Genomic DNA, 72,089 nt, shown 5'->3' on the forward strand with positions numbered 1-72,089 from the left:
ACAGATGAGTCGTTCCAGTCACGCAAATCAACGATGTCACCGCAATCCCAGGAAAGATGGTCACACTTTCAGCATCCCAGGCGGTCAGCTATCAGCAAACCAAACGCCGGGTCACGGCACCATTTTGTAGTGGATTTTCTTCTGCGTTGTGTATTTTTAGAATGAAAGAGACTTCACACCATGATGCAGTTGTCAAATGGTTTACTTGTGGCTTCTCAGGATCTCTCATCTGCATTACACATAACAGACATCATCAGGCAGTAACAGGATTACGTCTGTTCTAGAAGTGCCTCTCATCGCATTGAAATCCCGCGAAAGAGAGCAAAACATTAAAACATAAAATAATCAACCACATACAATTGTAATATGAGGAAGAAAATCTAAGAACAGGAACCAACACTGAAATGATCCATTTACATACCTGCATTACACATAACAGACATCATCAGGCAGTAACAGGATTACGTCTGTTCTAGAAGTGCCTGTCAATCATTACAGATACATTTATATACGTATAAATCTCTCGGATCATTACAGTAATGAGTGTATAAATTTAAGTGTGCATCATGTAATAAATTTCAGCAGCCTACTACACGTGTAATGGCGGCCATTACGTGAATTCACTTTACATTAAACATCCTTTTTCAATATTCAAACTTGGATTAACAATGTCTAAAAAAAATTTACTAAAGATCACTTTGTGTAGAAAACCCAAAACTAGTAAGTAATTAAATGATTTTGAACACTTTTTTTGAGGAGCCGATAAAACATACCTCTCATCGCATTGAAATCCCGCGAAAGAGAGCGTACACCGGAAGTTACGTCAGCTCCACCCTCATGTTTACACATAACAACTTGAACAATTCTTAATAACCATTCTTTTTAAGGGTTAATGTTTTCAAAAAGAAAAAGAGGAAACAAAACCAATAAATAAATAAAAATTATATTTGTAGAAAAAGAAATAAAAAAAATAACATTTTGCTTGTGGTCACATGACCATTCATCACTAGGCAATTGCTTCTGAAAAGAATTTTAAAATAAAAGCCTTGTTTTTAGCGCAAATAATTAATAATAATTTAAATAATCTAGTGTAACAACATTACACTCGCCACATATACCCATAACTCTCTGCCCTCCGCTGCCACGGGTCTATCAGCTTTTCAGGCTGCCTATGGCTATCAACCACCATTGTTCTCTACTCAGGAGTTAGAAGCCTCGGTTCCTTCGGCCTTGGCCCTCATGAGACGCTGTCGTTGAATCTGGAGGAGAGCTCGCCTCGCCTTGCTGAAAACTTCCCAGAGCTACGCTCACTATGCCAACCGCAGACGCCGCCCCGCTTCTCCTTACCGTGTCGGACAACGGGTGTGGCTTTCCACCAAAGACCTCTCTTTGAAGCTGGCATGTAGGAAGCTTGTTCCCCGTTTCGTTGACCTGTTCCTCAAATCTAAGGTGATAAACCTGGTTGCGGTCCGGCTCAAGCTCCGCAGGGTGTTGCGCATCCACCCCAATTTTCACGTTTCCAGGCTGAAACCTGTCCAGGCCTGTGCGCTGGTTCCCTCCACCAGACCTTCTCCTACCGCCCGGGTCATTGATGGGGGTCCTGCTTTTACTGTCCGTTGGCTCCTGCACTCTAGATGCCAGCGACTCTGTGTGCTACTAATGTTTTTTTTTTCTATTCTCAAGGTTAACACTTCTATATATGGTTATATGGTTGCAGTTAACTTCCTGCAAATTGTCAGGCTGTGATTATATAGGACTGAAGCTTTCTCTCGCCGTGGAATTCGACAGCAAGCTATAAAACACTGTGCGTATGTGATAAACATAAAGAATGTTGTTATTTCTGTCAGCTGACATTTCACACAAAACCAGAACTCATCATTTAATAGGCTAGATTTATTTTTTATTTAATTACAACTACAATTCTTGATCACTATGAATGATTTTTTTTTAACATATTGTATTTGGTATCAGAATGAGTTAAAGGAGGATCAGATAAAATCCCAGCAGAGGATCCAGGAGAAGCAGAAGAAGGAGCAGGAGCTTAAACAGATATTATTAAGGTGAGGAGGAAACTGGGAGATTCACATAAACACACACATTATAGGGGCGGTTTCCCAGACATGGATTAAATATAGTCAGAACTAGCCTAATTCTTCTTAAATTAATTCAGAATTAAAAAAAGGCTTTTGGAGACACTACTTAAGTTGAGATTAATTAGTTGTAGACTAGAGAGTCACAGACTAAGCTAAATTAGGACTAACAGGCTACTCTTTGTGAAGCCTGATTATATTAATGACTAGCGCATAGTGATTACCTGAGGACACTTCAAAAACCAGGGATGGAATCTTAAAACACATTAGCGTTGTGTGGAACTGGAGTAAATCATCCAACCAAACAATGGACAAAGGTAAAAGGAAACGTTCAAAAAATTTCAGTGAATTTGAAAAACATTTGTTGAAGCAAATTGTGTCAAACCACCCAATTATTGAGAAGAAACAGCATGATTCATCAACAGATGGCAAGAAAAAGAATGCCTGGAGTAAAATTTGCACTGAATTTAACTCAAATGAAAAAGTAAGCCAAAGGACAGTCCAGCAACTTCAGGTAAGGTTTTAAGAGGTTTATTAGGTTTTCCCACTTTTACAAATCAGTCCTTAAAGTTTGTTTTGTGTTAACATATCTGTAATTCAGATATTAAAAAAAAACGCATAATAATTACTAACGTAATTTCTAAATTGTCATCTTTCCAAGATCCTCTGGAAAAACATAAAAATTTAATTAAAGAAGACAAATGCTGCTGCTCGTAGGGAGAATTTCAAGACTGGTGGTGGACCCCCTGAAAGACCAGAGACAGATGACATGGGAGACTTGTTGAGTGCCCTCATTGATAGCCAGCAACCCCTGGAAGGTATCCCAGATGATGACCATATGGACAGTTCAGATGGGGCACCTGTCCAATCTTCATTTGGTAGGCAACGTGCCATCCTCAGACTTCAGTGAATATGTAATGCTGTCCATCACCTCTGATATCCCCAAAACAAAAATAAGCAAAGAACTCAACTCAAGTATTGTTCTCTGATGCATCATCAATACAATGTTTTTCAGATGACCACGTAAGCTTGGAGGGCCCGAGAGAGGGTACATGTCAGCCCAATACATCTGAGGCAGCCAGGAGGGAAGATGGTGTCGCTAATCTGGGCCGAAGGACCAAGAGACAGACCATACATGAGAAACTGGCCATGGACTATCATGAGCACAAATTAAAGTATTTAAAAGAAGAACATGAAATAAAGATGAAAATCCTTCATACTGAGTTGGCTTTGAAGGAGGAGGAGAGAAACATGAAGCAGCAACAAATGCTGTCAAGTTCTGGGTTCTGAAATTTCGTTTGTTTAAATAAAAATAATCTTGAAACCAATACAGGGCAATTGTTGTCATAATTCATTGTCTTTGTGAAAAATGATGCAAAGCAAAAACATCTCTGCAGGCTAGTCCATATCTGTCTTTGTTGGCTTCAACAATGGGAATATCTAGGTCACTGTCATCTTCCATTTCAGGATCTGGCCAGCCATGTTGTTTAATGTAATTGTGAAGTACTGCTGCAGCAATTATCACAATACAGCATCTTCTTGGTTCAAAGCGCAGTGTGCGTCTGAGACACTGGAAACGACTCTTCCACACACCAAACATGCGCTCCACTATACCTCTAGTGCGGATGTGTGCTTGGTTGTACCTCTGTTGCTCTGGTGTGACTGCATGAAGATAGGGGGTGAACAAGAAGTTGTTCTGTGCATACCCACTGTCACCAAGTATGATTCCACTATGTTGTCCTCCTTCCAAATGAGCATACAAAGAGGAGTTTTGGAAAATCCTTGAATCATGAGTTGCACCTTTCCAGCGTGCAACAATGTTGGAGAACTGCATAGTTGGAGTGCACACACCTTGCACATTTATTGAGAACCAGTTTTTACGATTCCTGTACTCTTCAGCATCTGGTGTAGAGGGACACTTTATGGGAATATGACACCCATCAATGCATCCAATGACTCCAGGGAAATTGCCATATTCATAGAACTGCACCTTGTAGATGGCTTGGGCATCAGGGAACTTAATGTAGTCATCTTTTAGTTTGCATATAGCATTGCGGACTTTGTGGACTATTTTGCACACTGTTGGTTCACTCACGCCACACAAATCTCCTGTTTCACGATGGAATGTTCCACATGCCAAAAACCTCAAGGTAATCAGAATTTATAAGGAAGGAGGGATAGGCCTTCCCCTTAAAGAGTGAGATGAAAGCCTTGGTTCAAGCAAAATAATTATGTCAGCTACATTTTGTTTGTACATACGAAAACTAAACGAAAGTTACGAAAGTTAATTTCATCAAACTCATTCAGTGGGTTGCTCCTGTCTATAATTGCCCGAAGATCTGGTCTTGGTGGTACCCTTTCATCATCATTAAAATAGTCCAAGTAATCCATTTTCTTCGTTTGCTGATGTCAACCTGGAGGCCAAAATCAGTTAATCTGAATTTAAACCTGCCTCTGGCCAGGTTTAAATTATGCCATCACTTAAACCTAGACTACCTCTGATCGTCCTTTAGGAAATCTGACTTTATAGTTTAAGACTAAGGAAAGTCTGAGACTATTTTAAACCATGTCTGAGAAATGCTTTTTCAGTTAATCCAGTTTAAATGTGCATTTAATTCTAAGATTAGTGTTAATCAATGTCCGGGAAACCGCCCCATAGAGTCTTTAATAGAAAGAGTTGATCTCTAAATGGAAGTGTGTGTGTGTGTGTCTGTGTTGTTTTCTAACAGATAGGTTCACAGGCAGCAATAGATGACAGTGTGCGGATCTTTACTGACCTGGGGCCTGTTTCAGAAAGGAGGTTAAGTGAAAACTCGGAGGATTTTAACACTGAAATGAGGGAAACTGGCTTTTCTGTTTCAGAAAGGGAGGTAAGTTAAACCCGAGAAAGCAGCTTAAGTCAAGCCCGTTTCTGAAAGAGAGCTAACTTATACTCAGAGTCAGTTACCATAGTAACTTTCTCTGTGAACCTAACCTGGTCGGGAGCAAGTTTTCTTCGGTAAACCCAGAGTTTCTTTCGGTCTCCTCCCCTTTTTAAAGAGAAAACCAAATTGAAACAAAATATAAGTCACTCTGGGTAAGGGGGTCTACTAAATGCCGTAAATGTAAAATGAATGAAATGGTGTGTCCTTTTATGAACGATCCAGTTGATTAAAAGTCTGTATTAATTCTTTTGAGCCCAGAGTGGATTTTTGTCACATCCCTATGAATTTTTATTTGAGCGCTAACCCGTTTTTCTTTACAGTCAATAAGATCCATAATCTCAATCAATCCTTACATCAGCCATCGTGGCTGTGCTCTTACATCCGAGCAGATGCTTTGCGTTGCCTTACGTTTCTTTGCGAATTGTAGTTTTGTGTATAACATCGGGGATGCAGAACATATGAGTAAGGCTACTGTTTGCAGAGCGGCCAGGAAAGTGTGCCTCGCTCTTAAGCGCTTTCTGACAATTTTTGAGTTGTTTCCTGATAAAATAAAATACTGTTCTTCCGTTTCACATCTGATATTATAACAGTTGGGAATTTTCTCTAAAATAGTTCTTAATTCTTAACTACAAATTACATCTTCAACAAGTCTAATTAGATTAATGTAATAATTACTATCTCTAGAAAGTATTGGTCTACTTACTAATTTGGTCTAATTACTTATTAATTACTTTCTAAATCCCAAATCAACCTCAACCACTTGAACAATAAGAAGAGACAAGAAACAGCACTTTTAATGCTTTCACATAAACAATATACAACTGCATGAATTATCCTTGAATTGACCAAAGTGTGTAACTAGAGGGAGAAGTTTACATTAAAAATATACCTTTTTTATAAATTATATATATTTGTTTTTTTTTTTGTTTTTTTATTTAAATACACCTTTTAAAATTTGATTTTAAATACGTGTTCATATTCTCCATATGCTTGCATAAGCACTTCCAGTTCTGCTGGTGAGAAATATGCAGACTTTTTTTTTGTCTGACGCTGTTGCCATGGTGACTCGTTATATCTGCGCTCCATTGATAATGGCTTTTTTTAGTTGTGGTGCATGCGCTTAACTCAGAGTCAGTCAATTTAGAGTTGATAAAACTAACTCTTTTCAGCTGTTCTGTAACCGAAATCTTTGTTTAATCTAAGTTTAAACTCAGAGTTGGTTGAACCTCCTTTCTGAAACAGGCCCCTGATCAGCTCCATGAAGAGAAAATGCTCTGAGGTGACGGAGCTGGATCTAATCTGAAAAAACGAGTCGAACAAATCTGTGAGGAGGAATTCAACAAAATCAGACCACAAGGTGAACAAACAAACATTGTTTTTGTATCACAGTAAAAATAGCCATAAAATTCATTGAACTGAAATAAGAAGTATGTTTTGGAAGAAATCGCAGTTGTTGCCTAATTAATAGTTTAGATGGGATGGTGAAGTTGTTGTGTCTTAAATAAAAATGAGGAAGCAAATTTTTGACATTCACACTTTAAACTTTTTCTGTCTCCATTTTGTCTCTGTGTCTCCAAAGCTGCAGCAGTTAAGATGATTTTACCTTCAGATCCAAAGAGCAGAGAAGATTTTCTGCAGTGTAGATTTAACACACACGCACATGCAAACGCACATATACACGCACACACAAACAAACACACACACAGTGTTAAAATGTTTGTATTGTTGATCTAAATCTGATCCATGTTTATAAAGCAGTGTTGTCAATTAGACTTGTTTTTCCTTGTATTTCCTTGTATTTCCCACTCAACCATGGGTGTTTGAATCTTTTCCATAAGAAAAGTTATGTAAGTTTTCTAGGGATGAGCGAGTACAGCATTATCTGTATCTGTATCTGTATCTGTTAACCATATGAATTATCCGTATCTGTACTCGGAGTGGGTGGGGCCTAACCCGGAAGTGGGCGGGGCTTGTACTGGTAATTATTAATTTTTAATATTTGTAACACTAGCTTACTACCTTTATGTTTTTATGAAATACAGCAAAAACGTGTCAGACACTCAGTGTCTGGTTACTGGTTAGAGACAGCTGAAGGTTTAAAAAAGAAAAAAAATCTCCGACAGGCAGAGACGCAATGCGAGTCGCATTCTACCAAGCAAGCACCACGTCTGAACGAACCCACGTTTACCAGAACTCTACTGGTTAGTAAGTACGTATTATTAACGTTACAACCCGAAGTAAAAAGCTGAAGAAACCCTAAACGTTAACGGAAAAGACCCGCGAACCCGAGTGACTGAGGGAGAGACAGAGAGCTGTTCTGTGTGTGACTGTGAGTGAGCAGAGCGAGACACAGCAACACAATACATCTGTATGTGTGTAGGGGAGGGGCGCTGTGACTAGCCTATCACAGAGTGTGCCATCTCTGTAATCATTATGGACAATAGCCCTATTCGCCCGGGATTAGTTTTACGTGGGGACGTGGAGTAATGCAATTTTACCTCAGGACGTCTGTAATATTAATTGGTCAATTCGCACGGGAAAAGACATCTCAGTAAAACTAGCAGAAGTGGGAGGGGTAACTCGCTTTACGCACCACAGTAACCTCCTTGTCGTCATGTGCGTATGACGTTGCTTCCTGTTATCACGTGCGCAAACAGACAACATGGCGCCTCCATGCTTGCAAAACGCGCCAAAAACTACTTTTAAACAGGAAATGACGGAATTTTACCGTACATATTTACAGCGGGTCTATTCGGATGGGATTAGTATTACCTGAGGTAATTTCCGGACCTTTTTACAGAAGGTAAAAGTCGCCATAATCTTTACTGACATTGTCCGTAATGATTACCGAGATGGCACATTCGGACGGGACTACAATCACAGAGAAGCTCTGGTAATAATTACTTTACCCCTATGTCCCCACGTAAAACTAATCCCATCCAAATAGGGCTTTAGACTATATAGTCTTATTTGTAAGTGTGAGCTTGTGAAATGGACATTGTAAGTGTTCTTGAATGAGTGATGCTTAAAATGTAAATGACAGATGAAAATGAGAGTATTGCTTAAAGAAATACATACATAGTGTGTCAGACTACAGGTCTTCGCAGACCCGCTGTCAGGCGTAACTGGGTTTCCAAAAAAAATAACTAAAAGAAAACTGATGGCAGTACTCGGAAAGATGTAAAAGTGTAAAAGTGCTGTTTATTTTACAGTGCCCAAGAGGTGAATACCGACCAAACACTATGTACAAAAGTAACCAAGGAAACAACTGAAAAACCAAAAGAAAAGAAAATATAAATATATTTATTATATAAAGTCCACTACTTTCAGACAAAAGAAATTGCTCACGGCACCACACTTGCACGCTCGCTAGCCAGGTAAACTGACCCAGATCTTTCTCTGGGGCGCCTTCTTATAGGCCAAGCCCCGCCCCTTTTAAGACCATCATTAACACAGGAGGTAAATAAACAGGTAAGTATGTACATTTACACAACACAACACAATTCACTCTCACTCACTCATCTTCTACCGCTTATTCGAACTACCTCGGGTCACGGGGAGCCTGAGCCTATCTCAGGCGTCATCGGGCATCAAGGCAGGATACACCCTGGACGGAGTGCCAACCCATCGCAGGGCACACACACACACTCTCATTCACTCACGCAATCACACACTACGGACAATTTTCCAGAGATGCCAATCAACCTACCATGCATGTCTTTGGACCGGGGGAGGAAACCGGAGTACCCGGAGGAAACCCCCGAGGCACGGGGAGAACATGCAAACCACTAAGCCACCGTGCCCCACACAACACAATTATATATATAAACATATATCAACGAAATATTTCTAGAAACCAAAAGGTTATCAAAATAACAAACACAAAAGATAAACAAAAATGATAAACACAGAACAATAATAACAAATTCAATTTTTCCCCTGTATCAGACAGTATAATGGACAAGCCAGCTTCTGGCTGCTCCATGCCGACACGCCCACTCACAGCGCACCCGGCGCTATTTATCCAGGCCGCTGGTGGCGCTCGGGTTCTACCGGCCGATGATGGAGAAGCAACGCGGAAGACCGGCAACACAGACACTGACAAACGCTCACAACAGGTAAGAATAGACACAACAACAGGACAAAACATCAAACGAAACACAACGCTAATGTGTGTGTGTTCTGCACGGACCAACGGGCATAGGGACAGGTCACTCTGTCACATATATGATAGTGATATGACTATGATAGTGGTATGGAAATGAATGTTGCTATAAGCTTGGGGGAATTAATTGTAGTGATTCATGGGTAACTTATGTGGTTAGATTTTTATTTAGAAACAAGATTTCCTAAACTCCCTACAGAGTAATAGATTCCTTGAAACGCAATACTCCAATACAACACACGAGGGCACGCCGTGTGTTGCGCGCGATTTTAAACCTTTGAACCAGATCAACGAACGAAGCAGGCACGTGGGTGTGTGTCAAACAAAGCTTTAGATGTCATTGGTCACGTGATTTTGCCAGAACGAATCACGCTTTGATACAAAGCTTCAATGAAAATCGATTAATTTTTTTGACACATGCCTCGGAGCTTTGGTGTCACTGGTAACATCACTATTGTATTGATTTCTTTGTTGTATTGTTTGTAGTGATCAGAAAACCATCTTTACCATCCTGTGTATCCTAAGAATTCCGCTTATCTTGTGAAACTGTCAGGCCCGGACTTTGGCCATGTGATTTTTGTTGACGTTCTGTTTTCACGTGTCTGCCCCGCCCTTGTCTCTTCCTCCTCACCTCTGCACACCTGTCCCTCATGTGTCTGATTATTATTAGTATTTAGTCAAGCCGCATTGCCTTGTGCAGCGCGGAATCCTTTGTTTTGTCTGTTGTCTTGTCTAGTTGGTGTCCTAGTTTGTGTCGTGTTTTTTTTAAATTCGTTAAGCTACAGTATCCTGCATTTGGGTCCATTTTTATCCCCGTTTCCGTGACAGAAACCTGTGTACTGTGCATCCAGCTTTATTGTCAACAAGAATAAATGAGAGCAAAGGGATTAATTTGTTCTGTGTTTTAACAAGACAATCCACCAAGTTCTACATGTCCACTGAACCTTGGATACTTCTAAGCCTAGAATCTAAGGTCTGTTATCTAACATATGGTTTGTGCTGAATTATGGATCAAGCAGCATTAGGAGGATAGAAACAGACAGGTGTCTAACACACACTTATTATAAATCCTGTGATTAACATCTAACATGTGGACATTTTATTACTGTAGATTTCTGAGTGGTGACACGGAGTGAGACACAACGGCGATACTCTGATCATCCAGAGAGATTTGACTTCTTTGCTCAGGTGTTGTGTAAGGAGAGTGTGTGTGGACGCTGTTACTGGGAGGTGGAGTGGAGCGGTGATGTTGTGTCCATATCAGTCTCATATAAAGAGAAAGGACGGGGTATTGAGTGTGTGTTTGGGCACAACAGTCAGTCCTGGTGTCTGGAGTTTTATTTTTCCTCTACAACACAACAACATTAAGACTGAGCTCCCAGGTCCATCATCCTCCAGAATAGGTGTGTATGTGGATCACAGTGCAGGAACTCTGTCCTTCTACAGCGTCTCTGACACCATTAGGCTCCTCCACAGAGTCCACACCACATTCACTCAGCCTCTATACGCTGGAGTCTGTATGTGTTATAACTCATCTGTGAGGTTTTGTGATCCAAAATAAATTGTTAGTAAAAGTTGTCAGTAAAATTCTATGTTGTATGTATTGTCTTCCTTCTCACAGCTGTATGTTTAGATGGAAGTGAATGGTGTGCAGCTCGTGTAAGTGGTGCACAAGGAGGATGAGCACACGGCAGCTAGAAGAATCTTAACTAAAGTGATCAATGATGAGATAAAGGAAAGTTTGAAAGTGCAAAAATGTTGAGAGACAGGAAAGTGTTATTATTGCTCACAGATAATTAGGCAACAGAAAAAGGCACTTGGACTGAAGATGTTACCGGGGAAAAAAGAAAGATGTAGAAGTTTAATACAGATAAATGTGAGGCAATAAAGAAAAATATTGGAGGGAATTCTGTGACAGAATTGGTGAAGATATTAAAATTAATGAGTTATGTAGGATGATGAGCAGGAATGCCAGAAATTGATATGTTTATACATAAGGAGTCAATCAAGATGGAAAACAACCTGCCACTAAAAATAATCACTATACAGTATTTAAGTCAAACATACAGCAACATAACTCAGATATTCACAGATAGATCAGATCAGACATTCACAGATAGATCAGATCAGACAGGTAGAACAGCTTCAGCAGAATATCCATCAGGACAAATTTCATATAGAAATATGAAAAAGAGCAACAGACCATATAAATGTGTCCACAAGAGAACTGCAATACAGTATCTCTAGATTTACACTGTGCAGAGGAAAAGCAGCCTGAACCATGTGTAATATGTACAGATTCACAATCAGCTCTTTAAAGCTTAGCTAGTGGAGCATCTTCAACCAGGCAAGATATTCTAAACAACATATTACAGAAACTATACAGCATAAAGTACTTAGGGGTAAAGATTCGTTTTTGTGGGTTCCAACTCACGTCAGAGTAAAAGGGAATGAGGAAGATGATAAAACATGCTAATGAGTCATTAAAGTATCCAGAGGTAAAGATCTGTTATGTTTCAGCAGATATGTTTCTTGCACCTTTGGAAAATCTCTCTCTCTCTCTCTCTCTCTCTCTCTCTCTCTCTTTTCTCTCTCTCTCACTCACACAAACACAGAGAGAGAGAGAGAGAGAGAGAGAGAGAGAGAGAGAGAGAGGAAGTGAGAGAGAGACTTCTTTTGACTTTTTACAATACTTTATTTGCACAAGTCACATAAAAATCAAAATGACTCAATAAATAAGTAAATAAATATATAAACATATTTCAATTAATCAAGGTAGAGATAACAGTAGTACTTATTTTAGCTCTGGTGCAAAGATGAGTTCCTCTTTAGTTACAGAGAACAGAGCATTGTTTCAACACCACAATTGATTTAAACGTGCAAATCATTCATGCTTTAAAAAAATAAAATAAAATCAATCGGGACTCTTGATTTAATAAGTCTGGAGAAAATACTTTTAGTGTCACAGTCAGTGCTCTGTGCTATCTTGTTTTTTGGCTCAGGTATATTGCCATTTTCACATGACCAAATATAAAATTGATCAGCTGGCACCTGAATCTGTTTCTCCTGACATATAAAACCAAGAATAAAACATTGAAAAGTAAAATCAACCTTTTCAGTTTGACCTTAAAATGCTTCGTAAAAAATACTGTAACCTGGAGCAGTAAATAAAAGCATGAAAAAGAGTTTCTCTTTGTGAACAGAATGGACAATCATTTGCAACTTCAGGGATTAAAATGGAACTAAAAGCCACTTCCACCTGCTCAGTCTGCCCTTCACATGCTCTACAGTGCCACCACAGTTTTTATTTAAAAACTCATCATTCCCCAGGTAGACACCCAAGTACTTAAAACCACCTATTTTTCACAATAAAAATCCAGGAAATGTACAGTAGGTTACTCACCTCCCCACTTCCCAACTAAAATGGCTTCACATTTTGCCCAGTTGACCTTGGCAGAAGATAAAAGCTTAAAATTATTTTAAATATCAGTTAAAACATTCACATCTTTCTGTGAAGCAATCATAACTACCAGGTAATCCGCATACGCTGAAAGACATAGTGAAGCATTGCTGTGTGGAATATTAAAACCAGAAATATTAGATCTTGGTCTATTTAAAAGAGGTTCAATTGCTATGTGAATACAGCATACTTGACAGAGAACAGCCTTGTCGTATACCTCTGTACATTTTAAAAGGGGCACATAAACCACCGTTAACCTTCAGTACACTCTCAATTTTACTGTACAACACTTAGATCATGGCTCTAAAACCTGGGTTGTACCTGGAGGTTTCCAGCACCTTCCACAAGTATTTATGTTCAACCCGGTCAAATGCCTTTTCCTGATCTAGAAAAATCAGACCAGTCTTTAAGCCCAATACATTTACATTTACAGCATTTGGCAGATGCCCTTATCCAGAGCGACATACATAAGTGCTCTAGTAAATCTCTAGCATTGAATACATTAATGCTGGCTCACTAAGTTACATACTTAAGATACCATGAGTTTAAAACATTTGTTCAAAGTTACTGTACAATGAAAAAGTGTCAAAGGTGTTTTTTTTTTTTGTTTTTAAATGCAAAAGATAAGGAAAGAAGTGCTAGTGAAGTGTTTCCTGAATAAGTAGGTCTTCAACCGCCACTTGAAAATAGCCAGTGACTCAGCTGTCCAGACCTCTAGGGGAAGTTCATTCCACCACCTTGGTGCCAGTACAGAGAAGAGTCTTGTAGTATACTTGTAGTAACCAGTCGAGCTGTGCTGGTAGATCGGAGGGTGCGGGGTGCAGTGCGAGGAGTGCTTTTGAGGTAAGAGGGAGCTGGTCCATTTTTGGCTTTGTAGGCCAGCATCGGTGTTTTGAATCTGATGCATGCAGCTACCGGAAGCCAGTGGAGGGATCGCAGCAGCAGGGTGGTATGCGAGAACTTTGGCAGGTTGAAAACAAGCCGGGCAGCTGCATTTTGGATCATTTGCAGAGGACGGATTGCGTTCATAGGTAGACCTGCCATCAGTGCGTTGCAGTAATCCAGTCTAGAAATGACAAGAGACTGAACAAGTACCTGAGCAGCCTGTGTGGACAGAAATGGCCGAATCCTTCTAATGTTGTAGAGAGGAAACCGACATGAGCGAGTCACATTAGCAACATGAGAGGAAAAGGTTGATTGTCCATGGTTACCCCAAGGTTGCGAGCTGTGGCTGAAGGGTAGATCAGATCGTTGTGCAAGGATATAGCAAGATCATGACCTGGGTATGAATCACCTGGGATGAACAACAGTTCAGTTTTGCTAGGATTGAGCTTTAACTGATGAGCAGTCATCCATGATGAAATTTCTGCCAGACATGCTGAGATCCAGTCAGAAGCTGTGACATCTGAGGGTGGGAAAGAGAAGATAAGTTGTGTATCATCAGCATAGCAGTGGTAAGGGAACCCACGTGCGGAAATAACTTCCCCAAGAGAGTGAGTATACAGGGAGAAAAGAACCCTGTGGGACGCCAGGGGAGAGTCTGCGTGGAGCAGATGTCACTCCCTTCCATGTTACCTGATATGAGCGTCCTTCCAGGTAGGAAGCAAGCCATTCCCAAGCTGATCCGCAAATCCCAAGACTCCTGAGGGTGGATAAGAGAGTCTCGTGGTTGACCGTATCAAATGCTGCTGAAAGGTCAAGGAGGATAAGGACGGATGACAGTTTGGCTGATCTAGCAGCATGTAGTTTCTCAGAGACATCCAAAAGGGCTGTCTCTGTGGAATGAGCTGCTTTAAAGCCAGACTGGTTGGGGTCTTGGAGGTTGTTCTGTGAGAGATAGACAGACAGTTGATTATAGACAATGCGCTCAAGAATTTTTGAAAGAAATGAGAGAAGTGATAAGGGTCTGTAGTTACTGTAGTTTCCATCCAGCTATTGTTCGCCAGCTCACCTTTTAATGCTTACAACAACGTTCTCTGGGAACTATTTTATGACCCTCCTGGGAGCGCGCTCTTAGTGATAAGGACGGTGGCCGAGAAGTGCAAAACTCATTAACAAATCCAAAACAAATGAACAAATTCGAAAACACAACGACAAGTCAGACAACCCGGAAGAGGTTGGTATAATTTGTAAATGGAAACTTACCGATCATTGGACAAGACACCTGTCACTCAAGGAATACATGAAGTTCAACAGTCTGCCGCAGGGAAAAGTTGGATTACTGTGGATTAATTTCGTTATTTTCTTATATCTAAACTGAGAACTTTACACAGATTCCATACCTGTATATCTTGAGTGACAGGTGTCTTGTCCAATGATCGGCAAGTTTCCATTCAAAAACGATACCTACCGTTTCCGGGTTGTCTGACTTGTCGTTGTGTTTTCGGATTTGTTCATTTGTTTTTGGATTTATTAATTTGTTTTCAGATTTGTCAATTTGTTTTCGGATTTGTTAATTTGTTTTCGAATTTGTTAATTTGTTTTCAAATTTGTCAATTTGTTTTCGGATTTGTTAATTTGTTTTTGGATTTGTAAATTTGTTTTCGGATTTGTTAATGTGTTTTCGGATTTGTTAATGTGTTTTCGGATTTGTCAATTTTTTTTGCACTTCTCGGCCACCGTAGATAAGGAAAATATCATAAAAATGTAAAAAGAAAAACATTCCCGGAATGTTCCGAGATCCAGTCTTTGTGCGGTTTCATGAAAAAGAGAAATGAAAAGTCAGAATGTGGTGAGAATTTCAGCATGACTCTATCCTTCTGCACCATTTTACTCTCTTTCTCTCTCATGGATCATCTGTTACCTGCTTATCCCTCTACATTTACCTCATCCATCCATCTATTCATCCATCCATCCTTCCGTCCATCGATCTTTCATTACCTTCTCATCCTTCCACAGATTACCTGCTTATTCATCCATTTCTACCTCATTCATACATGGATCCATCCGTCCGTCCATCCATCCATCCATCCATCCATCCATCCATTCATCCCTCCCTCCATTATCTGGTAACCCTCTGCAGATAGGCTATTGAAAGGAACGTGTAAGTGTGATCATATTTCTCCTGCACTAACTTCTCTTCATTGGCTACCAGTGCATTTAGGATTGATTTTAAGCTTTCAGTGTTTGTTTATAAATCCTTGAACAGTCTTTCTGTCCTAAGCCTTAAACTTATCTTTCTGACCTTATTAAACCATACGTTCCATCAAGGTCACTTAGGTCTATGGATAACTTACTCTCGGTTGTCCTTGGAACAAGGATGAAGCATAAGGGTTGATGGAGCATTTGAAGTTACTTCTCCTAGGCTCTGGAATTCATTGCCATTATCAGTGAGGTCGCCCCAACGCTCTTATTAAATCTAGGCTTGTCATTAAACTCAGTTTAGAAGTGAATGTGTTGCCTTTGTTCTTTCAATTTTTCTAGGTCTGGATGTTCAGCATTTTGGGTTTTTCCCCATTTCTTTGTCCTAGACATAAATAATCTTATTACTCAAGCTTATTACTTAATCTTATTACTCAAATTACTCTGTCTACTTCTGGTTACAGATCTTAAAATAAAAGTCACGGTTACTCTGGAATTTTTAAATATGAAAGCTACTGAGTAAAGGGTCTGAAAATTATACCTTTAATGTCAGCGATAATTTACCTTATTTAAATACACAAACCTTTTATTTAGGACATTTTAATTAATCTGTCATTTAAAATCACAGAGAAATTCTCTCTCCTGTTGTGTAACTTCACATTCTCTTTAAAGTCTGAGCTCCTTTTCTCTGTAAAGCCACACCTCATTTCAGAGAAAACAAAACTTATAGATCTCTCTCTCTCTCTCTCTCTCTCTCTCTCTCTCTCTCTCAGTGTGAGTGCAGGAAAATGGCAGAGGCCAGCATTTCAGTAGATCATTTTTCTGTGCATCACTTCAGATGTCCAGTGTGTCTGGATCTCCTGAATGATCCAGTGACTATTCCCTGTGGTCACAGTTTCTGTAAGGTGTGTATTAATACTCACTGGGATCAGGAGGATGTGAGGGGGTGTCTACAGCTGTCCTCAGTGTAGAGAGACTTTCACTCCAAGGCCTGTTCTATGCAGAAACAACATGCTAACTGAAGTGGTGGAGAAAGTGAAGAAGACTGAACTCCAAGCTGCTTCTCCTGCTCACTGTTACGCTGGACCTGGAGATGTGGAGTGTGATTTCTGCACCGGGAGAAAACACAAAGCCTTCAAGTCCTGTCTGGTTTGTTTGGCCTCCTATTGTGAAGATCACCTTAAACCTCACTATCAGTCTCCTGCCTTTAAGAAGCACAAGTTAGTTGAAGCCTGTGCAGAGCTCCAAGAGAAGATCTGCTCTGAACATGACAAACTGATGGAGATCTACTGTCGTACTGACCAAAGCTTCATCTGTTACTTGTGTCTGATGGAAGAACACAAAGGTCATGATACAGTTTCAGCTAAAACAGAAAGAACTAAAAAACAGGTGAGAACTGGATATTAATATTCTTTTTTAAGTCAATTTCTACAAATTATATTTCTAATCTAATTTCTATTGAGGTGATCTGATTGGTTATATGACTATCATTCAGTGTAAGGTGGATTTTTATTAAAAGTCAAAGTGTGTTTTGTAAAGACGTGTGAAACAGCTCAGACCAGTTAGTGTACTTTAAACAGCCAACGGCAAAACAATGATGATGATGATGAAGATAATTTACACGGTCATGTGCCACTTTATTCTGATTTCAAAGTCTATTTTGTTTTACTTCTAAAAGTGTTGAAGCTTCTTTAAGAGACATTTATATTTACTTTTATATTTATATATGCGCACACACTACAAATTCAAATTCTAATTTTAATTCAGTTTATTTGTATCGCGCTTTTAACAATTCCCATTGTCTCAAAGCAACTTTACAGAAGTATAGAAATTTAAATTTTTTGAGGGTGATGAGTGTAATTGTAGTTTCTTATTTAATTACAACTAAAATTCTTTGTATTTTGGTTTTATTTCCATTAACAACATATTTATTGTAACATATTGGTCTCAGAATGAGTTAAAGGAGGATCAGATGAAATCCCAGCAGAGGATCCAGGAGAAGCAGAAGAAGGTGCAGGAGCTGAAACAGACTGTGGACATTATTAAGGTGAGGAGAAAACTGGGAGATTCACATAAACACACATTATAGAGTCACTGTGAGATAAAGAGTTGATCTTCAAATGGATCTCTGTGTGTGTGTGTGTGTGTGTGTGTGTGTGTGTGTTTGCATGTGTGTGTCCTTACAGAGTCGTTCACAGGCAGCAGTAGATGACAGTGAGAGGATCTTTACTGAGATGATCAGCTCCATGGAGAAAAAACGCTCTGAGGTGACGGAGCTGATCAGAGCTCAGGAGAAAGCTGAAGTGAGTCGAGCTGAACGACTCCTGAATCAACTGGAGCAGGAGATTGCTGATCTTAAGAGGAGAGTCACTGAGCTGGAGCAGCTTTCACACACACACAATGACATCCACTTCCTCCAGGTAACACTCACTGTCTGATCTACAGAGGGCGCTGTTCCTCACAAAGTTTCCTCCTAAAAGCTCATTACAGCAACAAGAAATGTTCCTGTCTGAGATCACAAGTGTGTCTTTGTTCTGATTCAGTCTGAGATTCATTCGTTCCTCTCGTCCACTTTTCTCCTTCTCTATGATGTGTTTCCTCTCTGTAGAGTTTCCCGTCTCTCTGTGTTCCTCCTGTATGTGACGACTCACTCAGTTTCACTGTCAATCAACATCTCTCATTTGATGGAACGAGGAAATCTCTCTCAGATCTGAAAAAACGAGTTGAGCAAATCTGTAAGGAGGAATTCAACAAAATACAACCACAAGGTGAACAAACAAACATTGTTTCTGTATCACAGTAAAATGAGCCATACAATTCATCTAACAGAAAACTACAGGAAATCACACAGTATTCGCATCAGTCTTGTAAATGACATTAAGATAAATTTAGAAGACAAACAAAGTACAAATCTTACATTTTTGGAGAAAATCGTAGCTGATAAATAGAAGGGGGGGGGGGGGGGCATAGAAGCCTTTATTATTGCCACATATACATTACAGCACAGTGGAATTCATTTCTTCACATACCCTGACTGAGGAGGTTAGGGTCAGAGTGCAGGGGCAGCTATGATACAGCGCCCCTGGAGCAGGGAGGGTTGAGGGCCTTGCTCAAGGGCCCAGCAGTTACAGCTTGGCTGTGCTGGGCCTTGAACCCCGATCCTCTGATCAACAACCCAGTGCCTTAACCAGTTGAGCCACCACTGCCCCATAATAAATTAAGATGGTGACATTGTTGACGTCTGAAATAAAAGTGAGGAAGCAAAATTTTCACATTCACACTTTACATCATTTTTCTGTCTCCATTTTGTCTCTGTGTCTCCAAAGCTGCAGCAGTTCAGATGATTTTATCTTCAGATCCAAAGAGCAGAAAAGATTTTCTGCAGTGTAGGTTTAACACACACACACACACAGACACACACAGAGACACACACAGACATACACACACACACACACAGACATACACAAACACAAAAACACACACACACACAATGTTAAAATATCTGTATTGTTGATTTAAATCTGATCCATGTTTATAGAGCTGCATTAGGAGGATAGAAACACAGACAGGTGTCTCACACACACTTATTATAAATCCTGTGATTAACATCTAACATGTGGACATTTTATTACTGTAGATTTCTGTTATCTGACTCTGGATCCAAACACAGCACATCATCAACTCATTGTGTCTGAGAAGAACAGAGTGGTGACACGGAGTGAGACACAACAGCAATACTCTGATCATCCAGAGAGATTTGACTCCTGGATTCAGGTCTTGTGTAAGGAGAGTGTGTGTGGACGCTGTTACTGGGAGGTGGAGTGGAGCAGAAATGTGTTCATATCAGTGACATATAAAGAGATCAGCAGGAAAGGAGGAGTTAATGAGTGTTGGTTTGGATACAACAGTCAGTCCTGGAGTCTGCAGTGTTCTTCTTCCTCTGTCTCTTTCTATCACAACAACATTAAGACTGAGCTCCGAGGTCCATCATCCTCCAGAATAGGAGTGTATGTGGATCACAGTGCAGGAACTCTGTCCTTCTACAGCATCTCTGACACCATGAGGCTCCTCCACAGAGTCCACACCACATTCACTCAGCCTCTACACCCTGGATTCTGTATGTATTATAACTCATCTGTGAGGTTTTGTGATCCAAAATAAAATGTTAGTAAAAGTGTTTATAAAAACTATAAGTGAGGTGTGAGATTTAATTTGTCCCTGAGCTACACTGGACATTTTGTGTGCAGAAACTGGAACAGTAATGAATGCAGAATGTAGAAACAGACTATTTAACTGTATGCACTATTAGGATGGGTTTATTATAGTTGATATAAAAATGTTCAATGTCTCCTCAGAAATAATAAACTTTACTCAAACTGCTCTGTCTTTCTGTGCTGCTTGCTGGTGGAAACACAACCTACTGTGTGTAAAAGACCTTTATTATCTTATATCTTTAACAGTTTTCTGCTTAACAGTCCACTTAACATACAGTGCACTCTGGAATTATTCACACTCCTTCCTCAATCCTTTATAATATGGTGACAGACTTCAGAAGTGGAAGAATAAACTGTTAATAAACTGTATTTTCGCTCAGTTCAGTCTTCTGTGCAGTCGCAGTACAGAGCAGGAGTCATGTGACTTTGTTCGAGTGACGCGAGCGCGCGCTCCTGTGAGAGAAAAACACCATGAAACAATGATATTTTCCATATTGTGAACTTATTTTATTTGCATTTAAATTTCAGTTCAGCCTTGATGCCCGATGACGCCTGAGATAGGCACAGGCTCCCCGTGACCCGAGGTAGTTCGGATAAGCGGTAGAAGATGAATGAATGAATTTCAGTTCATGTTCTAATGCAGTTTCAAAATACAACATTCCTTTGGGACACTTTTCATGAACTGACCCACATGACAAACTAATTGAATAGCCCTGACTTAGAGATTTCGCTGAGGTAAATAGTGTTGGTGTGTCGTTTGGGAATGAATCGATTCTTTGAATCCGTTTATCAAATCGGCTCTTGAAAGTTTTGGAACCTTTGGAGTCGTTTAGGTGCTTAAACAGGGGATTTTTTTGTGGGCTGTGATTTAAAAAAAAGGTATAACATCGTAATATGTTATGAAGGCTTCCGGAAAAAATATTGTAGTACAAGCAGCAATGTGTCGATTCTTTGATTCGGCTCAAAACATCTCTTGAACGTCTGGAACCAAATCACAAAACTGAAGAGTCGATTTTGTGATTGAACAGGAAAGATCTTTTTTTAAACGATCTTAAATTGTTTTCTTTCTTTCTTTTTTTTTTTTTTTTGCAAAGATTTTAATTGCAAACAAACATAAGTCAAATAACAATACAGAATCCCATTTTGGTTTTACATGAAAAAGGAGTAAAGTAAAAGAAATATAACAATAACAATAATTTAAAAAAGTAGGAAACAAAAGAAAAGCGGTAATACCTTTTATCGTATATTTAATTTTCTCAAGCTTAAAAAAAAAAACGCTGTATCCTTTAGCCATTGTGAGTGGGATGGTGGAACAGAAGATTTCCACTGAAGAAGAAGGCGACGTCTGGCTAACAATGATTTTTCTTTCTTTTTTCCTTTTCTCCTGAAAAAACTCAATACTTTTTTTATTTGATTTCCCAAAACCTTTTAATTTTAGTACATTGTGATTTTTAATCTTTTGGAAGAGTCATTCTATTGAAAAGGGCAATAATTGATTGATGAAGGAGTTTCTATAAAATAGTAATGTTAGTGTACTAGTTTCAACAGTTTTTGTATGTGAGATGTTTATGATCAATGCACTTTATTTTTAAGCATAAGAGAATAAATTATACTCTGTGTTGTCTCCTTTTTCTCTTAGGTTTCGATCCATTAGCTGAGATTCACAGTGCCTTAAAGACTGATACAAAGACTGATACAAAGACTGATATAAAGACTGATATAAAGACTAATATAAAGACTGACACAAAGACTGATACAAAGACTGATATAAAGACTGATACAAAGACTGATATAAAGACTGATATAAAGACTAATATAAAGACTGACACAAAGACTGATATAAAGACTGATATAAAGACTGATCTTACTTTTGCTTTCTTTAATCCCTTCTTGTTAAGCTTTTAGAGCCATAGAGCTGCTTCACAGTAATGTCTGTACTGACTGCCTTCTGAAGTAACTTTAGTCTTTTGTGGATTCTTTCTGTCATTTAAATTTCATTTAAAAGTTTTTTTTAATGAATGTGTTCCTTTTTAAACTATACTTTTATATAAACAAGAAAGATATTTGTAAAAGACTTAAATGAATCTAACTCTTTAAATCACAGTATTTTGTACATTAAAAACTTGTGCTACACTTGTCCTTTAAATCCTGAACCCATTTCATTAAATCCACGCCCACTCTTTGTCATTACATAACCACAGATCCAGGAAGTTCATGTCAGAGAAAACGAAACTCAGAATATCAGTTCTCTCTCTCTCTGTCTCTTGTGCAGGAAAATGGCAGAGGCCAGTATTTCAGTAGATCAGGATCAGTTCATCTGTCCAGTGTGTCTGGATCTCCTGAATGATCCAGTGACTATTCCCTGTGCTCACAGTTTCTGTAAGGTGTGTATTAATGGCTGCTGGGATCAGGAGGATGTGAAGGGTGTCTACAGCTGTCCTCAGTGTAGAGAGACTTTCACTCCAAGGCCTGTTCTACGCAGGAACAACATGCTGGCTGAAGTGGTGGAGAAACTGAAGAAGACTGAACTCCAAGCTGCTTCTCCTGCTCACTGTTACGCTGGACCTGGAGATGTGGAGTGTGATTCCTGCACCGGGAGAAAACACAAAGCTGTTAATTCCTGTCTGGTTTGTCAGGCCTCCTTTTGTGAAGATCATCTTAAACCTCACTATCAGTCTCCTGCCTTTAAGAAGCACAAGTTAGTTGAAGCCTGTGCAGCATTCCAAGAGAAGATCTGCTCTGAACATAACAAACTGATGGAGATTTACTGTCGTACTGACCAAAGCTTCATCTGTTACTTGTGTACGATGGAAAAACACAAAGGACATGATACAGTTTCAGCTAAAACAGAAAGAACTAAAAAACAGGTGAGAACTGGAAACCTCTATTTTTTAAAGCACTTTTTTAAGCTTTTTTTTTTTTTTTTACACTGTTCCTTTTTAATCAGTTATTGGAAATAAAATAATATTAAATATGTTTGTATTATATTAATGGAAAATGTTTGAAGTGACTAATATTAATCTTGAATTTTGTATTCTATTAATCTTTATATTGGTCTTTATAATAACCTTCTGTTCTATGTTAATGTTCTGTAAAGCTGCTTTGAGACAATGTCAATTGTAAAAAGCTCTATACAAATAAACTTAAATTGAATTGAATTTTTGTTACATAAATCTGTTTGTTGAGTTACATAACTCATCCATATTCATCAACTAATCAGTACGCTTAATATAGACACCCTTATACAAATTAAATTATATATATTCATTAATTCATTTTATGACATGGGATTTTGCTTTATATTAAAAGTGTAGTTCATGAACGCAGCCAGTCCCAAGCCTCAAATAGGAAGCTTGAGTCAGGAAGGGTATCCGGTGTGAAGCCATCCAGAGATTATAACTACAGAGAACACTGACATGCTGATTTCCAAATGCAGAAATAATGAAATGTGTTTTATTTGGTTTCAGAATGAGGTAAAAGAAAAGCAGATGAAATCTCAGCAGAGGATCCAGGAGAAGCAGAAGAAAGTGCAGGAGCTGAAACAGACTGTGGACATTATTAAGGTGAGGAGTGAAAACACACAATTTGGTGGCACTGTTACAGCTCATTGAATCAATGATTAATTTCTCCTGAAAAGTTTAATTAAATTGTTTCATGTAAAAAAAAACAGAAAAGAAAAGTAAGGGAAGCGTTTAAAAGATATAAAGGATTGCTTTCTTTACAAATACATTCTAATATGGCCTGGACAGATTTGTTGTTAGGTTTAGAAAAGACCGTAAATAATTGGATTAAAGTGATATTTCAAACCAATTTCTTGAATTAGTATCACAAATGTCTTCAATCTTAGTTTCAGTGATTTCAGTCTATTTAAATGGAGAAAAGCAGCCACTATTCTGTTAATAGCAGTGTGTGCAGCACACTGAACATAGAGCAGAGAATACAAAAGATGGAGCTGTCTGAGGAGATCAGAAGGAAAATTCTAGTCAAACATGAAAAAGGTAAAGGCTTGATGTTCCTGTGACTACAGCTGCAAATAATATTAGGCAGTTAAAGGTCTGTGAGACTGTAACTAACTTCCCCCGAACAGAAGGATGGTGGGAATGGTAGACAAAGAGCCAAGGAAAACCTCCAAAAAGATACAGTTGAACTCCAAGGTCAAGGTACATCAGTGTCTTATCTCACCATTCACCGACCCAGGAGCTTCCACTGTTTAAAGAAAATCATAACAAGGCCAGACTGGAATTTGCTAACATGCATACTGACAAGCTACTGAATGGAAAGATGAGACAAAACTGAAACTAATTGGCAAATCACTCTGTTTACAGCAGATAAAATTAAGCTTTTAAAGAAAAGAGCACCCTATCTACTGTGAAACATGGTGGAGGTGTGGCAGTCATAAGAGAAGAAGAGAAGGTGATGGGTGTGCGCGTTTGGTTGCTACGAGAAAATCCTAATTGCACCAGATTGTGGCATTGTTTAGTTGGAGCTCGCTACCCGTGCTGCAGTGGCAATAGCACAACGGAACAAAATGACAGTTAACCCAATTCTATACCTCAATCTTCTACTAGTAGTCCGACTGTGCCACCCCAGCAGTTTCACCCAGAGAACTATTAACTGTATCCCAACAAGGATATTAGGTCACACAATCCCGTTACTATTAAAAAAATGGCAGACGAGAAGTGTCATTCCACATACCTGGAAGTTCAGCAGTTGTTCAGTTCAATATTAAATATAGAATAAACAATGATGAACTGCTGACAATTATTTTTGTCAGGCTCAAGTTCTTTGAAAGAAAATTGTGGATTTAACTTTTTTCTAGTAAGGGAACCAATAATTTCTGTTCATTTAATGGAGCTCTGGTTGTGTGCATGTTTTAAAAGATGCGTTCACAAGCAGCAGTAGATGAGAGTGAGAGGATCTTTACTGAACTGATCAGCTCCATGGAGAAAAAGCGCTCGGAGGTGACGCAGCTGATCAGAGCTCAGGAGAAAGCTGAAGTGAGTCGAGCTGGACGACTCCTGAATCAACTGGAGCAGGAGATTGCTGATCTTAAGAGGAGAGTCACTGAGATGGAGCAGCTTTCACACTCACACAATGACATCCACTTCCTCCAGGTAACACTCACTGTCTCATGTACAAATTTTCCTCTAAAAGCTAATTACAACAAATGTTCCTGTCTGAGATCACAAGTGTGTCTTTGTTCTGATTCAGTCTGAGATTCATTCGTTCCTCTCGTCCACTTTTCTCCTTCTCTATGATGTGTTTCCTCTCTGTAGAGTTTCCCGTCTCTCTGTGTTTCTCCTGGATGTGACGACTCACCCAGCTTCACTGTCAATCAACATCTCTCATTTGACAAAGTGATGAAATCTCTCTCAGGTCTGAAAATACGAGTCCAGGAAATATATGAGGAGGAATTCAACAAAATCCAACCACAAGGTAAGAGATTTTCCTGCTGGATGTATTAATTTGCTCTGCAACTGGTAAAAAGAGCCATTCATAAAATAAGACTACATTTACATTTACAGCATTTGGCAGACGCCCTTATCCAGAGCGACGTACATAAGTGCTTAAATCTCTAACATTGAATCATTAATGCTGGCTCACTAGTTTACATACTTAAGATACCATGAGTTTAAAACATTTGTTCAGAGTTACAATGAAAAAGTGTCAAAGGTTTTTTTTTTTTTTTTTTTTTTTTTAAATGCAAAAGGTAAGGAAAGAAGTGCTAGTTGAAGTGTTTCCTGAATAAGTAGGTCTTCAAAGGCCGCTTGAAAATAGCAAGTGACTCAGCTGTCCGGACCTCTAGGGGAAGTTCATTCCACCACCTTGGTGCCAGAACAGAGAAGAGTCTCGTAGTTTACTTGTCTCTTACCCTGAGAGATGGTGGAACCAGTCGAGCAGTGCTGGTAGATCGGAGGGTGCGGGGTGCTGTGTGAGGAGTGATGAGGGCTTTGAGGTAAGAGGGAGATGGTCCGTTTTTGGCTTTGTAGGCCAGCATCAGTGTTTTGAATCTGATGCGTGCAGCTACCGGAAGCCAGTGGAGGGATCGCAGCAGCGGGGTGGTGTGGAGAACTTTGGCAGGTTGAAAACAAGCCGTGCAGCTGCATTTTGGATCATTTGCAGAGGACGGATTGCGTTCATAGGTAGACCTGCCAGCAGTGCATTGCAGTAATCCAGTCTAGAAATGACAAGAGACTGAACAAGTACCTGAGCAGCCTGTGTGGACAAAAATGGCTGAATCCTTCTAATGTTGTAGAGAAGAAACCGACATGAGCGAGTCACGTTAGCAACATGAGAGGAAAAGGACAGTTGATTGTCCATGGTTACCCCAAGGTTGCGAGCTGTGGCTGAAGGGGAGATCAGATCGTTGTGCAGGGATATAGCAAGATCATGACGTGGGGACTAAGCAGTAGCCAGACTAACATTAACCTTGTACATTAATGGAGATCAAACTTTGGTGTTGGTTTATTTTCTGAAGGTCTTGACCTGTATCTACATGATTTTGTGCATTGCAATGCCACCACAATTGGCTGATTGACTAATTGTATGAATGATTAGGTGCACACCTAACAAAGTGGTCATTAAGCATATATTGTTGTCATCTTTGAAGGACACTAAAGTTAACCCACTGACACCCCACTAAAGCCTATGTGGCATCTAATTTTATAATTTCATACTTAACTGTTTACATCTTTTACATGTCCACAGCTGCAGCTGTTCAGGTGATCTTACCCTCAGTTCTAAAAAGCAGAGAAGATTTTTTGCAGTGTAGGTATAACACACAAATATACACATGGACGCACTTTAATAAATACTTCTAGAGATGAAAAGGAGAAAAATGTTAAATTAACATCTAACTGTAAACATTTTTTATTTTAGATTTCTGTTATCTGACTCTGAATCCCAACACAGCAAATCCTCAACTCATTCTATCTGAGAAGAACAGAGTGGCGACACGCAATAGAACACGTCAGCAATACTCTGATCATCCAGAGAGATTTGACTCCTGGATTCAGGTGTTGTGTAAGGAGAGTGTGTGCGGACGCTGTTACTGGGAGGTGGAGAGGAGCAGTGATGTTGTGTCCATATCAGTGTCATATAAAGAGATCAACAGAAAAGGAGGAGGTGATGAGAATTTGTTTGGGCGCAACAGTCAGTCCTGGAGTCTGGAGTGTTCTTCTTCCTCTGTCTCTTTCTGGCACAACAACATTAAGACTGAGCTCCAAGGTCCACCATCCTCCAGAATAGGAGTGTATGTGGATCACAGTGCAGGAACTCTGTCCTTCTACAGCGTCTCTGACACCATGAGGCTCCTCCACAGGGTCCACACCACATTCACTCAGCCGCTATACGCTGGATTCTGGCTCATTCGTTGTAACTCAGTTGTGAAGTTATGTGATCCAACTGAAATGTAAAAAAAGAAAAAGAAATAGTGTAATGTAGAATTTTTCTATAAAAAAAACATTTATTGTTCCTTTTAATTATTTTTGGTCAAGGGCCTGCTTTAAAAAAGTTCATGCAAAGCAGAATGGAAAATAATTCTATAATTAAAATAACTTTTTTTTTTTTTTTTTAAATAACTATAAACAAACTACAAAGACATACAAATATATATCAATAGCTTAAGCTCAGGAATTGTTTTAGGATTCGAGTCAGGACTGTCTCAGTGGCACAAATCTGAGGAAGAGACCTATCGTCTCAGAGGCACAAATCTGAGGAAGAGACCCAAACACCTTCTGCAGCTTTTTAGGTGTCACATTAGCCTCCATAATTCTTAAACAAAAGATTTTTGAAACCATCCAGATACTTAAAGTAGAGACAAAAGTCCAAACCATCCATCCATCTTCTGCAATTCTTTCACGCCAAACTGTTTGAATCCCTCTGGTCTAATGAAACTAAAATTATCTTTGGTCAAAATGACAAGCATTCAGTCTGTAACAAACTAGGCACGCTCATCAGATGGTCAAATCCAACTTTACTGTAAAGCCTGGTGGTGGCAGTATCATGTTTGGAGAAGTTTTTCAGCTGCATGAGATACACATGAGACACTCATCATTATTGTAGGAACTAATCAAAGTTCTTTGAAGAAATGTGTACAAAAGATTTAGCTTTCAACATGACAATGACCCGAAACACATGAAGATGAAGTGTTAAGACATATGTGTGTTCTTTTGAGTGGTCCAGCAAGAACCTGGACATGAATCCAATTTAGTATCTCTAGTGAGACCTGGAAACAAAGTGAAAAAATAAGTGTTATACAGTATATGTGTAAAAGAAGGACATGCAGTACATTTTGTAAATAATACTAATACTACTATTCAAGTGTCTTCTTCTTACAAATCCGTTTTAATTTGGGTGGACAGGATGGATTAGTATTTCAAACTTTAATAATGCTGCTACTTCTGTCCAGCCTGCCATTTTGTTACTGCTGAACTATATAATGTGTTGTTGTTGTAGTATTAAAAAGTCTATTAACAATAAAGACAAACACAGTATCATTTCAATATACACATAATATTAAAAAGCCTTTTTGTCTTTTTATAAATTACTGTCATAAATGCCTAGATCAAATATGTCAAATAAAAAAAAGAACAAAGCCTCTGTGTGTGTGTGTGTGTGTGTTTACTGTAGTTGATGAATTTGGAAAATCAAACGGTTTGCTTGTTTAATTAATTAGTTAACTAGATTTGTAAAGTTCGTCACGACAAACTTTGATGTTGGCTTTGACGGTGCAAGTATTCGCACGGTGCTTTTTGGAGGAGAGTGGACATAAGGGTCTGTGTTACTTTTGGAGGCAAGTCGACAGAAAGATAGGGTGCCAAAACATTTGGAGGCAAGTGGAGACGAGCATGTGACGTCATCCAAATACTCCTGATTAAGTTCCCCTCATTGGGCTGAGTGTTTTGATATGCCACATGTTCATGTTGTGCTAATTATTTTTTTTTACGTGACATCACGTGAAACAATTTCTTCCCATAAACTGTAGTCAGCTGTTCTCCCTCCCATCTGCACCGTGTGAATTGTGAACGCAGGCAGGTCAGTGAGTTACAGGGCGCTCCGTGTCTCCATCCAGTTTAGGCTAGTAACTAATAGGCCTGTGCTGTTATATATTTTATATAGAATTAAGTTAGCGTTAACAGTGTTGTTTGTTTTGCAGCACTGAGCAGTTATTTTACATAACTTTATCATAAAAAAACAGTACAAAAGCATTTCTAGATGACAAATATCTGGACATGCCTAGTAGTTAATGTTAATTATTGTTTTCTAAGAACAGAATGTCAAGTTAACGACATCCCATATTAAAATGATTTTATTTATATCAATCACAACTCATCAATCATGTCCAGATATTTGACTGGTGGCCATCACAATCAATGATTAAGGCTGCAAAATCAGCCACCAGCACTTACAATAGAGCACATCGTCGCTGTCGGGCGGAAACCTCGTATGTCCAAATTTGGTCAATTTCATATTTTTTCACATATCGATGCTATTGGTCAGTCCCCACGTGGGTCTGTTATTTTTACAAGTTATTAACCAATCTAAAGTCTTGAAAATAGCTTGAGCGCAAATCTCATAACTCCATTGGACACTTCAACTGTCCACCTCTTCCTCACTCCGTGTGAGAGCTTCACGGCATATTTCTCTTCAAGAAGAGTCGCAACGAATCAACACGTCTTCTGAGGTAAATGTCTTCAAAACACTGGGCTCAAAGAAAAAAAAATCTTGACCCCCGCTAGTTCTGGTGCTCATCTGAGGACAGGAATTTAGCGCAAGACAATCCACTGTAACGCGGACTAAACCCTGTGCACTGCAGATAAGGTACGGCGTTTTTTTAATTTCCTGAAAACTAACGTTTTTGGAGATACGAGGATTCCGTCTGACAGCGACGATATGTTAATCTGTGAACATGTTAATCATATGTTAATCCTATTTCTGTAAAATGTTTGTGAACATTAAATGTAATGTAAATCTCCCAAGAAATTCTGTACAGATACCAATCACTTTGACAATCAATATATACTTAATACACTTCTGCTAATGCATGGATTTTGTGTTTGTATTTTTTTCCACACCAAGCCACGCCCATCCAGAAGCCCCTCCCCCCAAATCTCACTCTAAACTGAACTCAAAAGTTGGCAGCTCTGAGCTAACCTGTTAAAAACAAATTGTTAAAGTAACGCTAAAATTTAATCTAAATAATTTGTTTACAAAGAAACGTATAATGCAATCGTTATTTAAAAAAAACCGAAATTAAAAAGTCCAAATAAAACGCTCTTACAAAACACTAATATCCTTTGAGTTTTCTCTGAGGTAAATTGTAGCGATGTGTCGTTTATGAATGAGTCGATTCGTTGAATCGGTTTATTGAATCAACTCTTTTGCTGGTTGAACATGTGCGAATTTCGATTATGCGAATGTGCGAACTTGTCTGTTCAATCTATAAGTGGACATGTGATTAACATGTAGGAATGTAGTAACTAGCAAATGTGTTGCATTTATTTTTAAAATCTGTAATTTACTAATAACTGGCATTTTTCTAGCCAGTGGATTATCTAATCTCGGTCACACACACACACACACACACACACACACACACACACACACACACACACACACACACACACACACACACACACACACACACACACACACGTTGTGTCCATACAGGAAAATGGCTGATGCTAATATTTCAGTAGATGAGTTGTCAGTAGATGAGTTCCTCTGTCCAGTGTGTCTGGGTCTTCTGAAGCATCCTGTAACGACTTCCTGTGGTCACAGTTACTGTAAGGAGTGTATTAATCACTTCTGGGATGATGAAGATCAGAAGGGCGTCTACAGCTGTCCTCAGTGTAGAGAGACTTTCACTCCAAGGCCTGTTCTACACAGGAACAACATGCTGGCTGAAGTGGTGGAAAAACTGAAGAAGACTGAACTCCAAGCTGCTTCTCCTGCTCACTGTTACGCTGGACCTGGAGATGTGGAGTGTGATTCCTGTACAGGGAGAAAACACAAAGCCATGAAGTCCTGTCTGGTTTGTTTGGCCTCCTTTTGTGAAGATCATCTTAAACCTCACTATCAGTCTCCTGCCTTTAAGAAGCACAAGTTAGTTGAAGCCTGTGCAGAGCTCCAAGAGAAGATCTGCTCTGAACATGACAAACTGATGGAGATCTACTGTCGTACTGACCAAAGCCTCATCTGTTACTTGTGTATGATGGAAGAACACAAAGGTCATGATACAGTTTCAGCTAAAGCAGAAAGATCTGTAAAACAAGTGAGAACTGCTACTTTACTTTGTTATAAGACACGAAACAACGTTTCAGGATGTTTAATGCATGGAAAAAAAACTTTTTCAGAGAGTGACTGGTGAAATTTATTTAAATGTATAAATAATTCTCATTAACCATAATCCTTGAATTTTTTAATTACATTAATAGGCTATATTATATTTGCATTATTATTATTATTATTATTTGCTCTGGGCATTTAAAAAACAGTGACTGGTGTCTGATTCTGAGTAAGCAATGTACTGTATGAACACACACATTGTGTATCCAGTGGAATGATCTACAGGTAAGAAGTAAGAACTTTATCTCTCAGAATGTGACACAAAGAGTGTATTTCGACACTGATATTGACTTCATTTACATGCGTTCATAAAAAAAATGCCCTAAGAGAGCAGGTGATATATGATGTGAGCCTAGTGTATGTTGTTAAGCTGCGTAAAAAAGGAGGGGGATCGGATGTAGGTTACATGACCGAAGATATTTGGACCCCGGACTATGGCACCTATGTCTTTGTTGTTCATCTGATTCCAAGTGCTTTCCATTAATCTGGGTTGGTTCCATCATTTGCAGTTCTAATAAGCTTCACTCTTCAGTGAAGGCTTTCCACTAGACATCGGAGGATGGCTGTGTGGATTTGTGTTCATTCAGCTACACTAGCATCAGTGAGGATGTCTGGACTTGAGTGAGCTTTCAGTTCATCCTCACTCTCACTCACTCATTTTCTACCGCTTATCCGAACTACCTCGGGTCACGGGGAGCCTGTGCCTATCTCAGGCGTCATCGGGCATCAAGGCAGGATACACCCTGGACGGAGTGCCAACCCATCACAGGGCACACACACACGCTCTCATTCACTCACGCACTCACACACTAGGGACAATTTTCCAGAGATGCCAATCAACCTACCATGCATGTCTTTGGACCGGGGGAGGAAACCGGAGTACCCGGAGGAAACCCCCGAGGCACGGGGAGAACATGCAAACTCCACACACACAAGGTGGAGGCAGGAATCGAACTCCCAACCCTGGAGGTGTGAGGCGAACGTGCTAACCACTAAGCCACTGTGCCCCCCTCAGTTCATCCTGAAGGTGTTTAGTGGTGTTGAGTGAGAGTCGGGGCCCTGTGCAGGACACTTGAGTTTATCTAATCAGCCCTTAATCTCCACACCATGCCTTCATGGAGGTGCTTTGTGCGCTGTGGGATTGTCATGCTGGAGCAGGGTTTGGGTCACAAGACAGTGGAGTTGGAGAACATCAATACTGTACTCAAACCTGGCCTGAAAAATGGAATTGATGTACAGTATGCCTGCAATGAATAATGTGTAACTGCACAAGCAATTACATTGTACCCCTGTGATGAAAACACAATAAATGCAACAACGAATAGTATTAACACCAGATTGCTAATTACATCACAAATATGGATATGCTGATCTCCTGATGCAGAAATAATGAGGTGTTTTATTTGGTCTTAGAATCAGTTAAAAGAGGAACAGGTGAAATTCCAGCAGAGGATCCAGACGAATAAGAAGAAGATGGAGGAGCTGAAACAGACTGTGGACCTTATTAAGGTGAGAAGAAAATACACACACACTCATACATGTGTGGATGGTATAAGGTCACTTTTTAAACAGTATTCTGTGTGTGTCATCACAGATGCGTTCACAGGCAGCAGTAGATAGCAGTGAGAGGATCTTTACTGAGATGATCAGCTCCATGGAGAAAAAGCGCTCGGAGGTGACGGAGCTGATCAGAGCTCAGGAGAAAGCTGACTTGAGTCGAGCTGAACGACTCCTGAATCAACTGGAGCAGGAGATTGCTGATCTTAAGAGGAGAGTCACTGAGCTGGAGCAGCTTTCACACACACACGATGACATCCACTTCCTCCAGGTAACACTCACTGTCTGATCTACAGAGGGCGCTGTTCCTCACAAAGTTTCCTCCTAAAAGCTCATTACAGCTACAAGAAATGTTCCTGTCTGAGATCACAAGTGTGTCTTTGTTCTGATTCAGATTCATTCGTTCCTCTCGTCCACTTTTCTCCTTCTCTATGATGTGTTTCCTCTCTGTAGAGTTTCCCGTCTCTCTGTGTTTCTCCTGGATGTGAAGACTCACTCAGCTTCACTGTCAATCAACATCTCACATTTGATAAAGTGAGGAAATTTCTCTCGGATCTGAAAAAACGAGTCGAACAAATCTGTGAGAAGGAATTCAACAAAATCAGACCACAAGGTGAACAAACAAATATTTATTCATCATCACAACAGAAGTAAGCAGAAGCAAGCCCGCATAGTATTGTGTTGGCTTTACATTTACATTTACAGCATTTAACAGACACTCTTATCCAGAGTGACTTACATTTTTTTATTTTAGTTTATACACCTGAGCAATTGAGGGTTAAGGGCCTCGCTCAGGGGCCCTGCAGTGGCAACTTGGTGGACCTGGGATTCGAACCAATGACCTTCTGATCAGTAGTCGGACACCTTAACCACCGAGCTACCACATCACGTTACACTTGTAAATGAAATAAAAATAAATTTAGCAGCCAAAACATGTCAGTGGAACTTTATCATAAATCCACAAACTAATGTTACGTTTTTGATTAAAATAATTGTTGATTAATTAATGATAAAATCTGTTAACTGATATTTTGTCTGTGTCTCTACAGCTGCGGCATTTGAGATGATTACACTGTCAGAACCAAAGACCAGAGAAGATTTTATGCAGTGTAGGTGTAAAACACACACACACACACACAAACACACACACACACACACACACACACACACACACACACACACACACTTATTATACAGTATATCCTTAGATTCTAACCTCTGCATAATTCTAATTTTTAGATTTCTGTCCTCTGACTATGGATCCCAACACGGCACATCAGCAACTCCTCCTTTCTGAGCAGAACACCACGGTGTCGTTTAGTAGCACACGACAGGGATACCGTGATCATCCAGAGAGATTTGACTCCAGGCCTCAGGTATTGAGTAAGGAGAGTATATGTGGACGCTGTTACTGGGAGGTGGGCTGGTCCAGTGACGTCGGTGTGTCTATATCGGTTTCTTATAAAGACATCAGTAGGAAAGGCGAGTTTAATGAGTGTGCATTTGGATATAACAGTCAGTCCTGGAATCTGGGCTGCTATTTTCATTCCTTTTTTTTTCAGCACAATGAAAAAAAAAACTGAGCTTCAGAGTCCAATACCTTCTAAAATCGGAGTGTATGTAGATCACGCTGCAGGACTTCTGTCCTTCTACAGAGTCTCTGACAAGATGAGTCTTCTCCACAGGGTCCACACCACTTTCATTAAGCCTCTTTACGCCGGGTTTAATGTAGTTCACGATGACTCCGTTATAAGGTTGTATGGTCCAAAATGAAATGTGAAACTACTTTGTGTTGCTGGATCTTTGTGCAGCTCTTAACACCACAGACACTAATCACAGTAGTGATCCAGACAGTTTATGATGGAACAGCTCGCTTTCTGCAACATGTCTGTATCCATCGTTCTCCTTTTGTTAAAGTGTTGACTACTCTGTGTATACAAATAAAAAGGACATTAAAATCAAATTAATTTTTCTAATTCATGTGGCATTTATGTGAATAATTGAGGTTTTCTGTATTAAAGAATCCCGTTACTGCTGCCATCACACAAGATGAAATGTTTTTGTTTGTTTGTTTGATTGTTTGTTTATTTATTTATTTATTTATTTTCAAAAATGTTAATGTTTTGTCTAAACAAAATATTAGTATAATTTTCTGTCATCAGTCAGGTTTGAATTTTTTTTTTTTTTTTCACACAGAGAAAATTCTAACATTTAAATCAAACTATACCAGGGTTCCCGCGGGGTCTTAAAAAGTCTTAAAAGCATTGAATTTATTAATTTGGAAATAATACCTTAAAAGTCTTTTTTAAAAAGTCTTGAATTTTGATGTCTGGGTCTTAAAAATTGTGCTGTATGTAACTTCTCCATATTGTAATTTTCCTCAAAAGTTTCATTTGCCTACCACGATTATTTTGATTAAATGACGTAGTATAAAAGAGTGGCGGAACCAATAATTGAGAACGCAACGCAGCCCCGGGTCACCGTACAAAATACTGCGAACATGTGATGCCTTTAGTAAAGGAAGATCACGCGCTATGACACCACAGCCATAGACTACAACACAACACAACACAACAAGCAAAGGAGAAGCACGAGAAATCAATGAAAATCTCAGCATTCCACAGGAAAGGTTGACTGACGCACACAGTTATATTTTTAAAGTTTGTTTTTATGTTAGCTAGCTACCAATTTCATTCAGAGGTTATGGGGAAATGTAAATTTAATGAAGCGTGGCTGGATAAAAACTCTTTTCGTCATTGGTTAAAACCAGTGGACAACAACGTTTTTGAGGGCTTTTGCACCATATGCAAAAAAAGGATTCTGCTAGGTACAATGGGAATGAATGCATTAGAGTCTCATGCCAAGTCGTCCAAGCACATAAACGTTCTCAATGGACAAAAACAAACTCCTTCCGTCGCCTGCGTGTTTCAACCAGCTATTGTTAGCCAGCTATCTGCTAATGTGCCTGAAGCGGCAACAGGAGCTAATGTTAGACAGCTTGCTGCTAGCACTGCAGACCCTCCAGCTATGGCCGCAACTAGAGTGGATCTGCACACAGCTTTTGGGTCCACACCAATAGTGTTTCTTAATTTTATTTAATTTATTTTTGAGTTCTGATTTTCGATGTTTATTGTTCAGGGGTCTCTCAGTTCCCCATATTCCCAGCATGGAATAAGTAGCTAGCTCATGTTAAAAAACAACTTAACATAGTTCGGCAAACTTTCTTGTGACCTACTGAAATGTTTTTATTTTTCACACTGCTTGGCTTATCTTTTACCCATTCCACATTTGAAAAATAAATGAACACAAGTTCAAGGATTTTGTTTTTCTTTGCTGGTAGGGACGTGAAATAGGTATTAATTTTTTTATATAAATGGTCTTAAAAAGGTCTTAAAAAGACTTGAATTTAACTTGAAGAAACCTGTAGGAACCCTGTATACACAGTCAAACTTTCTATGCATATTTTATGCTGTGGAATATACAGCAAATTTTTTTACAAATTTTTTTTTTTTACAAACCTTTATCCAGATTTATGGAAGAGCTTCGGAGTCTTGATGAAAATCACGTCTTCATGCTAGTTTGCTAGCTCAGCGACAAAGAGCTTCATTGGGAACATTTGGTGAACAGACATTTTTAGCATTAATTAAAGAATATTAATAAGTAAGCCGACCAACACAAACCTATAAATTAAGACGAAAAAAAACTAATCGTTCAGTTAAGATGAAAGAAATGTAAAAATGAAGGATGGGGCTTTCTGTCTGTCTGTCTGTCAGTTTGTAAACAGATGAAAGCTGAACCTGTAAATCAGCCATTGCATCTTTTAACTCTGTGCGACACTTAAGATCCATTTCTTCGTCTGAGACACGAAACTGTTTTAAAATAGCATTTATTAGGAATTTCACTAAAATCATTTAGGGGTTTTTTACACCTGGTCACTTCATGCCTTTTCTGTGATCAGATATCTATCCGATGGTAAAAAGACCAGGTCTAAATGCCCTCCGAAACATTTTGGAGACGGATATAAATCCAATGGTTCAAACCACTTCAGGAGGTGGTCTGGGACGCATTTCAGATGAAACTGGACAGGTGTAAATGAATGTGGTTGTTCAAGCCACATACGTCAGCGCAAACGGAATCCCAAACGGAAGTACGTAATTCACAGGTAACTCACGAGTCTTGCATCGTGCCAGAAACAAATATGTTTTCCCACCAGCGTTGGCTCCGATCTTTCACCCAGGTGTCTCGTTTGGTCTTAAAATGTACTGCTGCCGCCAGCGAAAATGCAGCAAACAGTAAATGCTGTTTTTTTTAGCAACCACATACACCAAAGCGTGTTCCATTTCAGTTACCCCGGAAATGAGGTAAAATATATTAGCATTTTGGGCGGCAGTAGAAAGATCGGATCGATATCCGATTCGCCAAGACGCATTTATGTGGCCTAATGTAAATGGAACAGTTTTAACAAATCAGACAGCTATCGGATCAGAGATAACACATGAAGTGACCAGGTGTAAAAAGGCCCTTAGAAGGTGTTTAACGTTTCGAAGCCTCTGTGAACGTTAGCTTTTATGGAGTTTTGTGGGTATCAATAAAGTTAGATGAGCTGATTTCACTTCATGGCTGATCAACATACAGTTCAAACAAACACATTTTTATAAGATTTTATTTTTTTTATGTGGACATTTACATGCAACTTTACTAAAATAAATATATGATTGTGCTTTTTATATCTACATGTAATACGTTTAAATTGTGTACTCACGTGACTGTAACAACAGTTTAAACTGGATAGATATTTAGGCTGTAATAAGTACATGTAGAAATAAAGTCGACACACCGTTTAATAATAAAAAATAAAAAAAATAATAAAGATGTGCACTCAGTTATACACTCAGGTGTAATTTTGCATCACTTTGGGAATATATTAGACTTTTCAGTACATCTATAAAGCATTGTTGTGAATTAGACTTGTGTTTCCTTTTTTGCTTTATACTACATTTCCCACAATCTTCTGCAGACTGCATCACCATTTTCTAGTGCACTTCATTACCCATAATCCTCAGCTGAGGCCTATAAATACACCTCATTTCCTTCCTTTGTTCTTTTATATTGGGGAGGTGTGGGCCTGAAGATGGGCACTCAACCATGTGTTTGAATCCTTTCCATAAGATGAGTTATGTAAGTTTTGTATTGTATTTTTTTATTGAATTTGTTGAGTTGTATATTTGTCATTAGTAGGGTTATAGATATTATTTGATGTTGTATGATTTCCATCTTAATTATTGTTTGTGCACCTGATTTCTTTGTTATATTGTTTGTAGTGACCAGAAAACCATCTTTAGCATCTCTCCTGCTCATCCTGTGTCTCTTATGCATTCCATTTATCCTGTGGGACCTGTGTACTGTGCATCAAGCCTTATTGTCAATAAGAATAAATGAGAGCAAAGGGATTAAGTTGTTCCGTGTTTTAACCAGACACACCACCAAGTTCTACATGTCCACTGAACCTTGGATACTTTTAACATCTGTTATCCAACAAGCATTTAACTTTTAAAGCGGGTATCCAATATGGTTGTAAAGCCATAATGATCGTGAAGCATTTATCAAGCAAGCAAACTGATTAGTTGTGTTCTAAACACATAACCACAGCATTTGCTATTTACAATTTTTTAAGTTCAACCTTAACAGCTGAAGTGTTGTCTTTAAAAGGAAGACCAGAAGACCAGGGAGAATGGAATCTGAGACACTTCACAAATGTCTTCCAATAAGCCAGGAATTCTGGATGCATTTTTGTTAATAATGAGACGCAGATGTCCAGATTTGAGGTTCATCCTCATCTTAAGTTATTTAAATTCTTCTGTCGAAGTCTACCTTCTAAAGGAAAGAGTAGAAATGTTGCTTAGAACTTTAAAAGTTAACCCTTAACCTTTTAATCTAGAAGGAAAAGAGGTTTTGGGTAAAGATACAAACGTGATGAGGGAAATGCTTTCAACAGATCTGGACACTTAAATAAGTGAAATGTAAAAAAATATAAAAGTTATTTCAGAGTACAGATCAGTGGTGGCTCAAGTGTTTAAGGCTCAGGATTCAAGCCACAGTACTGCCATGCTGCCACTGATGGGCCCTTGAGGAAGGCCCTTAACCCTTTCTGCTCCAGGGTGCTGTATCATGGCTGACCCTGCACTCTAACCCCAACCTCCAAAACTGGGATATGTACAGAAAGAATTTCACTCTGCTGTAATGTAGATGTGACAAAATAAAGGCTTCTATTTCAATCTTCTCCTGAATACATCATCTAATCTTATAAACATTATTAACTTCCTTGGAAATATTCAACAAGATTCTACTGTTTTGATGGCACTTCCTTCCGAACTGTAGGAAATATGGATTAGGTGACAAATGCCTCCACATTGTGTGTGGAGTTTGCATGTTCTCCCCGTGCCTCGGGGGTTTCCTCTGGGTACTCCGGTTTCCTCCCCCGGTCCAAAGACATGCATGGTAGGTTGATTGGCATCTCTGGAAAAATTGTCCGTAGTGTGTGATTGCGTGAGTGAATGAGTGTGTGTGCCCTGTGATGGGTTGGCACTCCGTCCAGGGTGTATCCTGCCTTAATGCCCGATGACACCTGAGATAGGCACAGGCTCCCCGTGACCCGAGGTAATTCAGATAAGCGGTAGTGAATGAGTGAGTGAGAGAGTGATTAATGAACCACCACCACAGGTCACATGGGTTTGCTTTTTATACACTTAAAGCAACTTCATATCATATGCTCTATATTTGAATAAAAAAAAGAAAAACATCGATAGATACAGTACAGTAGTTTGTACAATGATGTGCCCTTCGGTGCAGATCTTTTACTCTGCGGTATATATGTAGACTGTGTATGTCAAATTTAACATCAATAATGTTTTCCCTCAAAAGTCAGTGAGTAAAACATTTAATTATAGAGCGAGAGCAGCTGTATATTTTTCTGAATAGCAGTTAAATAGTGAAGAGTAGCAGACAGCAATCATGAAGGTGATTACTACTTTACAGTCTGTTCTGTTTAAAGTAAATGTTTAACCCTCATAATGTCACACTTCACTTTCCTGTCCAGCTGATCCCACAGACAACATTCCTTCCATCTGAACTGTTTCCATATATGGCCAAAGTATCCAAAATGGACCTTGGTTCATGTTATTTGCTAGTTAAGGAGCACATTTTCCATGATTTCTAAACAAATACTTTGGAATTGTGACACAGAATGGGATAAAGAAAGGATGCAAACTTGTAATGAAAGAATTCGATTAGAATTATTTCTTCAAAATGTTTTAAATATTCCATGCGACCGAATCTGTAGTCTAAAATAAATAAATAAATAATGTACTATATACCTCTTCTTCATTATTTAATTTAATTGTTAATACTTAGACAGTTGACGAGCTTCAAATGATATTTTAGAGAATATCAATAGAATATTTAGCAAAACCTTTAAGCCAACGAATCGGTTACATTGACCAATAAATCATAGGATTTATTTTATAATTTTGCTAAAATAATCGTTTTAAGTAAAAAAAGGATTTTCTCCTGTTGTATAAATGCATGATATTTTTGGGTGTGTTTTTAAATGAGCTTTATTTTATTTGTATTGTCTAAAATAGGATCTTCTGTAATGAATTAATGAATTAAATGATGTGGCTCTTGTTCTATAAATAAGACCCTATTAATAATCAGACTGAGGATACGATGCATTAATATTACTTCTGATCTGATTTATTTTAGTATTAAATTCCAAAACTGACGATTAAAACTGGTTGTCTAGATCAACCACAATGCCATTTGACAGTTTACCTCACCTGTTTAATTTGCCTCTAAGGGGGTTTTTACACCTGGTCACTTCATGCGTTTTCTGTGATCCGATAGCTATCCAATGGTAAAAAGACCAGGTCTAAAATATAAATCCGATTGTTCAAACCCCTTCAGGAGGTGGTCTGGGACGCGTTTCAGATGAAACTGGACAGGTGTAAATGAATGTGGTTGTTCAAGCCACATACGTCAGCGCTATACTCCTCCCAAACCGAAGTACGTCACTTGCAAGTGACTCGCGAGTCCTGCATCGTGCCAGAAACATATGTTTTCCCATCAGTGCTCCGATCTTTCACCCAGGTGTCTCGTTTGGTCTTAAAATGCACTGCTGCCGCCAGCAAAAATGCAGCAAACAGTAAATGCTGTTTTTTGTAGCAACTGCATACACCAAAGCGTGTTACATGTCAATTACCCCAGAAATGAAGTAAAATATATGTGCATTTTGGGCAGGAGTAGAAAGATCGGATCGATATCCGATTCGCCGAGACGCATTTATGTGGCCTAAACTGTAAATGGAACAGTTTTAACAAATCAGATAGCTATCGGATCAGAGAAAACACATGAAGTGACCTGGTGTAAAAAGGCCCTAATTGACCAGGTAACAAGGCTGCGGTTTTCATGCTAATACTGACGCCCTCCATCAAAGCCATCTGTGTCAAGCTTGACATGGCTTTGCTACGTACATTAGATAAGCCAAGTCGGTTGGGTTTGTTCATAATGTCTAATGAGCCTAGGAAACATTAGCTCCTCTGTTTATAAGACTATTATTTGATCCCGACCGTTCAGGATTATGTCTGTGACTAGCAACGATGCCGATTACAGAATTAACTCTGATTACCTCATGAATACCTCTGTATAAGACATGCTATTAATCTGGAACAATTAGAAGTTATTGTCTCAATGTTTCTAATGAACCTTTAAAATCTATTTTAATTTATTACACAGTATTCTAGAGATCATGTCGTTATCCTTCCTGCCTGATTTGCAGGCACTATTATGCACTATTATGAGGATTTCCAGCTTTGAAAGATGTAAAAGACATATTTGCTATATTTTGGTACATATCTACTATAAAACCAGTACATACAGCATGAGGCATCTGTTGCTAGCGAAAACAACATGAATAAACCTGCGGATGATCCGTGATATACATTACAGGAAGCACAGACGCTGAGGAAAGACATCTTTTTGAGGTGTTTCAGGCTTTTTTGTGTGGCTGGAGTTCATACTTTGTTCTGTCTTCGTCATTTGAGATGCCCGCGATTGACGAGCGCTTGTTGATTTTATTCCACAGGAGCAAGGCCACGATCACAGCAGCCAGCTGATAACAGAGAGAAGAAATCAATTCAAGTTTAGCAAATAATTCTGCAATTACCTAAATTGATTTTTTTTTATATTACAATATCAGTCTCACCATAACAGTTGCTAAAGTAAAGACTATTCCAAGCATGATCCTTAAGGCATTCTTCACATGTCTCATTAAGATCAGGCCACAATTCTGAAGAGGTCAAACAAAAAACTTCTTAAATTAACTACTTTTTTTTTTTTGGTGGGTTGAATGAGACGCTGCAAAAATGCCTTGAACCTCTTACCGTCTTATAAACGTAGCGCAGTGGACTCTGAGCTGTCTTCCGGTCATCTTCTGCTTTTTTGTTCAACTGCATAAAGAAAGCAGCGACATTCAGAAGTCTTGCCTTCGTCAGCTGCGGTTCTTAAACTCAAACCCTAAATAGTCTGACGTTTTCTCCACTGCTGATACGTCAGATCCAATTAATTAATTATCAAGCAACTTCATCGGTTGTCCGAAAGAAAAACATGAACAACTACTAAATGTAGGATTCAGAGTCGTATATTTCCAGCCAAAATAACTTTATACCACATATCTACAACCTCTCTCAGGTAAATCTCAGGCATCATCGGGCATCAAGGCAGGATACACCCTGGACGGAGTGCCAACCCATCACAGGGCACACACACACACACTATCATTCACTCACGCAATCACACACTACGGACAATTTTCCAGAGATGCCAATCAACCTACCATGCATGTCTTTGGACCGGGGAAGGAAACCGGAGTACCCGGAGGAAACCCCCGAGGCACGGGGAGAACATGCAAACTCCACACACAAGGTGGAGGTGGGAATCGAACCCCCAACCCTGGAGGTATGAGGCGAACGTGCTAACCATTAAGCCACCGTGACCCCCATATCTACAACCTAAAAATATAAAAATTATACTATTCATTTTGGGGTCATGCTTTTCCCTACAACGCGGCGTTATTATGGAGTTTTTTTTTTTGTTTTTTTTTTATGTGACATACAGCTAAGTACGGTGACCCATACTCAGAATTTGTTCTCTGCATTTAACCCATCCAAAGTGCACACACACAGCAATGAACACACACACACACCGTGAAAACACACCCGGAGCAGTGGGCAGCCATTTATGCTGCGACGCCCGGGGAGCAGTTGGGGGTTCGGTGCCTTGCTCAAGGGCACCTCAGTCGTGGTATTGCCGGCCCGAGACTCGAACCCACAACCTTAGGGTTAGGAGTCAGACTCTCTAACCATTAGGCCACGACTTCCCCCCGAGTTTTGTTTCATGTGAAATCATACCTCACTGCTCCGATAATTTTGCACATTGACATTTACACATCTGGCTTCTTTGTCTGAGTAGTTCTGAGGACATTCACATGAAGAAGGTATCTGATATTTCCAGTCGGTGTAATCAATCAGACCACAGCACTTAGCCTGTGGACAAAAAAAAAAGAAAGGGAAAGTGTTACATTGCTTAAAGTTTACACAAGTACAAATGAATAAGTGTTAAATAAACGACAACAGATTTAAACCAAAGTAAGGAGATACAAAAATATGAAAAACAAATGGTTTTATTTAGCAGCTTCGATCAGCCAGTCACAAGGCGGCAGAACAATGAAGAAATTCGTGCGGATGCAGGTTGAGAGCTTCAGTTAATGTTCACATTAAACATCAGAATGAAGAAAATGAGGAATCTGACTGTCTTCTGCTGGTGTAGACTTTCTGAGTTATGGGATCACATGAGTGTGTGAGCATGTGTAGCAGATCTGGAGCCATCTTTTCCCAAGTCTGATGTTTGATGTGAACATTAACTGAAGCTCTTGACTGGATACTTACACCAATCTCCAGGATGTACAATGTACAGAATTAGTAACCAAAGTATTACCTCCTGTTGTAGTTTGTTGAGCTCGCGATGGAAGACTTCATCCGTATTATAAAGTGAGGTCATGTTTCCAAAACTATCTTCAATTTTCTTCTCCACCTGATTGAACAACAGCAAAACTCCATGAAGATAACATGAGAAGACAAGACATAAAGCGGTGAACATCTTTACAGTCTTGATATCGAGTATTGGGAGCGTACCTGTGGCTGTGTGAGGATGGCTACGATTGTCAGGGCCAAGAGAGTGATGAATTCAATAGTCATGAAAATGGTGTACTGTAGAGAGAGAAAGAAAAAGAGAGAGAGAGAGAGAGAGAGAGAGAGAGAGACGCTCAAACATTTGGTTTTGATAACACACATTCATCCAAATCCCTCTTCCATTCACGTGTGGAACATTAGTACAGTTCTCACAGAAAGTCCTTAAATACTGTATGTGTTTCACTTGGAGTTTGGAGTTTAAAAGAATAATCCTGTGCTGAGATTTCAACAAATCAAGTTTTTGCAACAAGACAAAAAATAATATGGAGGCTACATCACAAATTTTGAAAAAATGCTGCAGGAAAATCAAACATTTTTGGCTGCAATAATAACAAATATACCTCTTTGAAAGCCTGGAGCGACTGAACATGGACTATAAAGAAGAAGAAACTTTTATAATTGCCACACATACATTACAGCACAGTGGAATTGTTTTCTTCATATATTCCAGCTTTAAAAGTTGGGGTCAGAGCACTGGGGCAGCTGTAGTACAGCATGGGGCAGAGAGGGTTAAGGTCCTTGCTCAGGTGCCCAACAGTGGCAGCTTGGTTTTAACCCCAACGTTCTGATTAACAACCAAAATATTGTTATACACTTGATTTTTTTTCTCATTGTACAATCCTACATGTTGATTCATTATGTTCCCAAAGTTAAATAAATACTCTATCGTTGCACCTACATGCATTTGATTCAGCAGTAATATTTTAAATATGATTCTTTAATTGTTTTTTTTTTTTTTTATCAAATGTAATTTTACGTCTCATTTCCACAGGACATAAACATAATATTAAAGGCGGGGTCTCCGTTGTTTGAAAGCCAATGTTGACATTTGAAATCACCAAAACAAACACGCCCCTAACCCAAATGGGTCCCACCCCTGTATCGATAGCTCCACCCACACATACATACGTAACCCAGGCAACTAATGGAAAGAAATGTGTCTTTATCATAGCTGAAGGGAAGAACAATACGATTGTAGATAAACAAACAAGCAAAAATGACACACAAGCATAATCATGTAAAGGACAAAGGCATATATTAGTTCTGTGTAACAAAGCAAAACCAACGTTACTCACCTATCGAGAAGGAAAAAAGCGCCTCGGCGTCTTAAGTAAAGTTGGTCACATATTCACAGATTGGAGTTTCCCGAGTCAATAACTCCTGAGCTAAACGCTGTTACTACACAAAACACGGTTGTAGCTGCGTCTCTACATTACTACGATAGAAAAGAGGTGTTATTTGTGTAGTAACAGCATTTAGCTCAGGAGTTATTGACTCAGGAAACTCCAATCTGTGAATATGTGACCAACTTCCTGCTCCTTCAGTTCTCTCCAGCGCTGGAAAGCTGATCCTATATTAACACGTCCTACTTCTTACCTTATCGTAAGTCTTTCTTCTCTTTCTTTCTTTGTTTTTATCCTCCATGTCAATGTTAAAACCGCTTTCTGCTAATGTCACACATGCGCACTGAACACTCTCTCCGCCCATATTGACAAGACATGCCCCTTTCTGCTCATTGGCTACACGTTAGTTTTGAATTTTGTTTTGGATTTTTTTATTATTCGGCCCGACTCAGTTTTCTGAAGCATTTCTCAAAAATCGGAGACCCCACCTTTAAGAGTTTTTTTAGAAACTTGGATGAACCACTTCAACAAAATGACTACTGGAAGTGTCTGTTTCTGATTACTGAGAAGTTGATTATTTTCTGTAACTGCAGCATTGTCTGTAGTGCTAGTTATAATTCCATCTACTGGTGTTTATACCGTATATAATGAGCTTGTCTGGATGTGTTATTGGTTTTATAATAATCTACACAGATACAGTATGTGTGCTTTGGACATTGGCACGGGGAGAACATGCAAACTCCACACACACAAGGTGGAGGCGGGAATCGAACCCCCAAAACTGGAGGTGTGAGGCGGACGTGCTAACCACTAAGCCACCGTGCCCCCCAGTTCTATAACACACATTCTTTTTTATTTGTTATGCCATGTTTTATTTCTTATTCACTATTTAGTGATATAGTGATCATAGCAGAGTCCTCATCAACTTGAAAATATTTTGTGATATTGGTTGCAGAAACGTGCTGCTGTTTACTGACAGAGTTTTGTGTAATGTTTGAAGGCAGGACCTGCCATTTCACACATCTACACCATATTTTCCAGTCTCTTCTCATATTTTCCTCTCGTTTAGGGCTCGGTCTCCATGTGCACCAAAGCGACAAACGACTTAAACAAACATGACCCATAAATGTCATATAGAAACGTTCTCCTTCAGAAATATCAGACACATTTATTTTATCTTATTTGAAGAAATTTGTGACTAAGAACAACTAAGAAGGTTTAGTGAAAAGTGAAAACACAAATCAATCTTGAATTTTAATGTAAAAATTTGGGATTTGTCTATTATAACATTAATTAATAGCTGAGAAAATAACCCGATAATGTAATCTTTGTTTGTGAAATAGTTTAGAAATAGCATGCAACTTCTCTTCTGAACTAAGCCATGTGGAAGGCATTTTTGGAAACATAGAACTTTCTACATAATTATTTAGGTTTAAAATTAAAGCACTGTTTTTCTTTTTCCATCAATAAACATGTACATGAACAGACACAAATATGGTAATCTATTACAGTTTACATCATGTACTGCGCATGATATTAAAAGCAAAAAAAAAAAAAAAAGCCTTACCAAAAGCAGAGCCAAGACATGTTCCTGGTATGCCCCATACACTCCCAGGATGGAGAGCAGGATGGTAGCCAATCCAAATCCGATGCTGAAGAGCACACTCTGAGTCTCATCCTGAAACACAGCGGCATCAATTCGGTAACAATTAAGTAGCTTTAATCGGTTTTAAAACCTCTGGCATTTGGCAAGACTGCAGTAGTTCAGAGATTCAGCATCATGTTAAAAAGGTTCAGAAACATAACCAGTGAAGATAAACAGTCTGAGAAACAGAGTTAAACAAGCAAACTATTTATACTGAATCTGCTAATGGTTTCTGTCAGTGATGCAACAGGTTTTATCGGTCTTACTTGCCAGTAATAACCACTTATCAGGGGTTCAATCTTAAAAGAGCTCGCCACTATCCCGACCAGAAGCAAGACCACTCCTAAGAACTAAAAATAGAGGTAACAGAAATGAACGCACTTTATTTATTTATTTTTTATTTTTTTTTTTTTTAAAGAAACAAATCATCTACACCACCATTACAATAAAATAAATAAATATAATATTGAGAGTCTGTGTCTTACCCCGAGGAGAATATTAAGAACGATGCATAGTCTTCTCATGAATGCACTTCCTTTAGCCATTGTGAGTAGAAGAAAAGGGCACTCGGGTTCCTGCTTCTCTTACGATAAATAAGCAGAGGCCCCACGAGTGTTTTTAATGTGGTTCTTGGCAGAGGCTGCGTTGACTCTGTGTTGTTTAAAGATACCTCATCACAATGTTTTGGTTACACTGGTGGAAAATGACCAAATTTGGAATCCAGAATGCCTTCACTCATTCTTGGCCACAGGAAATATGTGTTTCCATTGGACTCGCTACACAACATCACTACTCCGAACTCTGTTACATAAGAGAGTCATGGGAGGTGGAGCTGAGAGGTTTGGGTGTGTTTCCTCACGTTATCAGAAAATCCTAAAAGCATGGGAGTACATAAACAAGCGTTTAGTGCCAGCACTAATTATCCAGCACACACAGGCGCACACACACACACACACACACACACACTTGTTAGGCTGACAGTATTAATGCACCTGTGGAATGTTATCTATACACCTAAATTTAACACTAGCTGTAACCTTAGTAAGCTGAAGGGAAACTTATTTTCCTTTCCACAGTAACATCCTGTCACAAACCAAAAACAAAACAATACGCCATTACTTGTGTTTTACTTGAGGACCAGCCAAATGTTGTCACAAGGTCAACCACTCACATATTCCTATCCTTGTGTGGATTTAATCTCTCTGTCTCTCTCTCTCTCTCACTCTCACTGTCTCTCTCTCTCTCTCTCTCGCTCTCTCTCTATTTCTATTAAGGGAATTTTCCATGAATCATTTAAAAAACAAAAGTATCCAAAGAAAATATTTTTGTGCATCTTGTTCTATGACGGATTTGCTTTGGCTTGAAGAATGAACAAATAAATCTGAAAACATTTCAGACAAAACATTCTCTGAATGATGAAGTGCTTTTATAACAATTGATGCTATAGTCATATTTTTATTACTCAGGAAAAGTTATGACGGATGACTATAAATCTGCTAGCTTCAATGCTTCCCTTAATTTTAAATAATAGTTTGTTTTAAATTTCTTGATCACCTCGTTCACAAAAGAAGTTGTTTTCATACAGGTCCAGGCATCTGTCAGTAGTTTATGACGCATTATAAAAAGCAGACAAGCCTTGAATGTTTGTTTGAAAGTGTGTGCAGACTAGAAATGTGATTTATAATTGTTTTATTTAACACATTTACATTTCATTTTGTAATATATGCTAAGCACCAGCACCAATAACAGTCCGGTTCACTCTCACTGGCAGAAGCACAGAGACATGTGAGGGAGTGCCGGCTAGGACATGCGAGTTTATTATTGCTGAGAGAGGATTTAATGAACAAGGCTGTGTTTTTTTTAATTGGATCACCTGAATAACTGCAACCTTGCATTCAGGATTTGGGCAAAAATATAATTTAAAAAATTCTAAATATATTTTAGCTTTAAATCATGACTGAAAACCGACCTTTTCTGCCTTGCTTTTTCACCTACCTATGCAGTTTAGATTAGATTCGATTAGGAGTCTCTTTGTGAATGTCTTAAATATATTGCACTGTTTCCATTGATTAGTAAATAAGCTGCTTGAACCTATTATCTCTTTTATGTACAACAGGAAAAATTCTACACATTTACATTTTGTACCTTCCATTTTTGAAAAGCCTGAATTCTCCATGGCTCAGACCCACACTGTTGACTTTCACACCGGGGTCAAATTTTTGCAAGACAAGAAGGACAATAGACTTAATGGGAAATTAGATTAAGGGTTTATATAAACTATTATGAAAGTTTTATCTAAAATCAAAATCACATTACACGGTCTTATAAATGTTTCTAAAAAAAACTCCAAACTGTATCAATATACTTTTTATATTTATGTGTAACTTTTCTTATAAGGCTGTCGATAAATCTAGAGTTAATAGTTATAAGAAAAAACAACAACACAGTAACGTTAAATTTCTTCGCCTCAAAAATAACAAAACGAGAACCATATAGTACAGTATATTTACTTCGGTGGAACATTCACTGCTTGCTCAGAGCTTACTGTACAAGGGACATTTTCTGACACTGATTAGTTAAAAGAAACTCTTTAAATCAATTTGAAACACAATGAGCTTTGACACTTTCAGGTCGTGCCTGAGAAAATTCTAAGATTATAGCGCCACTTACCGGTTTGTAGAAGCAACTGAAATATCGCAAAGGCAACCAGGGCATTCTGGCTCTGTAAGTATAAGGAAAAATGTATGTGGACACCTGACCATTTGTTTCCCTCTGTGCTGATATAATAGTATACAAACTTCTGGCTAGAAATTTTAGAATATATCTTTTTTGGTGTCTATTAATCCACAGGAGCATTATAGAGGTTTTACTCAAAGGTGTTCATTGAGGTTGAAGTCAGATTCAGGGCTCTTTGCAGGACATTTAAAATTCTTCCACTTTTTGACTAATGTGCTGGAAATGTTTACTAAGAATCTGTTTGTGAAATTCTGACCTTCTGTGTGCAGGAGTAGAAGTTGGTTTTGACTAGAAATTGTTATTAGCAGAGACTAGAGCCAGACTAGAGCCAGACTAAATCTCCAGGGTGAAAGTGTGCATCTTTACTCCTGACAGTATAATATCTAGCTTGTTTAACCTGATGCAACCCCATCCTGTTTAACCTCCCCTGTCATCTCTTTTTCAACCACCAGATAGGCAGCTTTGTCTGGCATTGGAATTAACCTTCCTAGTGGACCTTTGAGGAGTCTGCTGGTCATGAGGTTTTCCCAGTTGTTTTATATCAAGAATAATAAATCCACCCTAAGAGTGCATACAGTTAAATAGTCTGTTTGAAAGCATTTCTTATTTCTAGAAACATTCAGCATTCATTACTTTTCCAGTTTCTGCACACAAAATGACCAGTGTAGCTCAGGGACAAATTAAATCTCACACCTCAGTTAGAATTTTACTGGAAACTTTTGCTAACATTTCATTTTCTATCACAAAACCTCACAAATGAGACAGTACTCCGTATCCAGAATCCAGCGTATAGAGGCTGAGTGAATGTGGTGTGGACTCTGTGGAGGAGCCTCATGGTGTCAGAGACGCTGTAGAAGGACAGAGTTCCTGCACTGTGATCCACATACACTCCTATTGTGGAGGATGATGGACCTTGGAGCTTAGTCTCAATGCTGTTGTGGTAGAAAGAGACAGAGGAAGAAGAACACTGCAGACTCCAGGACTGACTGTTGAATCCAAACAAACTCTCTTTACCCCGTCCTTTCCTGCTGATCTCTTTATATGACACTGATATGAACACACCACCGCTCCACTCCACCTCCCAGTAACAGCGTCCACACACACTCTCCTTACACAACACCTGAGTCCAGGAGTCAAATCTCTCTAGGATGATCAGAGTATCGCTGTTTTGTCTCACTTCGTGTCACCACTCTGTTCTTCTCAGACAGAATGAGTTGATGATGTGCTGTGTTTGGATCCAGAGTCAGATAACAGAAATCTACAGTAATAAAATGTTAGATGTTAATCACAGGATTTATAATAAGTGTGTGTGAGACACCTGTCTGTGTTTTTATCCTCCTAATGCAGCTCTATATACATGGATCAACAATACAGACATTTTAACACTGTGTGTGTGTGTGTGTGTGTGTGTGTGTGTGTGTGTGTGTGTGTGTGTGTGTGTGTTATAAACCTACACTGCAGAAAATCTTCTGAACTGCTGCAGCTGTGGAGACACAGAGACAGAAAAATTTGCTTCCTCACGTTTATTTCAGACGTCAACAACATCACCATCTCAATTTATTTATCAGCTACGATTTTCTCCAAAAATGTAAGATTTGTACTTTGTTTATCTGCTAAATTGATCTTGATGTCATTTACAAGACTGATGCTAATACTGTGTGATTTTCTGCAGTCTTGTTCCTGCTTACTTCTTATTTCTGTTAGATGAATTTTATGGCTATTTTTACTGTGATACAGAAACAATGTTTGTTTGTTCACCTTGTGGTCTGATTTTGTTGAATTCCTCCTCACAGATTTGTTCGACTTGTTTTTTCAGATCTGAGAGAGATTTCCTCACTCCATCAAATGAGAGATGTTGATTGACAGTGAAGCTGAGTGAGTCGTCACATCCAGGAGAAACACAGAGAGACGGGAAACTCTACAGAGAGGAAACACATCATAGAGAAGGAGAAAAGTGGACGAGAGGAACGAATGAATCTCAGACTGAATCAGAACAAAGACACACGTGATCTCAGACAGGAACATTTCTTGTTGCTGTAATGAGCTTTTAGGAGGAAACTTTGTGAGGAACAGCACCCTCTGTAGATCAGACAGTGAGTGTTACCTGGAGGAAGTGGATGTCATCGTGTGTGTGTGAAAGCTGCTCCATCTCAGTGATTCTCCTCTTAAGATCAGCAATCTCCTGCTCCAGTTGATTCAGGAGTCGTTCAGCTCGACTCACTTCAGCTTTCTCCTGAGCTCTGATCAGCTCCGTCACCTCCGAGCGCTTTTTCTCCATGGAGCTGATCAGCTCAGTAAAGATCCTCTCACTGTCATCTACTGCTGCCTGTGAACGTACCTGTTAGGACACACACACACACACACACACACACACACACACACACACACACACACACACACAGAGAGATCTGAGATCAACTCTTTCTATTACAGTGACTCTATAATGTGTGTGTTTATGTGAATCTCTCAGTTTCCTCCTCACCTTAATAATGTCCACAGTCTGTTTCAGCTCCTGCACCTTCTTCTGCTTCTCCTGGATCTTCTGCTGGGATTTTATCTGATCCTCCTTTAACTCATTCTTTAACAGAGTTTTAACATGGTCTTTGTAAACTTTAGGTATAAAATGCTCTAAGAATCTTGTTACACTGTTGGCTGTTTAAAGTGCACTGACTGGTCTGAGCTGTTTCACACTTCATACCAGAAGAACCTTTGACTTTTAAAAAAAAATCCACTTCACACTGAATAACAGTAGTATAACTCAATAGAAAATAGATTTAAAATACAATTTGTAAAATCTGACTTGGAAAAGAATAATGTTGTCCAGTTCTCACCTGTTTTTTAGTTCTTTCTGCTTTAGCTGAAACTGTATCATGACCTTTGTGTTTTTTCATCGTACACAAGTAACAGATGAGGCTTTGGTCAGTACGACAGTAGATCTCCATCAGTTTGTTATGTTCAGAGTAGATCTTCTCTTGGAGCTCTGCACAGGCTTCAACTAACTTGTGCTTCTTAAAGGCAGGAGACTGATAGTGAGGTTTAAGATGATCTTCACAATAGGAGGCCAAACAATCCAGACAGGACTTGACGGCTTTGTGTTTTCTCCCGGTGCAGAAATCACACTCCACATCTCCAGGTCCAGCGTAACAGTGAGCAGAAGAAGCAGCTTGGAGTTCAGTCTTCTTCAGTTTCTCCACCAATTCAGCCAGCATGTTGTTCCTGCGTAGAACAGGCCTTGGAGTGAAAGTCTCTCTACACTGAGGACAGCTGTAGACGCCCTTCACATCCTCCTGATCCCAGCAGCCATTAATACACACCTTACAGAAACTGTGACCACAGGGAATAGTCACTGGAACCCTCAGGAGATGCAGACACACTGGACAGCTGAACTGATCCTGATCACTGGTTTCTGCCATATTCTTGAACTCACAGGCAGACAGACAGACAGAGAGAGAGAGAGAGAGAGAGAGAGAGAGAGAGAGATCTATAAGATTAGTTTTCTCTGAAATGAACTTCCTGGTTCAGTGTGTTATAGTGTAACAGAGAGAGGAGGTGTGGCTTTACAGAGAAAAGGAGTTCAGTCTTTAAAAGTGAAGTTACACAACAGAAGACCAACAAGCTTTAAAAAGATTATAAAAAAAGATTTATTTTTTAGAAAAAGTTTTTAAATCCTACTCATGCTAACTGTTAGCCAAGTTAGCACAAGTGACTCAAATCTATAAAATCTGCTTGTGTAATTTAGTGGTTAGTTCTGGATCTTTTTCCAAAAGAGAAATAACATAAATTAGGATAAATGAGGATACAGCATAGACAGTATTTTATCTCTCAAAGGTTCAATCTATTCTGGTGGATCTACACCAGTCTAGCAAGATCTGAAGTGTCTAGAAAACAGAATGACGGCAGATTTACAACATGTTCCAAAATCATTTTATATATAAGTCTGCTTTCAGCTTTCTCAATAAGAAAGGAAAAATGGGTTTCAGTTGTGCTAGCGAGAGGAACGCAGACTGTTCATGGGAAACCCATGTGACATCAGTTTGTGCTGAAATTGCTGCAGTGAAGGAGTTAAGACTTGTCACTGTGTTAGGAGTCTACAGGTTTATACATGCAGCTATTTTATTTTTATCCACAAGTGATATGGATGCTAATGGTGGTTTGAATCCAAGGGAACTGTAAGGACAAAACAGTTTGCACAGGATTGGGGTGAGCTCCAACACACACACACAACATTACTGGTTGAGAAAAATCCTGGGTATTGTTGTTTCTTTTTTGTGTGCGAGTACGGTTGGTTTGTTTCAAAACTATAAGTGGAGTCTAACGTTTGAGAATTCTAAGCATTATTTAATAATAAATGTTCTAATTTATTACACCATGTTCAGTATATGTCTGTATGTTAGGTTAAGCATTAAAGGGCAGTAGGTGAAACTAGAATGAAGAAAATGTGAATGGTGCTTGCACGTGACAAGTTCCCCTCATCGGGCTGAGTGTTTTGATGACATGTCCATGTTGTGCTAACTTTTTGATTTCGCTTATTTTGGGGGCGGGGCTACACGTGACATACATCCTTAATGAGCCGGTCGATTTGACACAACAAAGCAAGTACAACAAAGATAATTGGTCTGAGAGGATATAAACAATTAGCAGTAACCAAGCTAGTGATGCTACTGGGCTAACCAGCTAGAAGTGGATGCTCTAATAAAATTAGCAATATCAAATAGAGTTTCAAGCACATGCGACAAGAGAGCCACATAAGGTCTCTTAAGGACAAAGACTAATGCTTGCTCCTCTCTCTCTCTTTCCCTCCCTCTCTTTCAGATTCCCCCCTGAAACCTGTGAGGACACTACCCTCTTAAGCCATACTTCTTGTCACTACCTTGCCTAGGCCATGCCTCGCATCATGCTTTGTCTTCCCTCCCTCTGCTCAGAAGAGCTCATTTTCTGCACACAGACCATTAGCACTTCACTCTAATTGCGTGGGCTGCTGCTCCCATTTTTCCCCAGATCGCTTCTCAGTATGTGCACATAAAATTTGTGTTGTGTTGCTGATTCACCATGTTTTTATTATTGAGTGATACAGTAAAACACACAAGTATTGTTACTGATAAGATGTTTTGAACTTAAGTAAATTAGAGAAATATAAGAAAAGTTAGTTTGGAAGGCATAGTTTTTATTTTTTAGAATATGATTTTACTTTTACATGTTTTACCTTTCTACTGTGTGTTATATTCACGGTTCTTTCATTTTTCTTTAATTTTACTTTGTTTGGAAACTGAAAGCATGTGTACTGCATCGTACACATCGTACATCGTACATGTACATTGCTTCCGCTTTGAGGATGTAGTAAAGCATTTATTTTAACATATGCCTAGTTATGACATTTTATTAATGACAAATGATTATGCAATTTACTTTTATTTCATTTAAATAACATGTTTGAATGCAGTAAAATGTAATAAATTATTAATAGTAGCAGTTGATGAAGTTTTTAGGGGATACATTATGACTCGTATTTAAACACATATTTTTATTAGTACTTTAACTTCTACCTGAGCCATTATAATTATATACTTGAGTAGGTTCCTTTTCACCCACCACTTTTGTACTTTATAATTTTGCTGATGTGTATTTTTGTAAAAAAAAAAAAAAAAAAAAAAATGCCCAAAGGTCACACTTCTTTTTTTAAGTTTATGTGCTTAGCATTTTGATTTATTTTCTTTTGTTATTTTCGTTGTGTTTTGTGGGTTCAAGTACTTACTATAGACTGTGAGGCACAACAATGCCCTTTTTAATCAGTAGTTTTTGAATGTTTTCTTTTCTTTTGTGTGGAGTATTTTTGATGAGTTTTTGATGAGTTTTTGATGAGTGATGGCGGTGTGTTGATGTCCCAATTATATTTTTGGTTTTGTGGGGTTTGTGTGATTTTGTGTTTACCACTAGAATGCTTGCTCCATTATTTCCATTATTTTTCTTTGTGTTTTTTTTTTGTTTTTGTTGTATTAGCTGCTCTATTGTGGATTTGTGGTTTTATTGCAATGTTGTAGTATTTCTATCAATTTGTCAACAAAAGTGTTTTATTGGGAACTTATAAAATCATTATTTGTCTGATGACAAACCTGTGATCCTTTGCTTGGGTAGAAGCCTGTGCTCATATAAGTTACTGGGGTTTGAATCTCTAAGTGGCGTAGTGGACAATTTCTCCTCGATATTTCATAGATTGTCTCTTGAGGTGGGTTTGATTTCCTGTCATACGATTATGACACACAGAAATGTCACAGAAATGATGTCTGTTGTGATGTAATCAATATCCTTGTCCCCATGGAACCTGGGATCAGTGATAGGATGAAGGAAGCAGTTGTAAGAAATTACAGAAATTGCACCCAAATTCCACTCTAAGGTACACATCTAAAAGAGCTCATTCCTAAAAAGGTTTAAGTATCAAACCTTAGGACTCTAAATGCATAAACTTGATTCAATTATAAATATGGGAATGGCAGCAGGACATCAAGGATCACCACGAACAAAGGGTCTACGTGACTGCGATTACCATTTAAAGTGACCATTTGGTTGATAACAATTGTAACAATAACAAGACAAGGTGTACGTGACCATGATTAACATTTAAAAACAACAACGTGTATCCCAGCCATTTGGGAGACACTCAGTTCTTACGCTCAACACACATTCAGAGCGGAACCTCATTTAAATTACCAAAAGGGAAAACAGTATAAAATGCTTGAGCAGGATTTGCTTGGGGTTCTTAATGACTCCGACGAACCCAAAATACTTCATGTATTTTGTCACTGCTATGCTGGAATAAACTTCTTGTTCTTCATTAAGATCTTCACCTCATCGTTTTTTTACTACCACATTTTTTATTTCTTACACAGTGGATATATGCCCATCATCTCAGCCCATGACCAGCCTGGTAAATAAATGCCTCCTATTTGTCCAGTGACTGATTTGTTAATGATCCAACCGTCGGTGTGTATTACTAAATGTAACATTTAAATTAAGATTGCCAGTTCTTAATTTGCCAGTTCTTTTTGAAGTGTTTACCAAAAAAAAATCAAGATTAAAAAAAAACAAGATTAAAACAAGATTTGTTTTAGGACTTTAGTTGGTTGTATATCATTCAAAACAAAAGATTTGTGTACAGTTTGTTCAGTTTGATCAACGCTGGAGAGAGAAGGCAGAAGCATCCACTATGTTCACACCATTCAATCTCCTTTTCGGACAGTAACCAAGAGGCCTAATAGACGTGGATGAAGAGGCATGGGAGGAGCATCCCTCACATTATCGCTAAGTATTGGAATATGTACAGAAGGAACAGATCAATAAAGTATCCCTAAGCACAGGAGTTTCATCTGGGTGATCAGGTACCTCTCCCCTTACACAACCTGAAAGTTCCTCGCCCACTGGCAGGGTTCTACTCTTTTTTTTTTTTTTTGATGTTAGACATTTTTTATATCAAGAATAATAAATCCATCCTAAGACTGCATACAGTTAAATAGTCTGTTTGAAAGCATTTCTTATTTCTAGAAACATTCACCATTCATTACTTTTCCAGTTTCTGCACACAAAATGACCAGTTTAGCTCAGGGACAAATTAAATCTCACACCTCAGTTAGAATTTTACTGAAAACTTTTACTAACATTTTATTTTGGTTCACGAAACCTCACAGATGAGTTAAAACGGCATATACTGACTCCAGCGTATAGAGGCTGAGTGAATGTGGTGTGGACTCTGTGGAGGAGCCTCATGGTGTCAGAGACGCTGTAGAAGGACAGAGTTCCTGCACTGTGATCCACATACACTCCTATTCTGGAGGATGATGGACCTTGGAGCTCAGACTCAATGCTGTTGTGGTAGAAAGAGACAGAGGAAGAAGAACACTGCAGACTCCAGGACTGACTGTTGTATCCAAACAAACACTCATAACCCCGTCCTTTCCTGCTGATCTCTTTATATGACACTGATATGAACACATCACCGCTCCTCTCCACCTCCCAGTAACAGCGTCCAAACACACTCTCCTTACACAACACCTGAATCCAGTAGTCAAATCTCTCTGGATGATCAGAGTATCGCTGTCGTGTCTCACTCCGTGTCACCACTCTGTTCTTCTCAGACAGAATGAGATGATTATGTGCTGTGTTTGGATCCAGAGTCAGATAACGGAAATCTACAGTAATTAAATGTCCACATGTTAGATGTTAATCACAGGATTTATAATAAGTGTGTGTGAGACACCTGTCTGTGTTTCTATCCTCATAATGCAGCTCTATAAACATGGATCAGATTAGGGTCAAAGCCATTTACAAGACTGATGCTAATACTGTGTGATTTTCTGCAGTCTTGTTCCTGCTTACTTCTTATTTCTGTTAGATGAATTTTTTGGCTCATTTTATGTGAGGCAGAAACAATGTTTGCTTGTTTACGAATTCCTCCTCACAGATTTGTTTGACTCGTTTTTTCAGATCTGAGAGAGATTTCCTCACTCCATCAAATGAGAGATGTTGATTGACAGTGAAGCTGAGTGAGTCGCTACATCCAGGAGAAACACAGAGAGACGGGAAACTCTACAGAGAGGAAACACATCATAGAGAAGGAGAAAAGTGGATGAGAGGAACGAATGAATCTCAGACTGAATCAGAACAAAGACACACTTGTGATCTCAGACAGGAACATTTCTTGTTGCTGTAATGAGCTTTTAGGAGGAAACTTTGTGAGGAACAGCGCCCTCTGTAGATCAGACAGTGAGTGTTACCTGGAGGAAGTGGATGTCATCGTGTGTGTGTGAAAGTTGCTCCATCTCAGTGACTCTCCTCTTAAGATTAGCAATCTCCTGCTCCAGTTGATTCAGGAGTCGTTCAGCTCGACTCACTTCAGCTTTCTCCTGAGCTCTGATCAGCTCCGTCACCTCCGAGCGCTTTTTCTCCATGGAGCTGATCATCTCAGTAAAGATCCTCTCACTGTCATCTACTGCTGCCTGTGAACGCACCTGTTAGGACACACACACACACACACACACACACACACACACACGCACACACACACACAGAGAGAGAGAGAGAGAGAGAGAGAGAGAGAGAGAGAGATCTGAGATCAACTCTTTATCTCACAGTGACCATATAATGTGTGTGTTTATGTGAATCTCTCAGTTTCTTCCTCACCTTAATAATGTCCACATCCTGTTTCAGCTCCTGCACCTTCTTCTGCTTCTCCTGGATCCTCTGCGGGGATTTTATCTGATCCTCCTTTAACTCATTCTTTAACAGAGTTTTAACATGGTCTTTGTAAACTTTAGGAATAAAATGCTCTAAGAATCTTGTTACACTGTTGGCTGTTTAAAGTGCACTGACTGGTCTGAGCTGTTTCACACTTCATACCAGAAGAACCTTTGACTTTTAAAAAAAAAATCCACTTCACACTGAATAACAGTAGTATAACTCAATAGAAAATAGATTTAAAATACAATTTGTAAAATCTGACTTGGAAAAGAATAATGTTGTCCAGTTCTCACCTGTTTTTTAGTTCTTTCTGTTTCAGTTGAAACTGTATCATGACCTTTGTGTTTTTTCATCGTACACAAGTAACAGATGAGGCTTTGGTCAGTACGACAGTAGACCTCCATCAGTTTGTCATGTTCAGAGCAGATCTTCTCTTGGAGCTCTGAACAGGCTTCAACTAACTTGTGCTTCTTAAAAGCAGGAGACTGATAGTGAGGTTTAAGATGATCTTCACAAAAGGAGGCAAGACAAACCAGACAGGACTTGACAGCTTTGTGTTTTCTCCCGGTGCAGGAATCACACTCCACATCTCCAGGTCCAGCGTAACAGTGAGCAGAAGCAGCTTGGAGTTCAGTCTTCTTCAGTTTCTCCACCACTTCAGCCAGCATGTTGTTCCTGTGTAGAACAGGCCTTGGTGTGAAAGTCTCGCTACACTGAGGACAGCTGTAGACGCCCTTCACATCCTCCTGATCCCAGCAGCCATTAATACACACCTTACAGAAACTGTGACCACAATGGAGAGTCACTGGAACCCTCAGGAGATCCAGACACACTGGACAGCTGAACTGATCCTGATCTACTGAAATACTGGACTCTGCCATTTTCTTGAACTCAGAGAAAGAGAGAGAGAGGGAGAGAGAGAGAGAGAGAGAGAGAGAGAGAGAGAGACGAGTTTCGTTTTCTCTGAAATGAACTTCCTGGTTCAGTGTGTTATTGTGTAACAGAGAGAGGAGGTGTGGCTTTACAGAGAAAAGGAGTTCAGTCTTTAAAAGTGAAGTTACACAACAGAAGAGTATTTTATAATCATACTTCCTCCACCAAGCTTTAAAAAGATTATAAAAAAAGATTTATTTTTTAGAAAATGTTTTTAAATCCTACTCATGCTAACTGTTAGCCAAGTTAGCACAAGTGACTCAAATCTATAAAATCTGCTTGTGTAATTTAGTGTTTAGTTCTGGATCTTTTTCCAAAAGAGAAAGAACAAAAATTAGGATAAATGAGGATACAGCATAGACAGTATTTTATCTCTCAAAGGTTCAATCTATTCCGGTGGATCTACACCAGTCTAGCAAGATCTGAAGCGTCTAGAAAACAGAATGATGGCAGTCTTACAACATGTTCCAAAATCATTTTATATATAAGTCTGCTTTCAGCTTTCTCAATAAGAAAGGAAAAATGGGTTTCAGTTGTGCTAGCGAGAGGAACGCAGACTGTTCATGGGAAACCCATGTGACATCAGTTTGTGCTGAAATTGCTGCAGTGAAGGAGTTGGGACTTGTAACTGTGTTAGGAGTCTACAGGTTTATACATGCAGCTATTTTATTTTTATCCACAAGTGATATGGATGCTAATGGTGGTTTGAATCCAAGGGAACTGTAAGGACAAAACAGTTTGCACAGGATTGGGGTGAGCTCCAACACACACACACAACATTACTGGTTGAGAAAAATCCTGGGTATTGTTGTTTCTTTTTTGTGTGCGAGTACGGTTGGTTTGTTTCAAAACTATAAGTGGAGTCTAACGTTTGAGAATTCTAAGCATTATTTAATAATAAATGTTCTAATTTATTACACCATGTTCAGTATATGTCTGTATGTTAGGTTAAGCATTAAAGGGCAGTAGGTGAAACTAGAATGTACATTCCTGAAGAAAATGTGAATGGTGCTTGCACGTGGCAAGTTCGCCTCATCGGGCTGAGTGTTTTGATATATGACATGTCCATGTTGTGCTAACTTTTTGATTTCGCTTATTTTGGGGGCGGGGCTACACGTGACATCACGTGACATCATCAAAATACACGTGAGCAAGTTCCCCTCATTGTTGTGAGTGTTTTGTTATGTCACATGTCCATGTTGTAAAATGTTTTTTGATTTAGCATATTTTGGGGGCGTGGCTGCGGCACAACCGGAAGGCCAGTTGGTACACCAATTTAAAAGTTTGTTCAGAGTATCACCCTAAAGGAGCTGGCCGAGTTTGGTGTAGATAGTTTGAAAGCTTGCCGAGTTATAAACCTCCAAAGTTTATAATGGGAGTCTATGGGAAAAAAGGCCACTTTGAGACCCGGTACCGGAAGTACCGGTACTCGGTTCGCTTATAAAAGTCATAGCACACCTCTCCTCAATGAGCCGGTCGATTTGACACAACAAAGCAAGTACAACAAAGATAATTGGTGTGAGAGGATATAAACAATTAGCAGTAACCAAGCTAGTGATGCTACTGGGCTAACCAGCTAGAAGTGGATGCTCTAATAAAATTAGCAATATCAAAAAGAGTTTCAAGCACATGCGACAAGAGAGCCACATAAGGTCTCTTAAGGACAAAGACTAAGTACAGGAGTTTAAGTACTTGGGGTCAACAGTCCAGAGTAATGGAGAGAGTGGGAAAGAGGTAAAGAAGCGAGTGCAGGCAGGTTGGAGTGGGTGGAGAAAGGTGTCAGGAGTTCTGTGTGATAGGAAAGTATCAGCAAGAGTCAAGGGGAAGGTGTACAGGACAGTGGTGAGACCGGCCATGCTGTATGGTTTAGAGACAGTGTCACTGAAGAAGAGACAGGAGTCAGAGCTAGAGGTAGCCGAACTGAAGATGTTGAGGTTCTCTTTGGGAGTGACAAGATTGGACAGGATTAGGAACGAGTACATCAGAGGGACAGCCCATGTTGGACGTTTGGGGGACAATGTTAGGGAGGCAAGATTAAGATGGTTTGGACATGTTCAGAGGAGGGAGAGTGAGTATATTGGTAGGAGAATGTTGGACATGGAGCTGCCAGGCAGGAGGCAAAGAGGAAGGCCAAAGAGGAAGGCCAAAGAGGAGGTATATGGATGTACTTAATGAGGATTTGAAGCTAGTGGGTGCAAGTGTTGAGGATGCAGACGATAGGGATAGGTGGAGAGAGATGATTCGCTGTGGCGACCCCTGAAGGGAAAAGCCGAAAGAAGAAGAAGAAGAAGGACAAAGACTAATGCTTGCTTCTCTCTCTCTTTCCCTCCCTCTCTTTCAGATTCCCCCCTGAGGCCTGTGAGGACACTACCCTCTTAAGCCATACTTCTTGTCACTACCTTGCCTAGGCCATGCCTCGCATCATGCTTTGTCTTCCCTCCCTCTGCTCAGAAGAGCTAATTTTCTGCACACAGACCATTAGCACTTCACTCTAATTGCGTGGGCTGCTGCACCCATTTTTCCCCAGATCGCTGCTCAGTATGTGCACATAAAATTTGTATTGTGTTGCTGATTCACCATGTTTTTATTATTGAGTGATACAGTAAAACACACAAGTATTGTTACTGATAAGATGATGATTATGCAATTTACTTTTATTTCATTTAAATAACATGTTTGAATGCAGTAAAATGTAATAAATTATTAATAGTAGCAGTTGATGAAGTTTTTAGGGGATACATTGTGACTCGTATTTAAACACATATTTTTTATTAGTACTTTAACTTCTACCTGAGCCATTATAATTATATACTTGAGCAGGTTCCTTTTTACCCACCACTTTTGTACTTTATAATTTTGCTTTATAACTGCTGCCTGAGTCACCTCAGACTTGCTCATTGGCGATAAATACATACATACATACATACATACATACATACATACATACATACATACATACACACTGTGAACTATATATATCTTGAATTTTTATTATATTAATTCTTTATATTACTCCTTATGTTTATCTTCTGTTCTATGTTTATGTTCTGTAAAGCTGCTTTGAGACAATGTCCATTGTAAAAAGCGCTATACAAATAAACTTGAATTGAAACTTGAATTGAATTTAGAGTGAGGTTTATGTAAATTTACCATTCTCTATTTGTTTATCTTCCGACAGCGTAAAATTACAAGTGTGCTCCAAAGCTTCCTTTGCCTGTTAGACGTGGGAATGCTGCAGACCATCAGGGAGTGCACGGTCCATCAAGCCCGCAGAACAGCCGGATTGGAATTTGGCAATACATGAACTGATGGCATTCATTTCAATTCTGTTTGTAAGAGCAATCATGTGTCCCGTTGGTGCCATTGTGGATTGCTGGTCAGAAAGCTTTCTGGTGCCAGTAATCAAAGAGACAATGCCCCGAGATAGATTCATTTCAATTATGCAACACCTTCGATTTGATGACAAGGACACGCGGGCAGAACGGGTGAAAACAGACAAATTTGCTGCGATCTCTGACATCTGGACACGCTTCAACAAGAACTGTGCTGAGAGTTTCACTCCAGGAGAACACATGACCATAGATGAACAGCTGTTCCCTACCAAGGTCCGTTGTCCATTCACACAGTATATCGCAACCAAGCCATACAAATTTGGGATCAAGTTCTGGATGGCCACGGATTTGGAGACCAAATATGTCTGCAATGCATTTCCTTACTTGGGCTGGCAGAGAGCGTGGTCATGAATCTGATGGAGCCATTTTTGGATGATGGGAGAAATGTCACGATTTATGCACCTAAAATAAACAAGACTTTGTGTGTTCTAAGTTCCATGCACCAAGACGTGACGATCAGTGATGGCAGAAAGAGGAAACCCAACACGATAACAGGCTATAACCACATGAAGGTATGTGAATGTGTGTATAATTTTACACCAGTGCTACAATGTTTTCTGATGTGTACTATACATATACAGGCCTATAGAAAAAAAGCACATATACTCATGACTCTCTCTCCCTCTCTCTGCTTTTACAGTGTGGTGTAGACGTGTTGGACCAAATAGCATGGATGTATTCCGTAAGAGCAGCAACACGCAGGTGGCCAGTAGCGTTTTTTTACAATATGCTGGACCTGGCGGCGGTGAATGCCTACATTTTGTACAAGGCATGTACAGGGTGGACAGGCAAAAGAAGATTATTTCTAAGTCTTCTAGCTAAGGAACTTCATTGCCGATTCATGCAGCACAAGGAAATATTGGCACAGAGGCAGGCTGCTGAAGCTGCTGCAGCTGCTGTGCCAGGGACTGCACAGACAACGCAGTGCCAGGTGCAAGAGAGCTGCAACAGGAATTGCAGCAGGTTTACCTGTGCAACATGTCAGAAATTCACCTGTGCCAAATGCAGGGACGATGGACACTGGGTCTGCAAACGCTGTAAAGTTTGAAACACTTTAAAATAAAACAGACTTGTGTATCCATATATTGTGAATGTGTTTCTTTTGTATAAATACGGCAGGCATTTCTGAAGGTTTCCATGTCACACACATAGGTTCGGCCTGCCTTGGTTTAAGCTAAGGAATGCAAATGTGCCAGGCCTCACAGGTAATGGGTGTGTTTGCACAACAAAAGCAGGAGAACAATGGAGCTGAAGGCCTGTGAAAATCTCAGCAGGGGTGCTAGTAGGTGTTAGGTCCAGGGAATTTATGCAAATTTGCGCAGGGTTAGTAAATCTATTAAGTTCCACATGGCTCCAGTTCACTTGACTACAACTATGTGTGCTAATGAAGGAGGAACCAATGACCTCTACTATGGTCAGAGGGTTTAAACCCAATGAGCTAGAAGCTGTGATCAAAAGTATTGGTAAATTTGTTCCTGCCAAACAATATCCATTAGACTTTCTAAAAGCTTCCAAGCTATATGCTGACATTTACAGATTCACAGATGGCGATGCTTGTGTGTTGTTAACTGTGTGTTTGCCTGACACTTTGTCTGGAGCGTTAAATCAGAAAGTCAAAACTAGAACTGCCAATAAGTTAGAGAGGAAGCAGGCACTGCTTGAAGTCCTAGGTGTAATGTCAGTTGACTGGGATAAAATATCCGATGTGCACATGAGGAAAGGGGAGCACCCCATGGCATTTTCAGAGAGATTATTGGAGACATTTAAAACCTTCAGTGGCAATCCTGACATCACACCGAATGATGTCAGTTTTAAATCGGCTTTGATTAACAAATGTGACTCACTTACCCTTCTGCTGTGTCAATGTTTGTAACCCATCTCTCTGATTATAATGACATCATTGCTAAAATGACTCAGTTTTTCAACAACAATGCTAACTCAAAGAGATCTCATCCTGTGTCAGCAGTAGGTGTTAAAAACATCAATAATAATAGAGCCAGGTTTCCCAGAAAAAAAGAGAACTACACTACTGGAGCTAGAATGGAAAGACTACCCCCTCGTAACCCTGATAACCTCCTGGTGTGTTATTCATGTGGCAAAGAGGGACATATTGGGCAGTGGTGGCTCAACTGGTTAGGGCTCTGGGTTGTTGATCAGAGGATCGGGGTTCAAGGCCAAGCTGCCACTGTTGGGCCCTTGAGCAATGCCCTCAACTCTCCTTGCTCCAGGGGCGCTGTATCATAGCTGCCCCTACTCTCTGACCCCAACCTCCTTAGTTTGGGTATGTGAAGAAAAGAATTCCACTGTGCTGTAATGTATATGTGGCGATAATAAAGGCTTCTATGCCCCGTTCTATATTTCAAGGGAATGCAAATTTTCCCTTGAGAGAACAGGCCCCAAAACTGATTTAAACCAGTTACAGGCTACAGTAAACAGACTGAGAAAGGAGCTCTAGAATCTATGTAACTCCTTGCCTGTTGTTTTTCACCAAGCCACTCAACAAATTTGGCAAAGTCAGAAAAACAAAATGCATTCTGGTCAGAATGTGCACCATCACAAATTTGAAAGTTAGTGATGATGTTGTGGTGAAGAATTACCAAAATGAGGGCCCATGGTCTGCTCACTGGGAGAGACTAGGCAGAGATTCACGTCACAAAACTAAAAACCTTCAACCTGGTAAGAGATCATTCCACATAGATCCATTAATATCATAAAAAGCTGATGACGGTCATTAGGGCCATGTAAATAGGCAAGTTTATGTTGTATGTGTTTGTAATGTTTTTGTGTGCTGTGTTTAAAAAAAAGGGGGGGGGGCATAAATTCATTATGTTTTCAAGTGTTTTTCAGATCAAAAAGAAATAAAGATGTAGGGATGGACTAAGATGGCAGCTCTCGTGACAGCATTAAAGATACAAGAGTGCCCAACGCTGTCCCAAAGTGCTTTTCTACAATGGATCCATGTTCCAGTGTTGGTGAACCTTACAGCATGATCTCCAGACCCAGATGAACAGTGTAACAGAGAGTGTAACAGGAAAGTATAAGGTCTTCTTGACAACAGCGTTCCTTAAGTATCACAGTGCTGTTGCAACCAGTTCATCACCACCTCAGAGAACATCTTCAAGTAAATAATCCCAAGGATTTGAAAGGATTTGAAAAATTGTTTGAAAGGATTCTAAGCATGGACAATTTGGGAATATTACAGAAGAATGTAGTAAAGAAAGGACTTTAAGGTTTATCACACAGTTACCATCAGGAGAATGGCGAGGATTGGACATAGAACGCTGTGACAAAACTACATTGGTTTTATTTGCGAGTTTGATGCCTTGGAAACCATTATGTGGGGCACACACTAATTATGAGGCTTGTGAAATCAATCTAATGCATGTCCACAATAATTTTTAATTGCTGGTCATGTTTTGCATGCTGGGACCAGCTTGGGATGGTGGTGTGCTGGTCCAGCATTAGGTGCTGGTTGCTGGTGTGCTGGCCGACCAGCCTGGGATGCTTGTGTGCTGGTCAACATATGTAGTCTTTTGGATGCTAGTATAATCCCAGCAAGACCACAACAAAACCCATTTGTTACATATCACATTTCTTAGTGCATATTCATAGTTAAATAAAGACCAAGACAATTTTCTAGAGAATTGTAATTCACTTTTTAATAAAGAAAAACATTCTGGATATTCCTATCATGCCATGTAAATGATAGGAATATCCAGAATGTTTTTCTTTATTAAAAAGTGAATTACAATTCTATATTGTGCTATACCAGCACAAACCAGTAAAAACCAGCCTGGACCAGCATGGAATTCATGCTGGTTTATGCTGGATTTTTCAGCAGGGACATGTGTCACCACAACTCTTGATCACTTTCTATCTTTGTTAATGATAACCAAATGTTAACACTTTGTCCGAGTAATGATACTTTACTTTGTATTCGGTTTGTTTCATTTCAATTTGGTTCATAGCAAAATTACTTTCCATATGTAAATTTCACCCTACAGACAATGTAATTGATCCAGAGGACAACTAGTCTTTGAGGAAGATGTCCCAGAATTTGATCTTGAGTTACCAAAATATATAATAATATGTTATTATATAATATGTTAATGTCATTATGTCATAATGCAAAGAAAGGATGACCATATTGTCAAAGCTCAACAAGGTCTTATAGGAAAAGATAATGTTTTGTCTAAACAAATGCATGATGGTGATTTAGTTATTGCATATTATGATCTGATTTGGGATGTAACTTTCAAAACTGCAGTTTGTGTATGCATCTTTCTCATTCTTTGTCAATGCATTATGTTATGTTGTATGTGTACCATATTGAGACGGCAGATTGCAGATAATTCAATGATCAATGTGGGATGTTCCCGTTGGCTGTGATGGTTTCTGAGTGTCTCTGCTCCAAACCCAAGTAATATTTTACATAGAACCAAATTTTAAGAAGAAAACCTGTGATAAGTTTGCCTTATGGAATGGAGCTATAACCAGTGTGCATGAGGTAAGGTTTCGAGGACGGGTAAGATTCTCTGAGGGCCGAAGGGGAACAACCTAAGGCAGGGCTTCACCGACACTGGGCACCTGCCCAAAAATGGGAGGTGTGATCTGTATTAAGGAAGTGATGTCATGCTTCAAGGCCAAAAGCATCAAAGGGGGGACTGTAAGAAATTACAGAAATTGCACCCAAATTCCACTCCAAGGTACACATCTAAAAGAGCTCATTCCTAAAAAGGTTTAAGTATCATAAGGTAATACGTTTAGGACTCTAAATGTATAAACTTGATTCAATTATAAATATGGGAACACGGCAGCAGGACATCAAGGATCACCACGAACAAAGGGTCTACGTGACTGCGATTACCATTTAAAGTGACCATTTGGTTGATAACAATTGTAACAATACCAAGACACGGTGTACGTGTCCATGATTAACATTTAAATACAATCAGCTAGACAACAAGGTGTAGCCCAGCCATTTGGGAGACACTCAGTTCTTACACTCAACACACATTCAGAGCGGAACCTCATTTAAATTACCAAAAGGGAAAACTGTATAAAATGCGGGATTTGAGCAGGATTTGCTCGGGGTTCTTAATGACTCAGACGAACCCAAAGTACTTCATGTATTTTGTCACTGCTATGCTGGAATAAACTTCTTGTTCTTCATTAAGATCTTCACCTCATCGTTTTTTTTTACCACATTTTTTATTTCTTACACACTGGACACATGCCTATCATCTCGGCCCATGACCAGCCTGGTAAATAAATGCCTCCTATTTGTCCAGTGACTGATTTGTTAATGATCCAACCGTCGGTGTGTATTACTAAATGTAACACTTAATTTAAGTCTTAGGGTTGATTTTCCTTTACACTAATTAATATCTTTAAACACTTTGCCAGTTCTTTTTGACTCATTTTTGGTAAAGTGTTTACCAAGGAAAAAATCAAGATTAAAAAAAAAACAAGATTAAAACAAGATTTGTTTTAGGACTTTAGTTGGTTGTATATCATTCAAAACAAAAGATTTGTGTACAGTTTGTTCTGTTTGATCAACGCTGGAGAGAGAAGGCAGAAGCATCCACTATGTTCACACCATTCAATCTCCTTTTCGGACAGTAACCAAGAGGCCTAATAGACGTGGATAAAGAGGCATGGGAGGAGCATCCCTCAAATTATCGCTCAGTAATGGAATATGTACAGAAGGAACAGATCAATAAAGTATCCCTAAGCACAGGAGTTTCATCTGGGTGATCTGGTACCTCTCCCCTTACACAACCTGAAACTTCCTCGCCCACTGGCAGGGTGCTACTCTTTTTTTTTTTTTGATGTTAGACATTTTTTATATCAAGAATAATAAATCCATCCTAAGAGTGCATACAGTTAAATAGTCTGTTTGAAAGCATTTCTTATTTCTAGAAACATTCAGCATTCATTACTTTTCCAGTTTCTGCACACAAAATGACCAGTGTAGCTCAGGGACAAATTAAATCTCACACCTCAGTTAGAATTTTACTGAAAAACTTTACTAACATTTTATTTTGGATCACAAAACCTCACAGATGATTTATTACTCCACATCCTGACTCCAGCATATAGAGGCTGAGTGAATGTGGTGTGGAGGAGCCTCATGGTGTCAGAGACGCTGTATAATAATAATAATAAATATAATAAAATAATATTTCATTTGTTTTCCTCTATTTTGATAAAAAGTGAGTAAAACACACACACGTCAGACAGTATCTGATTTATTAAATGATCAGATAAGTATATGACTAGATTCCAACAAACTCCAGTCTGTATTTAATTTGTAGATTCAATTTTAAGTTTAGATTTTTTTTGCAGATTGAGAAAGGAATCAGAAAAGTGTTAAGGATATAAAATAATAAACGTCTTTTACACACAGTAGGAGTTTTCCACCAGCAGCAGCACAGACAGAGCAGATTGAGTAAGTTTTATTATTTCTAAGGAAATATTCTTTGTCAAAACAAACATAGAATTTTTATATTTATATGATATCCAGTTCTCACCTGAAAAAAACTTTGTAATATATCATAGGATAATAAATCCTCCTAATAGTGCATACAGTTAAATAGTCTGTTTGAGAACATTTCTTATTTCTAGAAACATCCTACTTTCTACATTCTTTACTGTTCTGGTTTCTGCACACAAAATGACCAGTTTAGCTCAGGGACAAATTAAATCTCACACCTCACTTATAATTTTACTGGAAACTTTTACTAACATTTCATTTTCTATCACAAAACCTCACAGAGTTATAACTCCGTATCCAGAATCCAGCGTGTAGAGGCTGAGTGAATGTGCTGTGGACTCTGTGGAGGAGCCTCATGGTGTCAGAGACGCTGTAGAAGGACAGAGTTCCTGCACTGTGATCCACATACACTCCTATTCTGGAGGATGATGGACCTCGGAGCTCAGTCTCAATGTTGTTGTGCCAGAAAGAGACAGATGAAGAAGAGCACTGCAGACTCCAGGACTGACTGTTGTATCCAAACAAACACTCATTACTCCGTCCTTTCCTGCTGATCTCTTTATATGACACTGATATGTACACATCACCGCTCCACTCCACCTCCCAGTAACAGCGTCCACACACACTCTCCTTACACAACACCTGAGCACAGGAGTCAAATCTGTCTGGATGATCAGAGTATCGCTGTTGTGTCTCACTCCGTGTCACCACTCTGTTCTTCTCAGACAGAATGAGTACAGAATGTACTGTGTTTGGATCCAGAGTCAGATAACAGAAATCTACAGTAATAAAATGTCCACATGTTAGATGTTAATCACAGGATTTATAATATATATAAAGTGTGTGTGAGACACCTGTCTGTGTTTCTATAATCCTAATGCAGCTCTATATACATGGATCAACAATACAGACATTTTAACACTGTGTGTGTGTGTGTGTGTGTGTTATAAACCTACACTGCAGAAAATCTTCTCTGTTCTTTGGTTCTGAAGGTAAAATCATCTGAACTGCTGCAGCTGTGGAGACACAGAGACAGAAAAATGAGGTTTCCTCACGTTTATTTCAGACGTCAACAACGTCACCATCTCAATTTATTCATCAGCTACGATTTTTATCAAAAATGTAAGATTTGTACTTTGTTTATCTGCTAAATTGATCTTGATGTCATTTACAAGACTGATGCTAATACTGTGTGATTTTCTGCAGTCTTGTTCCTGCTTACTTCTTATTTCTGTTAGATGAATTTTATGGCTCTTTTTACTGTGATACAGAAACAATGTTTGTTTGTTCACCTTCTGGTCTGATTTTGTTGAATTCCTCCTCACAGATTTGCTCGACTTGTTTTTTCAGATCTGAGAGAGATTTCCTCACTCCATCAAATGAGAGATGTTGATTGACAGTGAAGCTGAGTGAGTCGTCACATCCAGGAGAAACACAGAGAGACGGGAAACTCTACAGAGAGGAAACACATCATAGAGAAGGAGAAAAGTGGACGAGAGGAACAAATGAATCTCAGACTGAATCAGAACAAAGACACACGTGATCTCAGACAGGAACATTTCTTGTTGCTGTAATGAGCTTTTAGGAGGAAACTTTGTGAGGAACAGCGCCCTCTGTAGATCAGACAGTGAGTGTTACCTGGAGGAAGTGGATGTCATTGTGTGTGTGTGAAAGCTGCTCCATCTCAGTGACTCTCCTCTTAAGATCAGCAATCTCTTGCTCCAGTTGATTCAGGAGTCGTTCAGCTCGACTCACTTCAGCTTTCTCCTGAGCTCTGATCAGCTCCGTCACCTCAGAGCGCTTTTTCTCCATGGAGCTGATCATCTCAGTAAAGATCATCTCACTGTCAACTACTGCTGCCTGTGAACGCGTCTGTTAGAAAACACACACACACAAACACACACACACACACACACACACACACACACACACACACACACACACACACACACACACACACATCTGAGGTCAACTCTTTCTATTACAGTGACTCTATAATGTGTGTGTTTATGTGAATCTCTCAGTTTCCTCCTCACCTTAATAATGTCCACAGTCTGTTTCAGCTCCTGCACCTTCTTCTGCTTCTCCTGGATCCTCTGCTGGGATTTTATCTGATCCTCCTTTAACTCATTCTTTAACAGAGTTTTAACATGGTCTTTGTAAACTTTAGGTATAAAATGTTCTAAGAATCTTGTTACACTGTTGGCTGTTTAAAGTGCACTGACTGGTCTGGGGTCTCATTTATAAAGCGTGCGTACGTACAAAACGGGGCTGGAAACGTGCGTACGCCAGTTTTCGCGCAAAGGTTGTGATCTATAAAAAACAAACTTGACGGGAAAATGTGCGCACCTTTAAGCAGACTTTGAGCTGTGCGTACGCACATTCTGGAGAC

The 72,089-nt window shown here is 39.2% G+C and overlaps 4 protein-coding genes and 4 pseudogenes across 4 annotated transcripts in view; 3 read left to right on the plus strand and 5 right to left on the minus strand.

Annotated features, from left to right (window-relative positions):
- Window positions 1-3,441: 3,441 nt before the first annotated feature.
- On the minus strand, window positions 3,442-4,481 carry LOC132857781 (putative nuclease HARBI1). Its single transcript, XM_060887817.1, has 2 exons — window positions 4,370-4,481; window positions 3,442-4,169 (listed from the first exon to the last, which is right to left on the minus strand). The coding sequence occupies exons 1-2, from the start codon at window positions 4,479-4,481 to the stop codon at window positions 3,442-3,444; spliced, it is 840 nt and encodes a 279-aa protein (XP_060743800.1).
- A 12,006-nt stretch (window positions 4,482-16,487) lies between these two features.
- On the plus strand, window positions 16,488-20,099 carry LOC132857694 (E3 ubiquitin/ISG15 ligase TRIM25-like; annotated as a pseudogene).
- A 2,046-nt stretch (window positions 20,100-22,145) lies between these two features.
- LOC132857875 (E3 ubiquitin/ISG15 ligase TRIM25-like) lies at window positions 22,146-28,535 on the plus strand. Its single transcript, XM_060887982.1, has 6 exons — window positions 22,146-22,801; window positions 23,402-23,497; window positions 24,815-25,048; window positions 25,211-25,370; window positions 26,643-26,702; window positions 26,814-28,535. The coding sequence occupies exons 1-6, from the start codon at window positions 22,211-22,213 to the stop codon at window positions 27,347-27,349; spliced, it is 1,677 nt and encodes a 558-aa protein (XP_060743965.1). The 5' UTR covers window positions 22,146-22,210; the 3' UTR covers window positions 27,350-28,535.
- Window positions 28,536-30,550: 2,015 nt separating this feature from the next.
- On the plus strand, window positions 30,551-34,803 carry LOC132857931 (tripartite motif-containing protein 16-like; annotated as a pseudogene).
- A 4,758-nt stretch (window positions 34,804-39,561) lies between these two features.
- On the minus strand, window positions 39,562-47,668 carry LOC132857706 (CD63 antigen-like). The gene is made up of 9 exons (XM_060887684.1): window positions 47,398-47,668; window positions 47,179-47,262; window positions 46,835-46,945; window positions 44,087-44,161; window positions 43,890-43,985; window positions 43,304-43,438; window positions 42,278-42,343; window positions 42,100-42,183; window positions 39,562-42,006 (listed from the first exon to the last, which is right to left on the minus strand). The coding sequence occupies exons 1-9, from the start codon at window positions 47,455-47,457 to the stop codon at window positions 41,884-41,886; spliced, it is 834 nt and encodes a 277-aa protein (XP_060743667.1). The 5' UTR covers window positions 47,458-47,668; the 3' UTR covers window positions 39,562-41,883.
- Window positions 47,669-49,403: 1,735 nt separating this feature from the next.
- Window positions 49,404-53,076, minus strand: LOC132857714 (tripartite motif-containing protein 16-like; annotated as a pseudogene).
- Window positions 53,077-57,269: 4,193 nt separating this feature from the next.
- On the minus strand, window positions 57,270-59,815 carry LOC132857715 (tripartite motif-containing protein 16-like; annotated as a pseudogene).
- Window positions 59,816-69,436: 9,621 nt separating this feature from the next.
- LOC132857708 (tripartite motif-containing protein 16-like) overlaps window positions 69,437-72,089 on the minus strand; it is a 12,456-nt gene continuing 9,803 nt past the window's right edge. Inside the window, exons 2-6 of the mRNA XM_060887686.1 lie at window positions 71,734-71,829; window positions 71,336-71,569; window positions 70,990-71,149; window positions 70,654-70,713; window positions 69,437-70,476 (exon numbers count right to left, since the gene is read on the minus strand). Of these exons, the coding sequence (XP_060743669.1) occupies window positions 69,953-70,476; window positions 70,654-70,713; window positions 70,990-71,149; window positions 71,336-71,569; window positions 71,734-71,829 (1,074 nt within the window). The 3' untranslated portion in view covers window positions 69,437-69,952. The remainder of the gene's footprint in view (window positions 70,477-70,653; window positions 70,714-70,989; window positions 71,150-71,335; window positions 71,570-71,733; window positions 71,830-72,089) is intronic.

The sequence above is a fragment of the Tachysurus vachellii genome, chromosome 15 (genome assembly GCF_030014155.1).
Source record: "Tachysurus vachellii isolate PV-2020 chromosome 15, HZAU_Pvac_v1, whole genome shotgun sequence".
NCBI lineage: Eukaryota > Metazoa > Chordata > Actinopteri > Siluriformes > Bagridae > Tachysurus > Tachysurus vachellii.

Bases quoted from the DNA above. Each gene is read 5' to 3' on its own strand.
- LOC132857781 (XM_060887817.1), bottom strand. From the start codon at position 4,481: ATGGATTACTTGGACTATTTTAATGATGATGAAAGGGTACCACCAAGA. The intron at 4,170-4,369 runs GTAACTTTCGTT...GTGAACCAACAG, and splicing joins GTTTGATGAAATTAACTTTC to TGTGCAAAATAGTCCACAAA.
- LOC132857875 (XM_060887982.1), top strand. From the start codon at position 22,211: ATGGCAGAGGCCAGTATTTCAGTAGATCAGGATCAGTTCATCTGTCCA. The intron at 23,498-24,814 runs GTGAGGAGTGAA...ATGTTTTAAAAG, and splicing joins AGACTGTGGACATTATTAAG to ATGCGTTCACAAGCAGCAGT. The intron at 26,703-26,813 runs GTAGGTATAACA...TTTTTATTTTAG, and splicing joins CAGAGAAGATTTTTTGCAGT to ATTTCTGTTATCTGACTCTG.
- LOC132857706 (XM_060887684.1), bottom strand. From the start codon at position 47,457: ATGGCTAAAGGAAGTGCATTCATGAGAAGACTATGCATCGTTCTTAAT. The intron at 47,263-47,397 runs GTAAGACACAGA...CTCTATTTTTAG, and splicing joins TTCTTAATATTCTCCTCGGG to TTCTTAGGAGTGGTCTTGCT. The intron at 43,986-44,086 runs GTACGCTCCCAA...TTGTTCAATCAG, and splicing joins CCATCCTCACACAGCCACAG to GTGGAGAAGAAAATTGAAGA.